The sequence below is a fragment of the Lepeophtheirus salmonis genome, chromosome 1 (assembly GCF_016086655.4).
Source record: "Lepeophtheirus salmonis chromosome 1, UVic_Lsal_1.4, whole genome shotgun sequence".
Taxonomy (NCBI): Eukaryota; Metazoa; Arthropoda; class Copepoda; order Siphonostomatoida; family Caligidae; genus Lepeophtheirus; species Lepeophtheirus salmonis.
The window spans coordinates 30,641,954-30,714,042 of NC_052131.2; the positions used below are offsets into that span (position 1 = coordinate 30,641,954).

At 30.8% G+C, this 72,089-nt stretch overlaps 1 protein-coding gene across 4 annotated transcripts; it reads right to left on the reverse strand.

Moving 5' to 3' along the window:
* Nucleotides 1-11,549: 11,549 nt before the first annotated feature.
* LOC121128566 (uncharacterized) lies at nt 11,550-22,349 on the reverse strand. 4 transcript variants are annotated; one of them, XM_071890807.1, is made up of 19 exons: nt 21,930-22,158; nt 19,934-20,082; nt 19,778-19,870; nt 19,412-19,557; nt 18,037-18,196; nt 17,644-17,802; nt 16,242-17,405; nt 15,926-16,029; nt 15,766-15,858; nt 15,665-15,712; nt 15,552-15,608; nt 15,432-15,485; nt 15,324-15,368; nt 15,206-15,241; nt 14,011-14,049; nt 13,889-13,948; nt 13,792-13,821; nt 13,569-13,736; nt 11,550-11,801 (listed from the first exon to the last, which is right to left on the reverse strand). In XM_071890807.1, the coding sequence occupies exons 2-19, from the start codon at nt 20,076-20,078 to the stop codon at nt 11,718-11,720; spliced, it is 2,685 nt and encodes an 894-aa protein (XP_071746908.1). In that variant the 5' UTR covers nt 20,079-20,082; nt 21,930-22,158; the 3' UTR covers nt 11,550-11,717. The 4 variants fall into 4 exon arrangements, with proteins under 4 accessions (XP_071746908.1, XP_040580095.1, XP_071746909.1 ...); XM_040724161.2 differs by having other exon boundaries at nt 16,446-17,405; nt 21,930-22,149; XM_071890808.1 differs by lacking the exons at nt 18,037-18,196; nt 19,412-19,557 and having other exon boundaries at nt 21,930-22,349.
* Between the last annotated feature and the right edge of the window lie 49,740 nt (nt 22,350-72,089).

Here is a 72,089-nt window from a genome sequence, read left to right on the forward strand (position 1 = left end):
CGGACATCGTTGGACTTACTTTCATCGATGATAGAGTAAATTTAAATAGAAAACAAAAATGCTTAGCTCTCTCAAATTTAAGCACAGTAGGCCTAAAAACTTAACCAATGATTTAATATATAAAAATATTGAAGACTTTGTCACGAAGAAGTAAAAAAAAAACTTATGGAAATTTAGGAGCTGCTTGATAGTTTTTTAAAAGTTGACTCAGTACCTTTGGAATGGTAGAGAAGACTACAAGTAGGCATCTGAAAATGTTGCTTCGCTCCACGTATGCTATGATCTTGCTGAAAGGGGAATGCCATTCTTCGCAGAATAAAGTGGGTTAATTACAAATGACGAGTCGAAACGTCTTCTACAAGTCGTGGTAGGCCATCGAAGGATCTACCCCAACACCAACAAGAAAATACTTACCAAAAGTCTTTAGTATTTGTCTAATACTTACAATAAGATATTATGTATGTATATGATATTATACGGATAAGAAAATATAAATATACTGATTTAAGAATAAATTTACTAAAAAAATGAAATAATTTGAAATAAATAAATTTTGCATTTAAATATGGTAATATAAATAACGTATGTACTTGTTCATATATGATATATCATCAAGGAAAACAATATATCTAAATGATCTATTTTTTGGTAGATACCATCTTCGATTAGGATGACCTACATTTTTATTGTTGGTTTTATGTGTTAAAATTGAATTAAAAGGTCAATTTTCTGTGAGAAAGTCATAACAAGGTCACTAAAGTCATACTAACTATTTTTTTTAAAATTTAATTAATTTATTGTTAATTGAACGTAATATATAATTTTCATATTTATCAGTACCATAGTTGGATTGCTATATGCTAAATAAATTAAAAAAGGACACGACCTAAATTTCAATCAACTTCAATTGACGTTATTTTGAACAAATATATATTACTTTTCGGAAATAATTATGAATCAATCTATATTTTTACTTCAGTAACCTAAAGTTATTGTTTTTTTTTCTTCAAAAGTTGCATTAATTTGAGATGTATGGACAGTATTCAAGTAAATACTCAGGTTTTTTTAAAATTCTTTATTGGGTTTATATATTATATAAAAATAAACCAGAGAAATTGCGTAAAAAGTACATAAATAAACATTATAGTTTATACTTAATGCTCTGGGGTAGAATTTCAACTAGTATTTTAAAAATCAATCTTTAAAAAAAACAACAGCAAACATGAAAATTAACAATTATAATAAATATTTGTTAAAATTTCTTAACACGCTTTTTAAAATACTTCGATGATTCCGGGAAGTTGATGATAGGTAACAGATTTATTCCCCTGCAAAATTTCATTACCCACATCCTGATTTCGGAATTTTCATTGTGAGAGAGACATAGCGGGCTGAAGCTGCCAAGATGCTAAATCTCAACTCTTCCTCCCGAATAGGTTGATAGTTAGGAAGTTGGCTGGAGATAAGGGTTTTACAATTATGAATAGTAAAGTCCGGAGCCCTTGTTATCTCAGAAATTCCATCTTTCTTAATTGGAGTTCCAAAAAGAACAAGACCTTTAACATATTTGTCTTCCCCATTCGTCAGCCCTTTTAGATTTATGGATACAAAATATTTTAAGATATAGATGGCATGGCCGTCCACAAACACATGAAGTGTGTTATTATATAGTTTTCCACAGTCCTTGCAGGGCCTAGTACATTTATACAATCTGTGGATATTTTTAACTGCACGGTAAACTTTTTATCATCCTTTATACCCCTCAGAAAAAACACTATTTTGTGTTAATAAGGTGACGCCGTGATGTATGGACTATGAATGTATTGTTTGTCAATCTTGATCCTAGGAAACCTGGATTTTATCGGGGTTTATCCCTAAAAGATATTTCAATGAAATTCGGTTTTTTTTATATGTGAAATCCTGCATTTAATTATTTCATAAAATATAAGTTTCATTTCCGGATATAACATTCTTTAATAAAGCATCCCAGATGTAAAATTTTAACAATTTATGAATACTACAATTATAAGTTTCATATTGTTGATTAAGCTGTTTCATGTTTCAAATAAATGAAACAAACACATTTTCTAAAAAATAACGAACTTTTCTAAAATACAAAACTTAATTGATATTAGGCAAATTCAAGAGTTTCATTGATTTAGTTATAAGTTACTTCTTATATAGAAAAAAACCTAAAAAAATAGGTGTTTTTTGACAATCTGCCCCTTCTGGAAATTTTACTTGTTCTAAAATACTCAAATTTCATAGTAATTATTATGTATTAGGAATTCCGTAATTTAAATATTTGTTTCCCAGGATACCACTCAAAGACAATTCCCCCCGTGAAGTAAAATAATGATAAGGACTATTCAATGATTGGATAAACATGACGTTTGTTTATTATGCTCCAAACTATTTTTACCTTCCAACTTGTACAATCTATTTGTACAATTTGACATTTGTAGATAAAGGAAAAATAATTATGGGTCATTCCATAAATAATTTATAGCTGATTTTATTTTTTTATCCGATTAGTAAAATTTGTTCAAATAATTTGCAAGTAGTATTACATTGATCCATATTTATTATTTGTTCTGGAAGTCTGAATGATTAACGGTGTTAAAGACAATTCCCAAGTATGTCGCTACTTGGTCCATTTAATTATTGAATATCTCTGTTAATGTTTTGGATCTTTTTTTTTTTTTCTAAGGTCGCCAAGGATGATATAAATATTAGATTTTTTTAAAGTTTTATTTATGAAGTACTTCCAATACAAGTATATGTAGCTATATTTATAAGAACAAGTTAAAAAATGCCTTGTCTCATATTTTGAACGTAGTGTAAGGATGTTTTATACTTCAATTATTAAGACATACTTTTTAATCATTTTCTACGATATATTAGAAGAATAACCAGTCAAAATTTTCAGACTGGTAAATCTGTTTATCATTAAAATATCATTTCGATATCAAACATATGCAACAGCAAATCAGTAGTTCCAACAATTCCGTTCTGATGAAATGTAAGTCGAAGATGAGGCACACTCTGATGGGCAAATCATCGAAAATATCAATAAAATAATAAAAATCGTCGAGTTGGACAGGTATGTGAGCACTTTTTCCATTGCACTAAGCGAGAATTACTTTTTAGACACTTGCAAAATTTCGATAATAATACAAAATTGGCCTCAAGCGAGGCTTCTGAAAATGAGCTGACCAAATTTTATACCAATACGGACAAAGACTTCTTTAATCGCGGAATCATGTAATTACCTTCAAAATGCACAAAAAAAGACTCATATTTGATCTAAATTGGGAAATCCTAACTATGGGCATTTTAAAGTCAGAATAAAGCAAAAAGCGCTCAGAACTTTATATTTCACCTATTATAAAAACACTATTTTATGTATTAAAACAAAGAATCGGAAAATGTCACTTACAATACTTTTTCTCCAGGCTCACGGTTTTTATCCGTAACTCAATCCAACCCCTAGTGTTGAGGTATTAAACTGATTGAAATAAGCATGCAAAAGGCTTTATAACACGTAATTGAAAATCTATTAGTTAGCTAAACAGAAATTATCTTATAATATTTTTGGATTTTTGTTATTAAAGAAAAACTTAGCCAAGATCTTTGAATTTAATGTTACATTTTCAAGTTTATTACATTTTTTTAAAATTTATAGCAGTTAAACATACAGAACAGTTAAGTGATTTAAAAAAAGTTTAGAGTTGTAAAGTCATTAATTGAGGGTAATAGTGTAATTTATAAAAAAAACCTAATTCGTGTATATATGAAATAAAGTTTGTACATTATTTTGCAATGTATGACTATGTTGGAGCAAATCCTAACTTTTGTATTTTCAGCGTATGAATGACCCAAATATGATCCTTTTTTTTTAACCAAATGTTAGTCATCAACTTGGATAAAGTCCTTCAAATAATTACTGGATGAAATGAGCTCTTTTTTACTGTAGGTCCGCGCTTTTCGAGAGTTATTTTTTAATAATATTAATTGATGGAATAATGATATAAATACTTGTTAAATATTTAATTTGCTGAATCAGTTACTCACTGTTGATCAAATTATTCGAATAAACATGAAAACTGCTGTTGTTTGTCTTTTTTTCTTTGGATTGGCTCTTGTTTCTGCTCAAAAAAGTGTCGTCATGCCAACTGATTGCTCCTCAACAAAAGTTTGCAGTGATCCAAGCATGGAATGTGTCTTAACTGATTTAGTAAGGGGAATGTGTTTGAAATCCTGTAAAAACAACTCCGATTGTGGAGATGGAATGAGATGTATCGCTGGACAGGAAGAAAATAAATATTGTGTTCCATCTTTTGAATCTCAAATTTAAAAAAAGAGGTCAATTTAAGAAAATACGTTTAACACAGCGAACTATGTTTGCTTAAATTATTGAAGTCCTTATTATATTTACGTTTTCTAATTTTTTGTGTCGAACAATAAATGTTATGATTACTAAATTCACTTTAGATTTATTTATATTCTCGTACAGTATCAATATATTAACTGCCTTTTTTAAAACATATATGTATACATTGATATGATTACAAGTAAAGGGAGGAACGTTAAAAAAATAAAATAATTCAAGCCTACAAACACACGCTAATTGAGAATAAATCCAGACCATGTCTATTGCTCATTATACTCCCTAACCAAAACAAAAAAACCCGTCTTCTTTCAATCAGGAACAAAAAACATACTTTTACCTACCATTTTTTTAAAACATAATCCCCTACTACTTAAATTTATATAAAGGAAAAATTACTCAAATTAATAGATAATGTTGTGTCAGTCTTTATTTAGAAATTAAAACTGAAGTCCCATCCAGTTCCATCTAGCTGCGGTCCAGGTATATCCTACATATCAGTCCTGAAACTGATAAAGTTTGGTCCTACATAAAGTCACTCAACTATATTTCTTCTTATTTTAATCACTTCAGTAGTGACAGTAAGAAGGACATACAGTATCTAGGACCGATGCCAAGGAGTGAAAGTACTCGTCCTATTCCTGGACGGTTCCAAATTAATAGAGAATGATACAAAATTACATAAACAGGTCTTTGAATGATAATTTTTTTAAAAGGAAACAAATTTGACCAAATTTCGCTATGTAGTATTATTGACGGTAGACCAGCTTAGAATTGAAATTTTGGATCTGCAACTCAATCAAACTCTGAGTCAAGAGGCATTGAAATTGAATATGTTATAATTTTAGTTAATATTTATAGTGGATTCAGTCCTTGGACTGATTTTCTAATAAGTATTTTCCCCTTCATTCCTGCTTTTTATCTGTCCGATCTGTTTTACTCTTCAACGGTCTTTAGAACCGATAAGTAGATCCTTCATTCCTATAGTCCGAACTTTCTAATTATTTTCTTTACTATGATTGAAGAATAATAAAAAAAAATAATAATAATGAAGGAGATTTAGAACCTTTACATAATAATAAGTTCTAGCCACACACCTCCTACCTTTAGCTTCAGGTATCTTGTCTCTTTGAAGAAGAGATCTATGGGAACACATCAATAATTGAAATGACAAAGTTAGTAATTACGTCAAATAGCTTTTGCAGTTTGAAAAAAGAAAGAAAGAAGAAGACTGATAAGGCCCAATTCTTGGACTAAAATGTATTATTAGGAGTCTTATTTATTCTTTTAGACCAATCCAATACTAGCGTAAATTGTTCAAGGAATATGATATTTGATTTTTATTTGTTTTTTCAATGATAACTATTTAATAATGAACCACTTATAATTGTTTAAAAATACAACAACAGTAGAGTGGAAAATTAATTCAGCAAGGGAAAAGTTATGATTTATAAAAATCATAACTTTATCTATTTGCTTGAAAAAAAAAAAACATATAATGAATATATGAAAAATACCATGGAAATACAGTTATGTTTTTTATTAATCACACCATTACTCTGTAGATAACCCATGAATTTTCTACTTGATATACTTTATTGTCAGATATCGAATCCTTTATCTCACTTGATATGTCATGGCTATTTCATAAATTATTATTTTTGATGAATAAATTAAGTAATAAGTTATTCTATAGTCCATTTTATTATGCTCCATTTTCAAAAGGACAGGAATACAATTTCTTGTTTATCTCAAATAGTCGTTTAATATTCAAATATATTGATGTAGTTTTTCTATTTTTTTGTTCGATATTTGATTCTTTAATCATTTCTTTTCTGTACAAATAAACTTAACTTTTATAAATAAAAAAATTATTATTTTATAGGAGATGCACTTTTCTACACTTTGAACTAGTCAACTTGACCAAGTTCCCAGCCTCAACGATGATACTTGGAATTGTGGCATCAGATAGGAAGAGGATGTTCTCATATCAATTCCCAATAGGCCTGAAAATCGGTAACAAGGAGTATGAGACCGTCCTTAAAGAGATGGTCATGTCCTGGATGAGGTCAAGCGTTCGTGTTGGCTTTATCAGCCCTTTAAATAATAATTGAAAAATTATTATTTAAAATAATATATCAATTTTAATTTTTTGAATATTTTTGTAAGTATTATTGTAAGGGAACGCAAAAATCAGATTTTTAGCATTCAACATTCAGCGTTAAAAATAATACATTCTCTTCATTCAACGCACGTTACATGAAACGTTGTTTAATTTTGCGCTCGGTTCATAAACCTCGTTAAAAAGGATATTATCTGTCTCTTAGTTCAGCATAGTCAACTCTCAAAATGATAATTTCCTCTAGTATTTTTAATTCAAGTTGTGAAAGGATATGAGTAATGAATCTATTGGGATCCATTAACAATTTTGAATCTATGTCAAACAATATCAGCCCAATACAGATTGTATGCCTTAACTTTAAAGTGTGGACCTGAAAAATACAAAATTGATAAACATCGTACATTCTTGAAGGTGAATATAAACAAAAAACATTATAACTTTAATTATTGCAATTCCAGCATTTGTTTGACATACTAAATTATATCATTAACTAAATTAAATAGATTAGTTAATTAGATTTTGGGACAAATATTATTAATATATTTTTTTGCGTTGTAAAAAATTCCTAGAAAAACATATTTTCTAAAGGGATTTTCCATAATCGATGAAAAAAAAACCTAAATTGTTACAAAAAAAGTATATATTAATGGATTTTCAGCATATGACTAATTAAATGTGATCCATTTTTAAAAAATGTGTTCGTCATCAATTTGGCCAAAGTGTTTCTAATTTTTGGATGAGATGATCTCTCCTGCACTGTAGGTCTGCCCTTTTCGAGAGCATTTTTATTAATAATAATTAATGAAATATTGATATAAATAGTCCTTGAATCTCTCAATTCTTAAATCAGTTACTTACTGTTCATCAATATAATCAAATAAACATGAAAACTGCTGTTGCTTGTCTTTTTCTCTTTGGGTTGGCTCTTGTTTCTGCTAAAGGAAAGGTCACCATACCAACTGATTGTTCCTCAACCAAAATGTGCAAAGATTCAAGCATGGAGTGTGTTATGGTAGATGAAACAAAGGGAATGTGTTTAAAGTCTTGTCAACACAACTCTGATTGTGGAGCTGGAATGAGATGTATTGTTGTACCAGGGGAAAAGAAATTTTGTGTTCCATCATTCGAATCTGGAAAGGGGAAAAAGAGAGCAATTTAAGGAAGTTTACCATAACGAATTATGAATAATTAAATTATTGGAGTCCTTGTTATAGCACCATTTGCTATTTTTTTTTGTGTCGAACAATAAAAGTTATGATGAATAAATTGACTTTAGCCTTATTTTTATTGTCTTATAGTATCACTGTTGTCATTTTCTTTTTTAAATATGGTTATTCTGATATGCCAGCAAATGATGTATCCATTAAGCAATCAAGGAAGACCACACAGAGGCCTAACCACAAAGCCTTGATTTATAAGAATTTATACGAAATAAATTTTAACCACAATGAGTTAACTCCCTAATTCAATACAACAGAAATCCCTTTGAAGGGAAAAGTGTAATATATGAGTATTTATAAAGAAACTAAAAAGGAAAGATGAGTCAAGATGGTTGTAATAAAAAATAAACAAAGACTATGTATATGAATATGTTCAGGATTTACGTAACTTTGATCAAAAAATATAGAATATAAATACCCTTCGTAGATAATTACGGTTATGTATTTTTGTTTTAAAATAACTTTTATAGTTTTTTAAGGCAGTATAATGATTCAAATACTATGAAGTATGGTTATAATAAATAGTTTAGGTTTTTAGTTAAATCAAAAAGACAAATACATAACCTAGTCTAAACGTTGGCTTCTATTAAATTAGATAAATCTTAGTCAAAAGTAGTGATAATAATGAACTTTGCAAAATAAGTTCTAAGTGCATATACCAAATTTTAGACGAATCAGAATTAGAGATAAGAAAAAACACTCTTGTTTGATATATATGACTTCTCCTTCCCTTAGGTTTATCTTTTGGTATTTTTATTTACAATAAGAATTCATAAGAACGAATTCCAAAAATTTGCCCTCAATTATCAACAAAACATTTTGTGATTAACCATTTGTTATCTTAATAGCAGAATCATATGTTAAAAATTTCCAAAGTGTACCTTTTCAGTAAAAAAACATGTACACATTGAATTCATAACATGAAATGACTAATTTTAAATGAAAGATTTACGGTATTTGGGATGAGGATAGTACAATAATTGATAATTATGCAATTTTACTAGACACAAAATCAAATAATAGTATCTTTTAATAGTTGTCATTTGGAATGACTTCATGTTCTAATCAAATAACTCATTTTAAGACGAAGAAAATGTTACTTGTACAATTTTCTTATACAAGTTGTAACTTGTACAGATATCGCAACTTGTACACAACATATATGTCACGTTGTAACTTTAATGAATCTGACAAAAAAGAGCTAATATCACATGTTACATAATTATAAGCCATTTTCTCTTGACAGCCATAAAATTATTATTCACAAATTAATCGTTCAAATTTCTTAACAAGGGATAGTTTGAATTCAACAATCAATCATCAGATCACTAATTATTATAATAAAAAGGAGAAAAATTTACCATAGACAACTTAATACAGTGTATATTTGTATTTTTGTAAGCTTAAAAATTGTTATCACTTCATTGGGCTAAATTTAGATTTAATTGTTCTCAAAAGAGTTTATATTCTTCTTTATCTAACCTCAATTAATTGCCTTTTATATAGTCAAACACAATACAATAATGATATTTGAACAAGTCTAAATCATGTGGCAATGTGGCATTTTTGAAATGGAAATGTATCAAAATATTTGTTATTCCAATACAATATTCTATGTCTGAAAAAAAGTTACACAAATGCCCATGTTAGAAAAAAATTTGATGACAATTCTTCCTATGAAAATGAAATTTCATAAACAAAAAAATGATCATTAAGTATCAAATTTCGTTATAAAGTGAATTAAAAGTATGTCGAAAAATAATACAAAAAAATAAGGATAATAATGGTCAGTTCTTGCGATCGGTCTTTATCTGTCGGTCCTAGAATTATTTGTTCCAAATGGTTTATCAAACCAAATAAGATATTTATGAGATATGTATTACGAATGTATTTTGCAAAAAAGATGTATGTTTCCTTGATTTAAATTAATAAAGCAAAGTTTTATTACCCTGTATGATGTTTGAATATATGAAGACGAGTTACTGGGTCCAATATATATAGTGCACCACGATGTACATCATAAACTATTTTTTCTAAGAAATTACAATGTATTCAAAATATTACAGGCATGTGTATTAGTATCAAAATAGATACAGGGTGCACAATATATAATGTTCCCTGTTGTAAATCATATAAATATTGTCGATATTTGAAATGATAATCTAGTTGTAATAATGAAATATTGCAGGCGTGTACTTGTAGAACACGACATCTATTATGTTTGTTATTGGTCTCTTATGTATATGTTCATAATTCATGTGCGTGTATGTTAAATTTTTGAATAAAATATAAACGCTCTTTGTAAAGATAAATTTTGTTTGTTTGTATTAGTGAGCGCTCCTTTAGACGACTCTACTCATCAGTAATGTTAAAAAAAAAGAAACCAAAAATCAACTTGGTACCCCTGAAAATTTGAAGAATGTTTTGGAAGAGATAAATAATACTGTTTACGACATTTCATTAGATCAGCTGTGAAAAGGTAGGAAGGAGAAAAGGATATAAACAAGGAAATTTGGTAGAATTACTCCAATGTTGATCCCCCATTCTACACTGAGTCCAACAAAGACTTACAATTATAACTCCGCAACAAATCTTCAGTGTTTTCACTCCGTCTTTTATGAGCACACGAGAAAGTTCAATCAGGTTTGAAATATAATTGAATCTATTTAAGAAAGAATGTTCAGAACTCGAGAGTTAAAAAATAATGACAACTTCTAAGAAAAAATAAATCATTCTTCAGATTACCAATTCCATAAAAACGAGCCTGCTAAAAAAGACAACGGATTTTCATCATTGCTAATAAGTCAGCTTAACACATTATTTTTTTTCTTCTGAAACTCTCATTATTATTCTTTTTTTCTTAAATAAAGAACCTATATGATATAAGTATTCAAAAGCTACGTGGGAGTGTGCTCATGAAAAAAAGAAATTAAAAAGTTATTTTCTATATTATTTACGAAAAATTATCTTTTCCCGGTGCCTAATTACTTCTGGATTTTCCGTGTAATACCGCTAGTTTATGGATATATTCAATTATATCTAAGCAAGATTCACTTATATATTCAATGTTTAAACTAGAGATGTGTCGTTACTTATTTATTCGTTCCATTCCAGTCTTTGGTCAGGCCCTTGGAATTTTTCATACAAATGGTGATGGTTTATTAAACCAAATTAGATATATGAGTTATGTATTAAGAACAATGCACATATCTTGCAAAAAATATTAATGTTTTCATTATGTTTAAATATAATACGAACATATAAATTTTTTACTTAGTTATATAATTTATTTTATGATATAATAAATTAATTTTAGAAAGGAAAAACCCTCTTAATGACGTCAAAAGGGATCGATTTTACCTTCATTATGCATATAATTATATGCTTTAAGGATCGACAAGTGGGACTGAATGGGACCAGACTTGAGGGGTTGCGGTCCTCAGTCCTAAATAAGAACTGAAAAAGCATAACATTGGCACTAATGGGTAAATATAACTCAAAGAACATTATTTAAAGAGTTAGGATCGATAAGGTGTCTTATTTTCACGTAAAAAAAAAAAAAACAACAACCCTTGGTATACGTTTCTTTCACACAGATGTTGAATAAAATACATTAAACGTATAATGACCCATAAAAAACGCAATGGACATTCAATAGCCACAACCTAAAAAATAAAGAAGATAATTTCTAGGCTTATTCCCACCAACAAGAATTTTAACAATAAAGTAAAAAAAAAAAAAAGTACTTGTCACATATATCACTTCTGATGCCACAGGAATGTTTTGAAGAGTGAAAAAGAATAATAAATAACAATTCTTGAAGAACTAAATTTATTTTATTTCTAGTTGTGTCATTTTGGAATATAAAAACTTTATTTTTTCTAAATAACTTATTCGTTTTTACAAAAATCAAAATAAAGTATATACTAATTACTAATTTCTAATAATATTAATTAAATAACAACAAATCGTTGTTGGAAGTTCTTCAGTTGTTTTGTGGCCAGGGGTCCTTGTAATTTGGATCACGGCAACATACATCAATGGTTCCACTGTTTTGATTCACACATGGCTATAAATATAAAAAAAAAAATACGTGATATAAAATTAAGTCATATTATAGAGTAAATAAATCGAAAGGCGTTCCATTTGGCTGTTTGGCATAACTGGGCAGCATAAGTAAAAAAATCAAATGTCTGCGACAAAAATTCAACTTCGGAAAAGGGGATATAACATTTAACAAGGGCATAATATTTTTAAGGGGGGGGGCTAATTTTTCAAAATTTGATCCGGGACTAAATTGGACCCCCAAACGACTTTAATTTCTATTAAAAAAATTCACATTTTAAAGATATCACACAAAGCTATCATTTTTGTCGGATAAATAAAAAAAATACTTGATTTGGAGGGTGGTTACAGCACCTCCAGGCCACCCCCTGCAGACACCCCTGTTATCTATTATAGTTCAATAATACTCCAAACATTTCAGGTAATTGGTTTGTTGATATATTGGTCTGTTTGAATCCGGAGTATTCGAGACTGTCAGAGCCCATGCTAATATTTAAATGATATAACAAGGACTGATTAAATCCAAACCACTAAATAGGGTATTGCAGACTATATTCAAATTGTAATAATTCATTATTAGGTGAACTTAATGGTAAATCCTAGCACAATCCTTGTCTCCTATATGCTTTTCTATCTATTCATGGAGCGTGCATCTTCTTCTTCTTCTTTTTTTGTTGACCAGATGAGGGTTGCTTTTATTAGACTAAAATAATTATGAAAGGAAATAAGTACTTTAATTAAAACAATCGTGTAATGAATATCTTGTGGAATTAAAATATTTTTCTTAATTGATCTTTTTATTTTATGTTATCAAATAAAAAAAATTCTTTTATTTTTTAAGATAATCATTACACAATTGGGTCAATTCAATTCCCTTTTTTATTCTATAGCTGTTCTACTAATAAAAAAATAACATTTAAGCGGTCAAAAAAAAAAAAAAAATGAAGAAAAAAAAAAAGTGCACATTAAAAGTAAAGAGTATTTTGCTCCATGAGTATAAAAAAAGGCCCTCTTTCCTTACGCCAAACACGATCGATCATCAGTTTAACAAAAAGTAACATAGAAATATATCAACAAATAATGTCAAAGAAAGGGACTAGGCACACAAAAGAGTTAGCTTGTTTACTTGAAGCAATGACCCCCCAACCCCGGTCCACAGATCAATCAGTACCGGACTGCAAAAGAATTAATTAGTTATTTCTGTTTTATTTATTATCTGTTAGGGTGGTTACCACATCTATTGGGGTATTCGTATAACTAAAAAAGATTTTGGGAGAAGAGGTGCTCCAGCTTCAATACCTACTAAATTTTGTCGGCACTCTATTGCTATTTGCATTCATAATTAATGTTTTCTTCTTAACATACCAGCTGTAGATAGAGTAGTAAGTCACCCTCTATTAAAGTCCTAGTCTTATTCGAGCGGTCTTTTATTTTCAAATGACCGTTCTCCGTCACTTGCAAAAGGGAAAATACACAATGAAGAAAGAAAAAAGCTGGTTACGACTTCCAAGAAAAAGAAAGTTGTTAGAAGACAATACCAGGAATTCTAGTTTAACTATGGATTTATCACAACAGGTAATTACTACACACCAAGTCCTCTCTGCACAATATGCAGAGACCGGCCTTCAAAAATGATTTGCAGCATATATAAAAAAATACAGTGGTTATTTCTAACCCTTCCAGTCTGTAGTAAATTGTGAAGTGTTAACCAGTCCGCCGGTAGAAAAGGTTAGGGGTCACTGACCTAAAGGACATAAAGTGTATGACTTACAATAAGAGGAACGCGGATGTCATCAAACTTAGGATCTGTTGTAATGATTTCATTGACCATAACACCATTAAAGTCGCAGTTTTGCTTAGGAACGCATTTCATGGCCGAGGGACAGCTTTTGTAAGGCTTTGTGGCTGCATTGGCAAAGTTATTGTTAGAACCAGAGGGCTATAGATAATAAATAGTAATTAGAATGGCTCAAAAGCTGGAGTGAGGGACTTACCCTTTGTCCAGTAGGTCTGCCTGGTTGTCCCTATAACAAAAAAAAGTTATATGATATTACTATCAATACAAGTGTTAAATTGATGAAATAAACATACGCCTATATTATTATTATTGCCTGATGAAGGAAATCTGTTATTTGATCCAGATTGAGGATTCTATCGGAAAAAAAGAAAAATGTTATTTGTCATACATAAAATTTAAAACAACGACGTATTACTTGTCCAAATTTATTGGGATTGGGAAAACCATTTCCAGGCTAGATGATTAAAAAGGAAAGAAGATAAAAGTGTAAAATAAATATGATGAAATATGCTTATGATTCTTCAGACATCTACTTTGAGAGGGGTTCGTGGATGTAGGAAAACATTCAGAGTCGATTAAATACACCCCCCCCCCACTATTTAAAACAGTATCAAGATCAAATAATGGAAAGAAAAATCAACGATAAAAAAACAATCTTAAATAAAAATCACGAAAAAAAAAAAAAATCATTTATCACTTAATTATTAGGTACATACACCCTAATATTTCTTAGCCATATAAAATCCGTTACTAACTTTGTTTTCAAATTTTGGGGATGAGTTAAGATACTTAAAAAGTTTAGATATAGTTTAAAACTTTTATTTGGTGTGTGAGACTTACATTGGTTTCCGCCGTATGACCCCTTTCAAATACATATTTTATTTTATATTATGACGATCAATTTTGTATCCTGTAAGAGCTATTGGCAGCGCTTCCAAGGGGTTAATACTAATAATTTGTTAATAGAAATGAACAACAACTCAAGGAAGAATACAAATGTCATTTGCTCTAAATTTTGAGAATAATATTTTTTTTTAACTTTTTTTTAACGTTGCAAAGATGCACCTATTGAATATGATCACCTATAACAGCAATCACTCACTCAATACACGTTCAAAAAGATCAACATACAGTAAATCATATCTGTATTGTTTTTTTTTAATTAAGTGGTTCATTTTAAAGCGTTTATTCTTATATCAAAAACAATGTTTTTGGAGATGGTTAAAGACCTTTAATTACGTTCTTTGTACAGGATAAGGAAATGATTATAGGATTTGACCGGATTTGTTGTTTTAGATCAGTAACCAAGGTTGTTTTATCACACCTTGGCTTATACACTTTCCCAACATCTTTGTCAACCTATTTCTAACGATTATTGAGATAATAAACTGTACTCATAGGGGTAATCAAACACGTTCTGGATAGAAAAAAAAAGAATGAGCTACTTATTCATCTTTTCTTTTTTTATATGAGAGGACGAACATGTTCTGAAACATCTACTTTCACACCACCAAATAATAATATTTCATCTAAATAAAGTTTTGATAAAATTGAAAATAGAAATAGTTTATCTAATCGACCCCTTGTAAATAAATGAGTTTCAAACTTACTTGTCCACCAGAAGGAGATGGGAATCCATGTCCGGGCTGTTTAAATTAAAAAAAAATATACATATATAGATATATTAATTCGAAAACACAATTCTAAATACAGAATAATGTATATTACCTGTCCTCTTGATGGAGAAGAGACTCCATTGTTTGTTCCAGATGGCTAAAAATAAGATTATAAGCTAGGAATAAAATCCCTCAACCTGATTTAAAAAAAAAAACATACTTGTCTGTTATTGTTATTCGAGGATGGGAATCCATTATTGTTGGGTCTTGATGGCTGTAGATGATAAAGAAATAAGTTAAGTTTTATGAATGTGAATTGTATTTGACAATATCAAATTACCTGTCTGTTGTTATTACCGCTACCTGGAGATAAGTATCCATTATTGGGCTGTGAAGGCTGTAAAATACAGGATTAGGTTCTCAATTGACCTACTTATGATTCAATTAACTCACTTGTCTGTTTTGGTTGGGAGGGGAAAATCCACTTGCTGGAGGTTGAAGCTGAAAAAAGAACAGATTTAGGATTGAAACTCACTTTACGTATTGCCACTTACTTGTCCATTATGATTTTGGGATGGAAAACTTCCAGAGGGTTGCTGTCTATTGTTATTGGGAGAATTGAATCCATTGTTGCTTGATGGACGGGGCTAAATGGAGAGGAAGAGTAATAACTTTTTATAGATAAAAAACATTAAATATTGTCAAGAATCTTACTTGTCCAGGATTGCCTTGAGAGGCTGCAAAAGTCGGGGCAGGAAAACCAGAGGGAGACTGTTGTTGCTGTCTTGAAGGAGATTGGAAGTTGTTTGATCCAGTGCCTGTGAAAAATATTTATTATTACAAAATAACCAATCGGTATATGAAGACGGGATTAGAAATTATGAACTACGACTACTCTAATTTATAAGTAAGTTGTTTAGTTTAAAGAAAAAATGCAAGAGTTAAATAACAATGCTTCACCACTATGTGTTAAACTACATAAATATGTACAGTTCCTATATGTTTAGGTTTTTTAATATTTAAGCACCACCTCTAATTAAGTTAGGAGAATCTAAATGTCTTAGAAAATCTGTTCCATTGTAGCATGTTTTAACACATCCATCAAAGCAGCAAAAGAAGCCTAGAGAGCAATCATCACGAAGACCCGTATTCCAACAAGTATCTACTTCACCATCACAAATTCCGGTAGGCGGAGATGGGTTATTAGGACAGTTAGAGTTTCGTATTACATTACCCGAAGGTCTTGGGGTTGGTCTTGGAGGTGGATCATTACCACTGCCAGAGACAACGACTTGGACATTTCCACATTTTCTTTTATCATTACAGCTAACGCTTACGGAGGGAGAATTTTGAGATCCAGTAGAAGGAGAATATGAACCAGATGAGGGTTGGTTGTTAGTTGATGAAGGAAATCCATTGTTTTTGTTTGGAGAAGATCCAGGAAATACGACTGGAGAATCATCTGTTCTTTGTCCAGTATTGCCATTGTTTTCAGGTTGATTGGATGAGCCTCTGTTATTGTTATTGAAATGTTCTCCATTTCCTGGTTGGAATCCTGAATTACTTGGAAACCCTTCGTTGTTGCTTCCAGAGGAAAAACCTGGTTTGCTAGAATGGCCTCCACTTCCTGGTTGAAAACCAGAACTACTTGAAGATCCCCTATTATTGTTTCCTGGATGTCCTGATGGAATGGGGGAACTATTGCTATTTTGACTTGATGATCCTCTATTATTCTTGCCTGAGTGTCCTCCATTTCCTGGTTGGAATCCAGAACTACTTGGAGATCCTCTATTATTATGATTACTTCCAGGTGTACCAGAATGTCCTCCACTTCCTGGCTGAAATCCAGAGTTACTTGGAGATCCATTGTTATTGCTACTTCCAGGCTTGCCTGAGTGTCCTCCATTTCCAGTTTGGAATCCAGAATTACTAGGGAATCCTTCATTATTACTCCCAGGTTGTCCTGAGGGACCGGAAAAACTATTACTAGATTGACTAGAGGATCCACGATTATTGTTCCCATTGGGTCTATTATTGTTATTAGTTGATGGGCCTCTATTGTTGTTATTTGAAGATGGGCTTCTATTATTGTTAGTATTTCCTGGTGTAGAGCCTGATGAACTTCCGGGGAATCTTCCTCCTTGTTGATTGCTGTTTTGATTTGATCCAGATGGAGATGATTCTCCTCCGGATGCTGGGAATAAATTATTTTATAGGTAGTGAAATAGTGTGATTGGAGTTTTTAAGGCAAATTCTTTACTCAGGGCCGTTACAAGACATTTAATTAGGAGTTCATTCAATTCAAGAGGAAAAAAAAATGAAATTAATTCAATTTAGGGTGCAAAAAATTATCATGCAAAGTGCCATTAAAAGTAAATTTCTTTGAAAAATTCATGCAGGAAAAAATAAGCAGATTAAAAATAAATGCACACCTGGTCCAAAGTAACATGTATTGGCACATCCATCAAAACAACAGAACTCATTGTTGGGACAGTCCCAGTCAGCCTCTCCAACACTCCAGCAGTTGGACTTGGCTCCTTGACAAGCAGAGACAGGGGGTCTGTTCGTTATGGTGGGGCATGATCCTGGAGCTGGAAATAAGACAATAATTGGGTTTATTATTAAAAAAAATTAAATATTCCATAGCTTCATTTTTAGTGGGAAATGGGGTATGAGCAAGCTAATGGATTTTCCGGAAGATGGCACTACTGTATTTAGTTATAGTAATGGATAATAAAGTAAATCACACTCATACTCCATTGTAGAATGAAGTTAGTAGGTTTTGTTAGATATAAATTAATAATTATAAGCTATGAATTAATTACCAAGGGTTCTATTTGGGAGAGTAAGCTTAGCAGATACGATGCTGGGCTTTGAAGAAGAAAAGGAAGGAGAAGAGGAGAAGGAGGGAGAAGAAGAAGAAGCAAAACCAGTGGCTGTTGAACAGCATATTTCAAATTTATCAGATTCTTCGTGCCAGCAAGGCTAAAATATTACAGTCGATAATATATTTGTATTGTAGAAAATTTGAGACACAGTAAATTCTGCTTAATGGGATTAATTGAATCTTCTACTTTTATTTAGCTAAAACAGATTCACATCTTTAAAAATACAGTCAAATCCGAATTAGAGCGAAAATCACTCTGAGTGTTTTGACTGTCGTGCCCGTCCTTATTTATTCAATTAGTCTAGTCTAGTCTTAAGTTCTAACAGTCCTTTGGACTCTACCTTAGGAATGTTGGTCCCTTAAACTGTCAGTACTAAGACTTATTAAAAAAAGAAGAAATAATGTTGAGTGGCGTAATCAAGGACCAAACATTATATATTTAAAGACTGGACTCGACCACCGAACGAAGACAGAACTGAACAGGACTGCAGTTTTTAGTCCTAAATATGGACCGATACAACTAAATAAATTAATTCAAATAAACAGCAACATTACTATGAATGTAAACCATTAATCACAAATAAGTGTGAACAATTGTGATCAGAAATTGAGTCTAAGTTGTATTTTTAGTCTTTGACGAATTATCATCAATTTCTATGATATTTTGATGAAGACATTACAGACGTTGCACATTGCACTTAAATTGAATGTTCCAAAGTATAGTTTACATTTTTTTTTAAAACCTTCCAGCATTGGAAACATGTTCATTTCTTCACTATTGATCTTTGATTAAGATTATTTTTGTATTATTCATCATTAATAATGAAAATAAAAGCTATGTTTGTGTAATTCTACAATATCTCAACTTCATAAAGTTCACACATATATTCTATAATAAAAAAATTAGAGAACCTTTTTCTTTCACAAATTTTACTTCTGAGCCTCATATAATAACGACACAGAATGTTCACAAATATGAAAAACCATATTTTCACTGTTGTTGGGTGAGATAGATGGAAAAATAATTTAAAAGTAAAAATTAAGAAAAATTGGCCTAAATAGTACTTAAAATGCAGATCGGATATGAGAGTAACATTTATAATGAATTAATTCAAAACTATTATTCGGATTTAATAGTCTATGTATACTTATGAGGTAAATATACGGAGTTTCCCTAGTATTCCTTTTAAAAATGTCTTTAAAACGTGTCAAACGATGCCCATTAAGTGGAATCTACTGGTTATAAATTTTTTAAGTCATGGGTTAAAAGTGTCTTTTAAAAAGTAAAAAGTTTTTTTTTTCTGTTTCCTCACAATCATATGCCCACGTTTACGCAAGTCCTCCTTTGTTAGTTTAACTGGTACGGATGAAATTACAGCATTGATATCACAATAGTAGTCGACAGTGCAGCGAGTACCTGCTGGACACTCAGTCAATAGTTCGTGGCTAAGAGAGTTGTCTAAAAAATGATAAGGGATTACAATAGAGAGATCTTAATTGAAGTATGGAATTAAAGATCTACAAAATTTTGGATTAGTAGATTTTTTATTGAAAATTGCAAAATAAATTAAGTCTTTTATGTATATAAACTTTTGGAAGTAGATGGATTGCACACTTTTGTGAATTAGCATTAAGTTATTACATCATAAAGTGAATGAAAAACAGAAAAAAAAACTTACCACTTGATGGCCCATTATTATTGTTGTTGTTATTGAAGGACGACGATTGAGGACGGGAACCACCAAAGGAGTTTCCTCCATTACTAGGAGATCCTTTAAAAATATAAAAAAGTTATTTATAAAACAAAATAGCCAAATAAAAATTAGACAACAAACCTCGAGGCCCCTGTCCATTAGATCCTCCGCCACCTCCACCACCCTGAGAAAATACATTTGGGTTGTCCTGCCACCAGTATTGCTCATTAGCTAAGGCTGGAGCAATGAGAAGGCAAATTGCCGATGTAAATGTTAGACACTTCATTTCTCTGTAATAAAATATATGTACAATGGATTAAAAAATATTTTTATAAAACCTTGGCTATTCAATTGCTATTAGGCATATATTGGTCGGATTCAAAGGATATATCCCAAACAATCATATTTTTCGTGGAATGTATATATACTTGAACCTAATAAACATTACGTTATTCCACACAAACTGCCCAATTCTACGGACTAAGCAAATAGACTAACCCGGTGTATTGTTATCCGTCCTTATTTAATTGTCCCGGCCCAGTCTTAGGACCGGTCCTTAAGATCGCCAGTCCTTCAGAGTCTCAGCAGTAGAACTGATTAATATATATATATATATTATATATATATAATAGAGTGACTTCATCAAGGACCAACCTTTTAAAGTTTTAGGACTGATATGCAGGACTGAAATGGACCGGACCGAGACTGAATTGGATGGGACTGCAGTTTTCAATCCTAAATAAGTACTGACACACCATTCATCACGGATTACTACTTAATGTATTTTTCTACATAAAATAGAATACAAATGAGGCGAATATCAATTACTATGAAATAACAACAAGATCAAAAATGAATAATCACACTTCCCCCTTCTTAAATCCGGTTGGCAACACCAATAGACAACACCAAAAATAATAATGGTCTAAATATAGCACAAAATTTTTTCCTTTGAGGCATTTGACTTTGCATAGAGCTACCAAATGAATCGTTGATTTTGATTAAAATAAATCAAAGTATATTGTATACAAAACCAAATGTTGAGCAATCATTAGGTATTCATAATCAAGATAGTGCGTTTTCTCCATATAAAAATATTTGTCACTGTATATATCTAATGTGTATTAATACAATATTTCAATATGCTATATTGATCATTTAAAAGCTTCAAATTAAAAAAAAATACATAAATATATATAGTATAGATGAAACTTTTTAAGTTTGAAATAATCCATTATAAGTTTGCACGCATTAAACAATTACTACGAAATAGTTGAAAAATATATAATAAGCACACAAAAAGCTAATTTATACTTTTAAGAACTTCATTATCAAATGCAAATTTTTGTATACTATTAAATTAGCAAATTGATATTGTCATCAATCATTGATTTATAAATATATGTATATTATATTATATTTATGAAAAAAATTGTTTTTGATACATTTTCCTTAAAAAGGAAGAGAAAATGTATTTCAAAAGTTGGTAACTAATTGCAGCACAGTCTCTCTTTTGGTGTCGTTCTGGATAATTGGGGTATCAAGCGACAAACACATTTAAACAGGACTGTACTAAACGGATATTGGAACCGGGTCTTGTTGCGCTATTGGGTCTTAAACAAATTGACTACTGATGACGTAACACCATAAATTTATAATTTAGATATGTGTACTATTTACAAAAACGTAACATTAAAATTGTCTATTATAACTTCATCAAGTTTCTTACCCCGAAACAAAACCCTGTGGGCGCGTATATGGGATTTTCCTTTAAGTGTTTTCGATTTTTAAACTTTTGAAGTATTGTCATATGAGTACTTAAATTTACTATTCAAAAAATCAAAGAATGAAGAATTGCAAAGTGATTAATGTATTTCCAATAAAAATATCCTCAAGATTTGTGATTTAACATGAATAAATTTAAGAAAAAAAAACAAAAACATTTATCACTGAACTTTCATAATTTTGGTATATTTTAGTTTTGTAGAATTTAATGAGAGTGAACCCCTGGATTTCTAAAGAGTTAACAATATTTTTGAAATACGTTAAAAGTTGTATAAGTATAAAAAAGTATTGACCTACCAATACTGACTTTGCTAACGAAACCATTACAAAAATAATGGAATTGTGCATTTACCTTTGGTTTATTGTTAATTTAGTTTGAAGTTTTTGTGGACTTGAAGATGAACGAACAAACGAATAAAAAACTTCCTTCACTCCACGAATAACTTGAATTGAATGATTGGACCCCCTTGGATTTGTCGACTTTTATATTTAATATTTTTCTATTGTTTTTTCTTGGTTCATTTGAAAAGGCTCACTATTTTTCTTTTTTTCCTTGAGTGTCTGATACGCTCATGTAGTATGCGGCCTGTTACTTTTTATAAGTAGGTAGATAGGTGGAGATGAGAAGTTCATGGATTTGCAAAGTGATGTTTTGCACGGAGGAAGATCCATATGCGTTTGTATTCATCTTAATATGTACGTATTTAATGAAGGGAGCATTGGAGAACCGTTATAATTTTCCTTATTTTGCCACCCAATTATCTATCATAGTACAAAACATATCTTCATAAAGGTAATCATTTTTAAATATAACACATAAGTAATTACGTTTGCTAAATAACTAGGGAAGACTCGAAGGAGTTGCAAAGGGTCTTATTTCTATAACATCGAAAAACAAAAAATTCACAATACAATAGGTTATGATGTGTTGTTTACTTATAATATTTTGCAAACAAAGCGATAGAGGGCTTATCCTTGCATTAAAATTATACAACTCCTTCAGTGCTTATATTAATTAAAATGAAATATAAGTTTGCGCAAGCAAATCATACAGTTTTTGATAGTCAGATTTAAACTAATTTGATCAAGAACAACATGTATTTTTATCAGCAATTATTTATCCAAATTCCCTCCTTCTGCGGCCACCATGGCCTCCAGTCTGGATTTGAAGGCTTTACACATCTCATTGAACATATCATCCCACTCCTTCTCAACAGAGGCATTCAGGGAATCAACATCGGAGTGGGGGCATTGCTGGCCTTACTTTCCACGAAGCTTCATATTCCAGCAGTGTGCAGTCCGGTGGCCCAAGTTTGGAGGTCCAGAAAAGGTTTTTCTATGTACCAAGCTTGAGTTGTTATCGCCTGAAAGTTAGATGCTGAGTATGTTGAAGGTGGTATCCAAACCCCGGCTTTTCAAACCCTTTTATTAACTGCTGGTAATTTTTAGCCCTCAGCCTGATTCACACTGGTGAAAAAGTCTTCATTGACAATCTTGTTGTGTCCTTTACTTCTGTATTCCTGGAGAGGCTCTTGCTGTTGTTAATGGCCCTTCTTATCTTAAGGAGAAGCTCAACAGAATAACTGACATTGTTTCTAACTTCCTTTAGAGATTGATGGACCGAAGGAAAAGATCTGTGATCCGTCCGCCTTTTTGCTACCATTATCATTATTTATTCAATTACTGTAATTAAAAAACGGTGTATGAAAGGCGATAAATTTGAGGACAATTTTTATATTATAATTAACGTCAGTTACAAGTGATAATGGAACAAGTTACAAGTTACATGGAGTTCTAAATGGTGCAGTACGTTTACTTACACACACTTTATTTGAATCACATACAGGGCGCCAAAAAAATTTAATTTTCTGAGTTCGTCATCTTTTTAACAACAAGCTACAAAATGGCACACCACCTTGCGGCAAATATATTTTTTTTAGTTTGCTTTTGCCCTATTGTACAGTGTAGGGCAGCAAAACATGGACTGTTAATTAATGCCCCCCTCCCTCATTACTATGAAAAGGTTTAATTATTATTTTATGATGTTCTGTTTCTGCTGTTGGCTTCACATAACAAACTATAATAATCATTTAGTCATTTCATCATCATGAGCAAGCATCAAGCAAAAAGGCAGCACATCACAGATCTCTAGACGCTGGAATTGATGTAATGAACAATATGGATTAAGTGTTTTGGGAGCCTATTTTTTTTTAAGTTGGCCAAGATTAAAAAATGGAAAATACCTCTCCAGGATGTCAGGAAGTGGAAGGGCATAATATAAAGAGGGGTAAGAAGTTCTTTTTAAGTTTGGAGAATTATTCAGATATCAGTACATATAATTCTATCAAAATTCAAAATTCAATCATGAAAGAGGAATTTGATTTATTGTAACACTCAGTACAAAGGGACTAGTTGCTACAACTATTGCAAATTTTCTCAAATTATTTATTCTTCTACATTATCATATATACATTTAATCTTCATATCAAGCATATGTTTGTTAGCCAGGAGAGAGTTTCGGAGAAGTTTGTAAGAGTAAGTTTTATTCTACCAAAGATACTAATCAGTCATTAATAGGAATAAATATATTAGACATCATAAATCAGGAATTCTCAACAGGGGGCCTGTGGGCCAAGTCTGCTCTGCATGTGTTACTTTCATTTCCTAAAAAAATCCACCTACTGCTTCAACAGTGATCAAAATTCTTCCCGGAATACTCTACAGACCCTCACAACATAGTTGTCCGGCAGGTCAGCCCATTCTTCATCAACAACAGCTTTAAGGGCAATGCCATATAAGTTGAAGGGTGGCACAGGCTCTAATTACCACATAGGCTCTGATTCCATAATAAAGGGAGCACAGTTTGGGGATGATGGTAGACAAATTTGCTTGGCTAGAAATCAGCCAGATTAGATCAGCACGGATCCTAGAATTTGACCGATTCAGTAAGTAGGTGACGTTTACTTCATACTAAGGTCCCTCACCACTCTGCAAACTGTAGTGGCATAGACACTTAGCTCTCCTGAAAATGTTCACATTGACCTTGTTGGATTGTCCTCGATGGTATACCCAAAAACACGTCAGTTACAATGTTATTCTACCCTCTATTCCTCTCCAGACTTTGCCATCTTTGATCTTCTTCTTCACCTCATAAAAATTGTCCTTTATCAAGTGTCAATCTCACTAATGCAGGACACTGTTATTCCGGGGAGGAGCAAGTCAGCAACTCGTTATCATTTGTTTTCATTTCAAGCCTTTATTGTAGTCGCATTTAATTCAAACAAACATCATTTGAAAGTTGAAATTCCAAATCTTAAAATACTTTATATACAAACCTTAATTTTAAAGGGAAAAATTGCTTTAAAGACCTCACCATGGGATTTGCTGACGCACGGCGTATATCATCAACAATATGAATAAAGGCCTTTAAACAAAAAATAAGTTATAACTATTCTGGTCTCCCCTACGTATATTTCTGATACCAACTCAAGGCGTGCGCCTCTCTTGCGGATGTACGATATTTATGTATCTATATAACTATCAAACCAGGGAAAACAAAAAAAAATTCCAGGAAAAACAAAAAAACCGCTCATTTAAATCTTCACTTAACAACACCCCATTGACTCCATTTTTTTTTAATGGATGTTCTTAGTGGTTTTCTTATTGTCTAAAGCTATGGGTTGGTTCTTTAGGATATTGATACAAAATGGCGTCATTAGTTGACTTAATATTTCCTTTCAATATGTGTTACTAATTATATAATTTTAAGATACAAAACAGTTGGGTAGAATGAGTAATTAAAGCTATCATTTTCACTTTGAAAATCACTTTGACACTGTTTTTTTTGTAAATCATGTTTACAAGTGGCTATTTGAACATCTAATTACGTCTTATGTAATTATCATAACACCCTTCATTAAATAGTGGTATCGAAACATATATTCCAGGGATTGGCAGCCCATGACCTCGGAGTCGCATATAGTTATTTCATCCTGAGGTTGCTGACCTGGGATGGAATTCAGTAAGTAATTACATAAGCCAACAAAGATCCTAGTGTCCTATTTCGAATGTTTGACATATTTGCTCGATGTAGTTGCCCAATAAAATATTAATCTTGCTCATAATCACAAATGGAGTAATATTGAGAATCTCCCAAGACCAGTTGTTTTTGTCTTTGAAACATGGAATAACATCCCCGACACCTACATACAAATTTCAAAAATCGTGAACTCTTGTCGATCTCCGGACTCTCATATGTATGAGAGCAACTATTCTCCGCCATAACTTTATTATTCAGCTCACAATTCACAGATGCCATCTTACATTCTTGCGTAAAGATGAAAGTGACTTCCTATTGCCCTGATTTGAAGACAATTTCCTCGTAGCTTGAGGAGTAGAAGTCTTATTAACCAAGTAAAATAGCTGATTTATTTTTTGGAAAATATTTATTTTTAATGTTCAATGATACAGTGAAAGTCAGGTCGAGGCTCCGATCCACGTCTCAAAAAGTCCAAAGGATAACTTTGCTGATAGTTAAAATCATTTTTGGGTTGCTTCTTTTATAATTTGAATTTAACTACAATTTATTAATTCATTTAAGAGAGATGTTTATCCTGGTTTTTTTAGTTATAAGAGTTATAAAATTAAGTCTTAAAATTCAAAAAAAAAAATGAATTAAAACAATCCATACAATGCTAATTTCATTATAATTGCTAAAAAATATTTGCAGCTTTAAAGTTGTTGTTTTTCCGTAATAAAGGGTTACAAATGGATCTTTGAGTGTAAAAGGTTGCGACCCGGATTTAAAACAATTAACATAGCATATCTATAGCAATTTTTGTAAGTAATAGAGCTGTAAGCACTTTATAAACATACTATACAATTTTGGTCAATTAGTAATTTAGAATGATATATTATTAATGATTTTTTTTATTAATATATTGAACGAGTAATAAAATTGTAATCATTATTCTTTATTCAAAAGATCCTGGAAAAAGTCAACAGGTATACCATTGGAAACCAAAATATATCACCTTGTGCTCTGATTGGCTAATTTTTGTTTAATGCGCTTTGGTTGATCTTTTGAGATTATTAAGGCAGGGATTTAAGTAAAGGAATATTACTGTTTTATTTTCTTCATTGAATTTTGATAGTTTTTTAACACGCTATGTTTATCTTTTGTTTCGCATCATTGTTAGGGATTGGACTTTCGTAGATAAATATTATAGTTTTATACTTCAAATAATTTACAAAAGTCTCCTTTCTTGTCATTGTTAGTTTATTTTTATGATCAAAATTGTGAGAATGACTAGACATAATTAAGAAACCGATATTTTTGTTGTATTATTATATGGTAACTGTTTGGTCACATCTTTTCTTAGAGTTTCTTTGATACTTATCTAAAGAACTGTTAATTCTTCAGATAAAGTACTTATTATTATTTTTTTACTACTTGAACAATATGCTTAAAGTACAAATTTAAACATGTGATGTGGCGTAACATGACTTAATTATGAGCAACGTGATTTTTATGGAATCAAGAAACCCCAACTCAAAAATCAATTAGTTAAATATTTCATCAGAAAATTTAGCTATATTTAAATGTTATATGTCATACTTAACATGTTATGACAGCCTCCACACGCCGGCAAACAGAGTGGCAGTTCTTTTCGATAAAGTTCAAGTCCATGGCCTACCACGCTGTCATGATGGCAACTCGGGGCGAATAAAAATTTGTATGAGAGGTGTGGGATATAATCTTCGTCAAGACCCTTAAACTGCAAAGTCCAGGGGATTGTGAACAGAGGGGGAGGAGGGTTACATTGAGGCAGACCAGAAGTCGACCAAATTGTTGCTGTAGAAGTTTTGGTTTTTCTTGACTGTATAGGCCTTTTAACACTATTCCTATCATTGTGGACTGATTACTGATGTAGGCAGTCCGGTTGGAGATGCCAACGGTCTCTGTAGCCATCTTGGCTCTGACACCGGTGTGGAGGAAATCGCAAACGTCTTGATATTTTTGTCGTTGCTCTGATAGTTTTACACTTAAAGACATGGTATAAAAGAAAAAAAATATTTATTTGGCGTTACGACAGTCGTTTGGTAGTGTAATGAAACCTTTTTATTAAAAATAACAGGGAATAAATCGTAATTCAATGATTTTCTAAGTTTGGAGTCCCCATTTTGTACGTGTCATAATGTCTAATTGAAATATAGTACTTTCCATATAAGCTAAGTTATAGTTGAAGTTTTCTTAATTTGCCTGATTAGTGCTGCTTTACAGTTAGCTGAAATGATTTGTAATGCTATGCAAATCAAAAAAAGAAAAATAGATCCGGCTACAATGACCTTTCAAACAATTATAATTTAAATATATAAAAAGATTGAAACTTTCGATAAATTTATAAACAAATTACAAATTTTGTTAGTCCCAGGCGATCATATTTTGGTTTTATTCTTTCATTCGCTTCATGATAGTAAAGAAAATATTTTTTTACATAGAATGCTCCTAACAAAAAAAAAGTAGCAACATCAAAATATGCTAATGAATAAGACTTTTTTTTTTTGCTGAGGGAGAGTGGCTTCAGATGAACAGATCTAAAAAAACCAGAGACCAATTTTGAAAAACTAAACAATGATTATAATTTCGAAAATTACGACCGCTCAATAACTCAGCGGCTATTATATGTAGGGCAAAAATATTTCATCTCGGGTTTTGTATAACAACTGTTACAAAATCCTAACATGACACTAGATATATACATTATATTTTGTTGATGTTTCTACTTTTTTTCCTGTTAGCAGTGTTCAAGAGCTAAATTCTTGATAAGCTGTGAACAGTTTCTTACAATTGTTAAAAAATAATTATTCTATATTTAAAAAGAATTGGATAGCAATGGGGCCTTGGCAAAGTCAAAAAAATATATTATCCGCAAGGTGGTGTAGAAGTGTTTAGCTTGGGGAATAGGGCATACATTTTTCACAACGCCCTCTATGTGAGTAGTTTACCCAAACATTATACAAAATAATAATAATTCAGGAAATGGTATTATTTCGCTGCAAGACGGCGTCACTTTGTTTTCAAACTAATATTAGTAAACAACAATCATGTCCCATTACTAACCGATATTAGCCATTTTTTTCTATTTACAATAGGATGTTCTTATAAGTATAATTTGAATTTCACAGCATTTTATTTACGATCGCTTTACAATACTCTGAGAAATGATTTGCTGTGATAAAATGAAGTCATATTTAAGTGGTAAAATGTGCCTCTTTCATATGTATGTATCTACAGTATAAAACATTCAACCAAACATATTTTATGTTGAATGTAAAATTAAACTTTTTATATACTAATGCACAGAATTATTTTTTGAATTTCCCATATCAGGTTTCATGGTTTTGCATTTGTCCCATATCATGAATAGTGATTCTATTTATTTAATGCTCAAATTTCTATTGATTATATTTTTAGAGAAAGTAAACCTTGCAAAGCGAAAGATTCAACTCATGATATCACTTTACCTATCAAAATTATAAGATACTACTTTATTTCATATACAACGGTACTTCTTCAACAGGTACATTACTTGGTAAATCGATTTCCTTTTTATATGTAACGTGATGATGAATCGTTATTGGTTTTAATTAATGTAAAAAGTGAATAACGTTTCTCTTTTTTTGTTTAGGTACGGTCTTGCTAAGAGTTAATAAAAGTTAAGTCAATTTGATTTTAAGTGGAGGATTTGTGCCTAATACAGTTCCTTTTTTAGTACTTTAAACGCAATAATTCAATCATGAGAAAATTCCATTTAGAGCAAATTCAATAAGAGATTTGTCGATACCAAAATTTCAGCCAATTCCAAAATCATTTTTATGAACAATTCCGATTCCTTAATACCGGGTGTGGCGAAAAAATCTTTCCACTTCGTTTTTGCTACCTAAATCAAAGTTTTTTTGAATGCAGTAAACGTTTCCCGTTCAAGTACTATTAAAAGATAAAAAATGAAATAAACGACAACAAAAAAAAAAAAAAAAAAAAAAAAAAAAAAAAAAAAAAAATCAAGATCATCCTAAGTGTCTTAGAAGCCCTGAAAGTGCCATCTGAACGTGACCACCAAATTTTGGTCTGTGCACTTTTGGATGCTGGCAAGAAACCAACGGAGATAGCAAAGCAGTTGGGGATCTCCAACATGAACCCAGACATGAACGTGGTGTCCCAGCTGGATGGTGTCCATACACACACGTCCAAAAAGCCAGGATGTGGTAAGAGGACAATTTGCCTTTCTGGGCAAAGAAAATGTGACTCCCATCTCAGCAGATGCCAACCCATTGGACTTCACTTATTGGGTGCTAAATATTTAGATCTAAGCCAAAAAATATATAGATATATCAATCATACACGCTTTCTTAAAGATAGTCAATGAAAATTAAATAGATTTGGTTTACATTTAGTTTGTTTCTGTTAAAATTCGAGACTAAAACGATCTACACTAAACATGTAATAGGTAAATTTCGATTGTAGAACATCCTTGTATACAACATTTTGTCATTTCTTTCGAATGGCACACAGTACAACATTCTCATACTTTAAAAACTGAGATTAGACATCCTAGAAGAGGATTCTAATTTTTGAATCCTCACTCTGCATGTATTTGTAGTTTTAAACGTACTAAAAGAAGTTCACATTAGTAGTTGAAGGTAATTTGAAGTTGGTGAGATCTTCAGGAGTCTTGTTAGATGGAGGCATCTCATCATCGACGCCACGTGGTATACGCACAAACTTTTGCATAAATAGAAGATTAATGGTATTCCCTACAACGGAATTATTCTTTGCTTGGTAATAAAAGATAATTGTGGTCACATATGAACACAAACTATTACTGTTATGTGTCATGTAAACATAAAGGTCAAATGCTGTTTTGCTAATCTGCATAAGGTTTTTGTTATTTGTTAATGTCACTTTTGATAGCAACTTTTATATGAAACGACTTGAAATGCAGACTTCATGATTTGAATGTAACGAGTTCTAAAAATAGAGACGATTTGAATGACATATCACTCATGTGTATAGGTAGTTCCAAAGAAGGATGTTTGTTTGTGAATTTCATGTGTAATGCATGCATGCACTTTTTGAAAATGGAGGATCTCTTTCTCTCTATTTTGATGCAACTCTTCCTAGGAAATTTGAAATGGGATTTGTTATTCGTGACAATTTGGAGTTGCATCTAATTCGAATAATGTATTTTCATTGGGATAATAACTCTTTGTCCTTCGGAGGTAGAAGTACACCTATAAAACATTTTAGCGGAACACACATGTCAGCTTGAGAAGATACATGGTCGTAGTGATATCTATTGTTCCATGCAAGGTGTTGCTTGTTATTATCCCACAGATGACGTCACTTTATTATAGTTTTTTGTTATTTTCCCTTATGCTGTATACAATTAATTATTACCTTTGCAGAATTCACCTTGTTAATTCCTTGGAACAAGTGAATTAATGGAGTTTGCTAATTTAATTTCAGCTGAATAGATGTGGATTTTTAAAATTTCTTTCGAAACAATTTAACATAGGAATTTTTTTTTCCAAAAGTTAATATTTTGTGAGAAGCTGATGATTTTTAAAACTTTTTTTAGAATGTTTAATATTGGAAATTTTTTGGAAAAACATTTAATTTACAAAAAAATTTCAAAAAAAAAAAAAAATTCAAATTTTATTTTTGATTTTTTTCCATAAGAATTTAAATATTAAACATTGAAAAAAAAGTTTCAATAAACAATTTCTGGGACTTTTGTCGTATGAAACGGATGTTTCTGACCAGATTGGGATTGAAATTGGAAATACCAGTAATCCAACTGAAAAATTCACACTTTTTTTCTTCTTCTATAATGTTCGTCTACTATTAGGGGGGAGTGAGAGGGGTGTTATACAAAATAATTTTTTAAATTCTCTAAAAAAAAATTTAAAAAATCCGACCAAACCCCCAAAATCACTTTTTCACCCATGAATGAGTATTTATTTAATATTTTTTCAAACTTATAAGATAAAACTCGCGAAGATCGGGATCATTAAAGCCTTTTTATGATTCAAGCAATAGTTATATAACATTTTAAGTTGATAAAGTACAGTTTTTAGGTCATAAAAAAAGTATCCAAAGTATTTCGTTGAGCTCCAATTTGTTTTTCTTGGAAATGAAAATAGTAATTATTTTCTTATATCTCACTTGAGAAAAGGAACTTAAATGAAATGACTGAAATTCAAGCTTCCAAAGTTCAGCAACATAACTTTCAAATTAAAACTTTTGAATCCCTTTACAAATAGAGAATGTCGTTAAAAAAATCATTTTCAAAATGGCTATAGAAATAAAAAGACGCACATTGAAGACTGAAACTTTCAAAATATAATTTTTTTAATATGATACAACAAAAGATCGAATAAACAGGTCACACTAAAAATTGGACACCATAGTACGGACGATAAAACGTTCAATTTATAAAAAGTTGACCTATATTTTGACCTTTTACCTCTTTTTGACGAACAAAAAGAAGAAAAAACAAGCTTTGCTTTATTAATATACGAGTAGAAGATAATTCCTCAATAAATAGATACGTTTTTCATCAGGCCACTCACTCGTAGCTACTTAAATTATGTATGTTATTTCCGGTTGAATAATAAAATAATTTTAAATGTTTCAGAAAATTTAAAAACATTGTTCATGTTGGCAACAACAACAAAAACCCGCACGTAAAAAAATGCTTAGTATTTACAACCCTAAATAAATATGCTTCCGCATTCTTTTTTTTTTTTTTTTAAATGACATGCTGACCATTCACTACATGTGCTCGTCACTTAAGTTATTTTTTGTGTATATGTATGTACTTCCTTTTTTGATATGGAGCACTGAGCTATAGATACACGCGCTCATTAATAAAAATGAGTGCTCTACAGACAAACACAATGACAAAAAACTTTACTTGATTAATATAGAACTAACCACACACCCTTTATGAATTTTCTCTTTTAACTGAATTTATTAGTAAAATTTTGCAATGTGAAGATAAATTGGATACGGCACTTGGGAGGTTGACCTAAAATGATGTATGGCGTCATCTGTGATGTCATAAGAAGGACATCTTAGGAGGGAGGGGGGGGATAACAATACGAGTATAATAGGCGCATTTTGTGAGATCAACTATCTCAACAAATATTTCAAACATACTCATTTACAGCTCTCAGTGGTTGACACTTTACGGAATCGGTCTGTCTATTATATATATATATTCAATATTTTCCATCAGAGATACATTTGATCATTCCATAATCGTAAAGTTGTAAAGATGTGCAATTATTTTATGAAAAATTGCTGATTACTTTTTGTAGATGTCGGCGTCTTAGAGATTGAACATGCAATCAAGGGATTAGCAATTACATACTGGGTGTGACGTTTAAATTTAAACAATCAATATTTTGAAATTTAGAGATATATACTCTGTTGCCACGGGACTCGTACAAAAAATATTTGGGAACTATCTGTCAAACTATACTGTCCCCTCTCATCTTCGATGTAGCCCTCTCTGTTATCCAAAATGACCTCAAGGTACCTCCTGAAGGCTTGCCCCGAGTTCTTTATATACTTTTGTCCAGTGTTCGTTTATGGTGGCTTTTATGGTCATTATCTTTTCGTTCTAAGAGTACAGACCTTAAGCTTTACGGAACATCAGAAAGTGTTGCCAAAAGGGTTTTTTGGGGTTGAATATGGGCCATATTTATTGTGTTGATGTTAATGCTCAACTGTCTTTTGAAGTGTGGGCAGGAGAACCGTCTTGTTGCAGGACCACATTATCACCCCTGGGAGGAAGTGATCTTCCACATTGTATTTCCTGCATTAAGAAAAATGTGGATCATCACGCAAGTTTCATATTCAGAAGCCATTTTCTTGATAACTTAAAAAAAGATAGACAATAGAAATTTTCAACGTACTTAATTTATTTGATGTCCGTCTTGGAAAAAAATCCCATAAACCTATCAATAACCTAATGTTCAGATTTCAACGTTGAGCCCAGTACAATTAGTATTGATGTCTTTATTACAAATTAAAAAATTTATAATTTATATTCTAGAAAAGGGATTTGAGTAAGAGACACATTGTTTCAATGTGTACGTGTTGTTTGTAGTTTGTTAATCAAATAGATAAAAACAGATATCATATATTTACGTTGACTTATGATTGCGTAGGGGAGACTTGATACAGATACAACTGAGTCATTTTTTTCTACATCAAAAACCATGAAATTAAAATTACAACTTAAAAATATATTCATGATGATTGTTGAACAAATTATTGAATAAAAATCCTTGAAGATGCATGTTTTTCAAATTATACATAAAATAATTTTATTTCATATAAGCTGGGATATTTTTCATTAATATATACTGTGAATAAGTTATACGGGTCTAAAAAGAGTGTCGTTTTTCATCATTTTCAGCCTCAAAATGGAAATATATCGAGTTAAAAAAAAAGATACTGAATCAATAAAAACTATTTTTTAATTATAAAAAATATTTTTTCATAAGTTTTAATAATTCTAGATTTAATTTGGAGATTGCTCAAAGGGTAAAAATGACTCTGAATGATAATAGACCCAAATGACTATAATCCTAAATATTTCAAAGAAAAACTAATATCAGTTTTGGGTTTTATGCTCAAAAAATATAAATCCATTTTTTGGCGTGAATTCAATTGTACAAAATGAGTGTTCCCCTGTGTTATTCATTCTTCACATCAAGCATGGTTTTTAGACAGAAAAAAGACTTGAAAAGGTCTGTGAGAGTGAGTTTCTCCGATATATAATTATAATCCCTGATGTAGATATGATATAAATCTTATTATACGTGAATCTGCCATAAAAAAACTTAAAAAAATATATATTTTCTTTCTTGATTTACTTTTTCAAACTATTGTAACAGTTATTCTGCTTCGGGGGCAATTGAACATTTGATGGGTTGTATTTAAATGTAATTTATCAGATATATAAATCAAATATAGAAGCTATTAATAGATTCCAATAATATCATATATATGTTAGAATGTTGTTGTAAATATTGGAGTCCCTGAGTCAAATAAATTCTGAGTAATTGAGCAAAAAGTAGAAAGAGTTCCAACTTTTCTTAATGTACACCTTAAGATATTCGAAAACAAGAGGTGGCAAACATTCTATTGTTGGAAAAGATTGTCACCTTTAGTTCTAATAGGTTTTAAATTGTTTACTGCACAATGCTCATCAATGGAGTATACGCGTTATTTATTTATATTCGTTTTGTCAACAAAGTGACGTAGAGTGTTGTCATATTGCGGCAAAATAATACAACAAAAAATATAGGTGTATGATATGCACATAGAGATCTCTTTGAAAATTAGTCAGCACACTTACATTTTTTTTTAAAACAAGCTACAGAATGTCAAACCATCTTGTGGATATTATATTCCTCTTGGGAGCTCAGAATGGATATTTGGATATAATGAAATTGGACAAATTTTCAACAAATATTGATAAAACGTCATCCATCGGGTTAACATGTTGAATTTTTGACATCGGCCATAGGGATGGACAAAACGTATAGAAAAATAACAGTTTTCTGAATAGGAAGGAAAAACGGTTCGTGGTATCGTTTTTCCCCCATTTTTGTTGATTCTCACATTATTGCTGTTAGCATCTATCTTTACTTTTGAATAATTAGTTCCCGCCTACTTTTGATGTGATTAAAAAAAATCTAAAGGGACTAGATACACAAGAATCCAAATTCACAAAAGCACTGGTTTTGTTTGGGGGTTCAATACGAAAGGGATCCCGGGAAAGACAAAGGCTTTTGGATTAGTGTTGTTGAATTCCAAAGCTCTTATTGCCAGCAAAATTACAAATTATGAGCCCTTTGCTGCTTAAGAAATAAAAAGGTGTTATCACCTCAGCTATTGCAAGATATGCTACTTTCTCTTTGATGGTTTCGTACATCTCTGGATCTGAATGTAAATATGGAGGTAATGTTATTATGTATTAACCCCTTGATGTCCGCAAAGTATTTAGACTTTTAAAGTGGATTGTTAGTTCTTACAAAGCTTTTAAAAATAAATAGTCTACATATGTAGTCTGTTTGTATTTTTAATGGTGGATTTCATCTTATATTTTATTCTTATTTGCTCCTGTTTTTATTTCTTTTATCTGCTTATATGTGTGCTCTCAATTCTGTATGTTGAAAGATTTGTATTCGTTGCTTTTGACCAGTAATATGTGTATAAAAATTAGGTAGGTTTTAGTTTAGGAGAGGAATAATTATATACTAAAGTGTTTCTATATGTGATCTTTTTACGTGATCCTTCTTCCTTTACTTTATTTGTTATGTAATTTGTGCATATAAAATGAGAACCTAAATAAATAATAAGTAAAAATACATACAAAATAATGGTACTATGCTAACAAATAATTTACAATATTCATCCTCCACGAATGCTATTTTAAATTTGAAAGGTTCTTGTCTCCAATGGCGACATTCATTTTCTCTCTCCAAAATCATATTGTAGGCAGCTGATGTTAAGAAGGGTCGTAATTCAGTATTATCATAAGTCTTACTAACCTCTTCTCCTCTTACTCTAGGAAAAGCCCATCCCAATGCGTCTTTGTAGAGAAATATTACAGTTTTATACTTTATGTGCTCCTCCAAAGTCTCATTCAGGGTTATTTTTTGATCAATAGTGTATGAATATTTCATACACTATTCTCCTCAGTCTCCCCCTATATATTTATGTAGACTTCATATAAAATAAGTTTGTTGTATCGAGTCTTTGCAATTGCCACACTTGCTTATGCTTACAGGTAAATAGTTAAATTGCATTCTGCATACGATACTACTTCAATCTAATCATTGCATGTATCTAATACACCTTCGTATTTTTTCTTTCTTTTTGATACCCCTGTTGCTGTAAAATAAATAACATCATCTTCTGAAAAAGCTATGCTGTTTCTTTGCAATCAACTTATTTATCATAGTTTCCAACGTTCTAATAATAAACTGCGTGTGTCATAGGCCCTTGATAAAGAATTTCTATACTATAGGTACATACGTATTATGTTTAATTATGTCCAAGTGCATGACTGTCAAGCTGTCAACAACTTTGTTGGTGATAACAATTTCAAATATTTTAGACAGGGTCATTATAAAAATGTTCATTTTTGAAGTTATATTCAAAAAACAAAAAATTAAGATCAGATACAATCGCACAGGCATTGGAATCGAGAGCCCAATCCAAAAATTTGGATTCTAGGAGGATAGAGTAAAATCAAGAACTTCTTGGTGGATTGAGAACCTCTGCAGTGCTCCTGCAGCAAATTTTGAGTCTTTTTGAACGCCTAGGGTACTAGGTCTTCACCAGAGCCTTTAACAACTCTGCAACCCTTCTGCTGTCAATCATTGTCATCTTTGAGATTTCAGCATTGCTAATATTCAAATTGTTGTCCTCATATACTTATCCTGGAAAAATCCTTAAATCTGAAGTAGGGTTTCATTATTACTCCTTGTACATCCTCATACTTCAATTCATATTTTTTAAACCGACATATGAATGCGAATTTGAATCGGATATGACAATTTGAATGTTGATAATTCTACGCATATTTCTACAGGGGGGATAATGCAAAAATTAAAACTTGAGATAATTAGTTGTAATTAATTCGGCTCAAATAGTATTTGTATATTTAAAGCATAACTTTTCTGTGTATATCCATATAAATAAAGCCAACTTTGTCTGTCTGTCTGTGTAAAACTCATTTTTAAGTATCCACTTAACCTCTTAGAACTGCGTGATCCAAGAAATAACAATCTACCAAGGAGCATGTGTATCCAAAGCTCAGAGCCTCAAATTAATAAGTAAAATGAGTGAATATATATCTATATTATTACAATAAAGGTGATTATAATGCCGGGTACTCTTGAAAGTAATAAATAAAGCAAAGTTTGTTCATGATTTTTGAGTATAACAACAAACTTGTGTAGCTTAGCTCAGTGCGTCATAATAAAATATAAAAGTTAAGGGGAGGACATATCTAAATGATTAAAAAATAGTTTGTCAGTCTTTTGGCTTGTTTGTAGATGTCTAATATCTTTGAGCAATGACAGGACTTTTTGCTAATAAATTACCAATTGAAAAGTTTCAGACAAGATTTGATTGCAGAGAGTAGGCTTTGATATATTCCTTTCTCCACCCCAAATAATGTTTATGCCAACTTTCCACTAAAATATCCTTTTAAACTCTTCCATTTATACTTTATGTGACTTAAAAATATAGATTTTTGGACATATTCTAAATTCTTTTGCTAAACAACCATATCTTATTAAGGGTGCTCCCAGATAGTGTTGAGTTGGTCCTTATTTATTCAGTAGAGTCCTAGAATCGGTTCTTGTAACTGTCAGTCCTTAAGACGGGTATTTAAGTGTCGTCATTTGAATTTTTCAGCCAAATAAGATATATGATATCTTTATTAAAAATATTGCAAAAATCTTGTAAAAATATTTATGTTGTTATTATCATGCAATAATTTTATTTTTACTGTCTTATATAATTTATTCTATTAAATTACTGAATAATTTAAAACACAAAAAGTACACATCATTACGTCACGAGTCATCAATTATATCTTTTTTGAGGGCCGACAAGTGGGAGTAGATGGGACTGGATTGCGGTACTAAATAAGGAGAAACAAATCATTACTCCAGACTTATGACTTTATTGATGGTTGTAATGATGATTTTATGACTATTTGGGGATTTTTTTTTATCAAAAGACAATTTAGAACATTTGTCGGGAAAATGATATTCCATATATTATTAATAATGTTCGCAATATTAATTATCTCCGAAAGGAGGTTGAATTTGTTAGTTTGTTGGATATAACAAAAGCTACTGATTGATTTTGATCAAACTTGGTATGAAAATTATAAATTAAAGAGGACAGTAACGCAAAACGTTAAAATTGACCATATCATTTAAATAAATTGAGAAACATAACTCAATTTAATTTTTGGTTTGGCCCTCTACCGAGTGAGGATACTATTTCAATTTAAAAATATACCATGTTATTTCTCTCGTAGGTATATTTATTTACAATTGAATAATAAATATATTTCATGTCATATGTAAATTAATTATTATTATTTTTTTTACCGAATAATATTCTTTGTTTATTATATTAATTAATAATCATTGTATAAAAATAACTGAGTAGTACTTCACAAATATTAAATAACATGTTGCTGTATCTCCACGACAACCCTAATTGTTTTCCAATAATTAGGCTATCTATTTTTTAGAATGGTGCATAGTTCTTTTTTATTTTCAATATTGTGTATTGGTGGCGCCAGATAAAACAAAAACTGAGTGTAATAGTTATATAATAAAATGGTAAGGTTACATGAATATGACGAGGGGTTTTCGCAGGGGGTGGGTGGAAGAACTGTAGCCCCCCCCCTATTAAAGAATTTTAGTTATTTTAATAAAATTCAATATTTTCAATTTTTCAAAAATTAATTTATTTCAATTTTTCAAAAATTAATTTATTTCAATTTTTCAAAATTTGTTTTTTTCAATTTTTCAAAAATTCATTTTTTTATGAATAGCTATGTTTTTTGGAAATTTTTCTCAAAAAAAATAATATTTAAGCTTTCATTTCAAAATATTTCATATATGTAATATCATTTTTGCAATTTTTTCTAGAAAATTTAATATTTTATTTTTGAATTTTTTTTTTTAGACAGCTGTGGATTTTGAATTTTTTTTCAGAATAACTGGATTTTTGACAATTTTGCACAAAAATATTAATTTTAAGTGAATGGATGTGGATTTTTGACTTTATTTCCAAAAATTAAAATATTTAAACTTTAATTTTGAAATATTGTTCCAAAAAAAATAATTTTTGAATTTTATCTAAACAGCTGTGGAATTTGAAATGTTTTTCCAAAAAAATTAATGTTTGAGCCATGTATTTCAAAATATTTTATATATGGAATATCCTTTTTGAAATTTTTTCAAAAAAGTTTAATATTTGAAATTTTTTTATAGCAAATTTATTCTTTGAATTTTTTGTAATTTTAGTTTTTTTTAATGGCTATGGACGTTTTTCAAAAAATTTAATTTTTTGTGAATGGTTGTAGATTTTTAATTTTTTTTTTTCCAAAAACTAACCTTTTTGAAGTTAAATTTTTTAATTTTTTTTTATACAAAAATTATTCTTTGAATTGTTTAGTACACAGCAGTGGATTTGTTATTCTTTTTTAGAATAACGTGATTTTTTAAATTTTTTTCCAAAAAATTTAGTTTTGTTTGAATGGCTATGGATGTTTGAATTTTTTCCAAAGAATCAAATATTTGAAGTGTAAGTTTTAAAATTATCTTAAAAAAATATAATTTTTCCTATTTTTTTATCGGAATTTTTTAATTTTTCGATTTAAAAAGAAATTCAAAAACTTAGCCTTATCTCTCAAAAAATATAATCCAGCTGATACCCCGGTTGACGGCACGCATACTTAATATCTTCCATGCAACTAAATTCTTATGAATAATACAGGAGAATGTAGGACCTTACTTGAACTTTTTTCCAAACTTGAGCTACACTTTTTTTAATTATTCTCCAAAAAAAAGAGCACTGTTTGAAAAGTTGTAATTTACGCATGAGAGAATTATACAGGAAATAATGCCTGTTGATGTTTATTTGTTACAAAATTAAGCCCTATCCTATTATTATGCGATAATACAACTGTGTCGTTTATAAAAAAATAACTAAGTTTTCATTAATTGGGACCAACTGGCTGTTTGGACAGCATTCACACTATAGCCACCTGTATGAAAGAACAATTTGCCTATCCCGGACGGCCGGACAAGTATTAATTTAAATCCTTACGCTATATCCAAGAAGTAAATCAGAAAATGAAGAGTTATAATCTTAGACATATAACTTTTTTTTTTCTCCCTCTTATCTACAAAGTTACTTAAGTAGGGATAGGATTCAAACTGAGTTGTGTTATTTTATAATCATTAATAATGAATATATTATAAAATAAAAATATTATTCTGCAAAAGAAAACTCATTAATTTAACCATATGTATAACTTACATTAGACATATTTTTCATAATATTATTCTCAAATATGCAATTGCACATTTCAATCCTTCGTGAGGTTTGTTCCCATGGCTATATCCAAGAAGCTCAGATCAGTTTCAGTGAAAAATGATTTCAGAATACAAAATCCTGCCGGAACTGAAGTCTTGGCCGTTGCGTATTCTAAAGGCGAAGTTTGCCATCCTATTTCTGTGGAGAGGAAAGAGTGAGTGACTCAATGCAAATTCTCACATCGAACTTATGGATAATAAATTGTTATCATGGGACATAAAAAAGTTCGGAGGCAACTTTGTTTTCACTCAAGATGGAGCTCCGTGTCATCGTGTCGCCAAGGACCAAGCCTTCATAAGAGACAACTATCCGGACTTTCGGGATCTCAACATGTGGCTGCCCTTCTCTTCTCATTTTTCACACATAATTTTTTAAAAGAGTCTTTGTTTTTTATGATGTCCAAGGTTTTTCCGTATAACTAATTGGATGAAAATATATAGGGTTAAAAAAACCTTAGGAAAAAAATATTTTAGAATCTTATTAAAAATTTTAAATGATGAAAAGTGACTCATACGTGGGTGGGTACATAATATATGTACATATGGTTTGAATTCAGAGTCCAATGAATCAACTATACCATGTATGGTTTTTATATGATACGTTCTGAATAAAAATACAAACATAACTGAAAAATATTTCCATTGTTTAGAGAATAAATCATCTTTTTACTGGATCTGACAGTTTTTTATTTTTAACGTTAAAGAAAATAAAAGTTAGAACAAATTTATATCAAAACTCAATGTTGCTTATGTATGTATGTTTATTTTTATGTCAGCCCTTGAAATTAAATTTCTACATGTTTGAATATATATGTACGAGAACGTTCTTGTATGTCACTCTCTTTTTATTAATTTAATGATAGGACGTGACAGATGGAAAACATCTGGATTTAAAATTAGTTAGAGTCTTCCCTCCTAATTTAGGACTAAGTAAGACAATGATATTCTACAAACCTTGCTATTGTCATGAATATCCACAAGATGGACAGTTGTACTAAGTTTGTCGCTATAAACAAATAAGTGTAAAAACAACTCACAAGTGGAGATGGATTCGGTATAGGCCTGAGCCCAAACATACTCCGTATCAGACCTCGTCCAAAACTTCCTACCAGACATTAATTTCAAACATAAAATTAATACTGCTGTTTCTAACAAAAAGAAAAACGTGCATAATATATATTGACGATTTTTTTAAAGATCTGTAGTTAAAATATGTAATTATAAAGAGTCATTGGTAATGCAATTTCTGAGCAAAAAATCTGGGTGGGAATGGCTTTATTGAGATTCGAAAATTGGGTATGGAGGTAAAAATATTAAAAAACACTGCTTTAGAGTATATCTACAGAGTGTGACGAGGAAATTTTCATTTGAAAAATTGTCCAAGCGTGTTTGGCTTACTACCAATAAATGTTGAACCTTTTTCCTTTCTTTTTTTTACAAAAAGTTAAGATATGGAACAAAGACCTCATTTCACTCAAAATAATAGATGTATTAATAAGAGATTCATTATTATTATTATTCATAATTTATGGCTTCAGTAATGTATATCTCGTGTTGTATGAATGAAATCGATTTACGATAGATGGCGCTAGAATGATAAGATTTTATACAAAACAAACATTAGAGATTTTTGTGATTTCTTGGGCCAGCATTCCCAGCAGGCAGTCGAAAATGTCAATAATAATTATGGTCCTGATATTGTAAAAGCTAATCATGAACTATTTGGTTTCGACCATTCCAATCTAGTAATTATGATGGCAAAGATGAAACACGCTCTGAAAGGCCAATGGTCGAAAATTTGTAGTCTGTGCGTTAAAAAAGGGTTATTTTATTGCTCAAGAGATAAACAAATTATGAAAAAAAAAAATCATTTAAAATAGGAATATTTTTTAGATAGCCTTATTTTATAAATTTTCATCATTCTTGAAGGAGTCATAAACAACATAATTATATGAATGACATATTAGAATAAAATAAAACTGGGATGGAAAAAAAAATCTAACAATTTTTACAGCATGAGGAACAATATTAGTCCACGGGTATTTTTACAGTCCATTTTGTACCCTTTATGTTAATTTCTATTTTCTAATAAAATTAAAGATCTGATTTTTTTCATAGAGCTTCATAAATATGAAATTTTTTATCAATTTTGCGTTTATAAAGGATTAGTGAACATTGGTGGCACCTTTCTTCTAAAAAAAGTAAATCCATGACCATGACAAAGGAGCTTAGCTTAAGAATATTGTTATTTTATCTTATTTAAATAATCTACTTTCACCGTTTTACATCAAAACCCACGTGAGAAGGGGACAATGACTAAGTAGTTTTGAAATTAATTTTCAAATAAAATTGTTAAAAGCTTGTCTAAACATAAATAATAATATTTAGAAAAAAAGAATGGATATATTTTTTAAAGATCATAACTCCATCAATCTTTTTTATAGCTTGATAGATTTTAACAAAGAAATATCTTCAGCCTCCTTTGATAATACTTATATGAACAAATACCTTTGCTTATAAATATGCAAAAGGTTTCAATTTTTCTTTTTTAAAGTCATTTGATGAAGTTTTCTTAAGATGGTTATTATTTTGATTTATATCAATCTTTTTAATAAGTACATATGTGGGCCGTCAACCTCAAATCAATGTAGGATGGTCTTTTTTAATATTGAGTATGAATGGAAGAGATTGCGCATCTCGAAAAGGACTGCCTACAATATGAAGAAGTCTATTAGGATGGGAATGATAGTGAAAGGTTTTTACGGCCAAAAAGAAACAAAACTTCTACTGCAACAATTTGGCTGACTTCTGGCCTGCACCCATGTGGTCCTCCTCAAGTCCTTACCACAACCACGGGAAAGTGATTATTTGGACATTCTCGAAGAAAATGTGTCCATCAATTCTCATACAAATTTGGATTCGCTCCGATTTCCTCTTTTGGGAGCGTGGTACGCCATAAAGAAGTGCTTCATCTTTAATAACTATTAATATGTTCACCGTCTTGTCGAGGCTGTTATTGTTTTTGAAGGAGGACATAAAAATATAAGGAAATATAATATTTAAATATATCAAAAATTGGTTTTTGATTTGTCTTTTCTAAATTTAATAAAAATCAAGTTATTTGTAATTTAGTCACACTACCTCAATTTGGGTACCCACTCTATACCTATTTGGGCCATCAACACAAAAACAGGAAAGAATAGTCTTTTTCGAAATTGAGTCGGTATTAGGTTTGTTTTCCCTCGACAAGAAAAAACAAACAAACGTTATAAATTTTTCTCAAGAATCATTCTGAATTACATACATACATATACTTTGACAAATTATTGTCAATTTCTAGTAGCAAATTATTTAGAGACAATTCAAATTTTACATACTCTAACAAAAACAATTACAATATTCATCTTCAAATTGAATTTCAATTTAAAGTGAAATTGTGTAAAATTGACATCCTGAGATAATCGATTAATAGATTGAATCAATAAAATAAATTGTAAATGCGCCTTGTAAAACTTTGGTGTGTCTAAACCAGACCAGCTTCTAGTTATTGAACTTCAAATTAGATACAAATAATCTGTTTCAGTCTTCTTTACATACAATTTTGAACATATTCTATTTTTTTGGTACTTGGGCCATCAATTAATAAATAATTATTCTTTGTATTTGAAAATTACTCATAAAACATCAACTTTTTATAAAATTTGTATACTTATTAATTTTGATAGATAGATTTGATAGTTTTGATAGCTATTCACTGAATTTTTTTTTTTTTCCATTAAACCTAAAATATTACATTTTTATGGAATAAAATTTCACATATTACATTTTTTTAGTGAAATGTTAAATTACTTAATTTGAGGGGGTCACATCCCCTCCAGCTCGCCCCTAGCGGAGACACCTGCAGTTTAATTCATTTTATTGCAACCTAATCTGGGGAAATTGACTTTGAGCGGAATTCCATTAGTAAATAATTAAAACTATGAAATTTTAGTATTGATGGTTTTATTTTAAGCCTCTGTTATGTAACTGGGATATTATAGACCCCAAAATTTATCTTCATATTCATATTCTTTTGAATCAACAATTTATAATCATATTCATATTCTTTTGAATCAACAATTTATAATAATATTCAATTTTTTTTTAATATAAAAACAGTCTAATTTGTTAGTCGTTTAATAAATTTTTGTTAATCTCTTATTAATTATCATAAGTTAACAAGATTACCGTGACGTCAGAAAAGAGAAGGGAAAACGGAAAGAAGGAAAAAAAAATTCAAATATTGGTTATTTTTAAAATTAACTTTTTCTAAATTTGTTTTCTAAATATACGGCTACTCACAAAAAATTTCAAAATTAAATGTTTAATTTTCTAGTAAAAAGTAAAATATCTTAATTTGAGGATGGGAGGACGCTATAGCACCTCCAACCTACCCCTTGCGGACGCCTCTGACATTTTATTTGTTAATTGTAAACACAAACAACGAAATATATACGAAAAAAAGATCTGAATCAAATCCCCATTTCCAAAATTATATTTAATTTTTCATAGAATTTATAAAGTCCTTTTTATTCATATTGAAGCTTGAATTGTGTCTCAGACTTTTTTATATTTCAATAAACTATATGACACAAGTATAAAAATAGAAAAAGAAAAAAAATGTCAAAGTTTAATCAATTTAATAAAATGTTTTATTTAAAAGTCGTTCCTTCGTTTTTCCTTTTGATTTATGGGGTTTTTCTTCTTTTTTTTTTCCTTGCAAACTGAAGCTTAAAAGGTATTTTTATATACACAACCTCATCAAAACTGATGGGTACTAATTTGTATTAGAAAGCTTTTTTATATAATAAATAAATGCATGATTTACAGTGAATTTTCCTCATCTATAAAAGCCCGAGATTTCCCAGATCCCTAGAGAGAACCACCATTATGTACAAATAGCCAATTATGTATTTATACAAATATTTTGGTCAAATATAGTTTTAAAACCTTAATTGATATATGTAAATATGAAATTATATTAGGCTATGAGATCACCTTTTAGATATGAAATCTATCAATTGGTTTCTTTGTGACAATGAGCTTCTGCTAATTTAAGTGCAACTTACGGCACTTCCAAAGGATTTATCAGAATAATTTGTTGATATAAATTGACAACAATTAGTTAAAGACTACAGACTCAATTGTAACAAAAAGCATTATAACTTGCTTTTGTGTTGAGGGGGTTATATATTATGTACTTCAAACTTTAAGCTTTTTGTGAATATACATTTCTAAGGAAATGTAAAACGGAATTCGGGGAATCGTGTAATGACATCTAAGCCATATATGTTGGGATAAAGAACAATATATTTCCCATTTTATTCCCCTTCATATAAACTTTATAGTAATATGAATCCTTTGTTCAGAAATATTCATAATCCTCACATCACGAATCCCCCATCATATTGTACAATTTACGCAGGTCGTACATATGAATGTAAATTATATCAGAATCAGTTGTTCAAATTATTTTAAAGTAATGTCATGCCGATAAATTGATTTTACGGGGGTTCCCCTTCGTTTGAATATATAGCAATTGATGATACTGGATGATTAATTATAATATACAGTAAAACCTGCATTAAGTGACCAAGTAAGGGAAACTAGGAAAGTGACTGCTTAGTATCACTAACCTAATAACCCATGTTTGGTATTGCACAACAATTCAAAAGTTAGAAATCTTAGATAAAATAAAAGGATAAGAAATGAAGGGGGGAAGGCAAATATTCATTATTTGCCTTCCATAAATATTTTATTGATTAATTCGTCAACAATGGGTCTTTTCTAAGTCCATAGATAGCCTCTTTGTGTTGGACTCAACAACATTGTATGTAAGTTTTAAACAGCTTAATTTATGCTCAAACTATGTAATTATTTTGACAGCTAGATGGAGAATGAAGGAATACGCTTAATACAGTTTTTTATGTCGTGAAATTTTATCATGTACTAAATATGACCACTTAGTGCGGTGACACGCTTAGCTTTAGGCCTATTGTCTAGCTATGTAATAATTTGTGTAAACGATGGTCAGGGGTTTTAAGTACACACTTAAATGGTGTGGCTCGTTTAATAATGGCCCGTTTCCAAAAAAACAGTCCCTACAATTTCTTGTTAATATCTCGTTTTATATATTTGACCAATTTATTATTTCTCTGAAGAAATTTTGCTTGTCATATAGAAATACAAATTTATAGCTACGCTTTTAATAAAATATTACAAAGTAATATAATATATACAGTATCAAATAAAACACTATGAATGATTGTAATGTTATAAAATACCTATATATTTAATAAAAATTTGCGGATAAATGATATATCAATGATAAAGTTAATTAATCGTTACACCAGGTTTCACTGTTTTCCCAATATATCAATAATAACCGAAAATAAACATCTTAATTGGACTCTCTGTATTGTAAATGACTAACGTATCACCTATACTAACTAGAAATAGCAACACACAAGTGTTTATGGCCACAGTGCGTATACATATAATCACATACAATATACATACATAATTATGACTAATCAAAGCATCAAGAGTCTATTTTGATAATATTTATAATTATATCGATGACTTGTTGTTATTTGAACATATTTTGCCTTTTGTGAATCGCACAAACTTATATACACGTAATTACCTATACAATTCATCCTCGGAATCAAAATACAAGGAACTCCACTTCTAATTATGGTGGTGTTTGACGGACTAATTACGAATGTTCTTTTTTTGTATTATTTTGATTTAAGAAAATTTATATTTGAATATTTTTAGACTTTTTAGTTGGTTTGAGCTAAATGACTTCTAGGCAAGGCATTACACCGCTAAGACAATAGTATGCAGCTGTGACCCCCGCTGGATTATACATAAAAATTAACATTTTGTGGAAAAAAATTTCAAAAATCCTTAGCTGTTCACAAAGGAAGTAATTTTTAGAAAATAATTCAAAATATTAAATTTTTTGGAAAAAAGTTTCAAAAATCTACATCTGTTCACAAAAAATTACATTTTTTGATACAAAATTTTAAGCATTAAATTAGTGGTTAATCAAAATGGAAGATGCATTAAATACAAGAAGGGATAATTCTCTATTGGGGAAGTTTAAAAATTAACTCCAGAAATACTCAGCCAACCTATCGAAAGTTGCCACATCCACAATTAGGGACAGCTTATCTTGGCAATACCACACAGACAAATTTAAGGAGGCTTCGAGTGAAACAGAAAGAATACAAGTCTTCATCAAGCGTGTTTTGGATCCTATACTGATAACAAAACAAATGTACTTGTAATATTGATTCTTTTGTTTGGTCCTTTTCACAGAGGAGCTTTCCAGAACTGAGTTTTTCTAGAACTTTCTTTCTAGAATCTGCAAGGAAAGTAATTTATAAAAAACCAGCTCCCTAAAGTATTACTACAATAAATTAGCCAGGGTGAGTAGTCCAAATGGGGTAGGAAGCCATCAAATCACAAACTCTTGTATGGTTTTGGGGGAGCTAGCAATCTCAAGCAAGTGGCCTGGAAGGTTTTTATTAAATTGCATTGCTTATTATCTATAGCACAGTATCAAAATGTTTATCTCACAAAGAGTTCTACGTTGCCTGCTCTAAAACAGTTTATGAGGACAAAGTTGTCGAGAGGAGAGAAGAATATGGAAAGGGAGGAATGGAATATTTAAAAGAAACTAACTTCACCAGTGTGGAGGCTAGGCTCCTATTATTTATTTACCAAGTGGCAGATTAAAAAACTGGATCGTCTCATCTTCCTTTCTTCGTTCTCTTCTCGAATTAGAACGAAGTTTTTGCGACAAAATGTTGTTTAAAAATTAGGTTTTATTTTGTAATAGTCCATATTATTCATCTTTTTACTTCAATAATCATTTAATATTTCTAGTAGCAATTTTTTATTATGTTTTATTGTTTTAAATTGACTGTAATTGTGGATTGCTTCTATATATTTTATGTATTAAGATATTAAATATAAATAATAGCTTAGCAGGAGAGAATGAAACATGTCACGAAACCTCCTACTGATAAATTACTTCATCGGGTGAAAGAGGAAGAAATAAAGTAATTAAGCCCTTTTTTGTGAAAACATTTATTTTCTTATAAATGACGTCATCAGTTATATTTAATTAAAAAGTAAAATCTATAGAACTGTTTAGTAGTAGACTTAAAGATGTGCTGTTTTTGACCTACAAACTAACATAAATAATTAGATATATGGGTATTGAGGGTGTTTATTTAAAGGTGATTATTTAAACTCTGTGGTAAAAAATCTCAAAGAAAAACTTGTTGGTGGTTAGCCGAAATGAGACTTTCCTTTTTGTTAAAGATCTTGGCTCATATCGTGGCCATTTTATGGCATGGACTCCAATGGTTTATCGAATGTGCTGTTATATAATATACGAATCCATTATTTATTATGGATTCTTTTTCCCATAAATGTTTATCTCTTAAGTAATCAAAAGTTGCTTACTTGCCGATCGGAATCGAAGATTTCCATTTTCATTGTGTTTTAATTTGATCGAAGAAAAACTTTTAAATATGGCGTATTTTCTCTTTGCGCATTCAATCAATACTGAGTTAAACAATCTCAAAATTGTTTAAACTTTTTTTTGAGGAAATCTTATCTTTTAACACCATCTAGTTTAAAGGGATCACACTTATTTAACACGAGGTACACATTACTTAGAGCATTTGTCTATCTAAATATATTTAAAGGGTTTTTTATTCAAGACGCTTCATTTTTTTCCATTGAGAAAAAAATGACGCCATATTTATTTTCTTTCTTTGACATTTAGAAATTTCATAAGTATACATTTCATCATAAAGCGATATCCACTTGATCAGTGATTAAATATTATCCAAATTAATTATAAAAATAACCATTTAATGTTTATTTTCATTGCAAAATTATCTTCAGCAATTAAGCTCATTTTTAACTCGATGGCTTTGTAAATAAGTTAAATATGCATTATGGGTAATGCATCAATCCACAAGTGCTTCACAAGACATCATTGCATCTCTAAAAAATTACTGTTTGGTGTGGACTTAATGCTGGAGGGATCATGGGCAGTTATTTTTACGTTCATGATGATAATTTCCAAGTTACTGTGAATATAAATCTCTATTTCACCTTAACAACTGTTTGTTTTTTTTCGCCCAAATTACAGTAATTACATGTGGTTTCAACAAAACGGTGCCACTTATGACACAACAAACATTACAATCGATATATTGCAAATAAAATTTCGTGAGCACGTTATTTTGATATATGAGCCAGTTGATTTGTTGCCTCGATCGTGACAATTAACGTCATTAGTTTTTTCCTTTTTTTTTGGTCTACGCCAATAAGCGGGCCACGTTAGAATAGCTAGATAAAAATATCGAACGTAAAATTTTCTGCATTATCGGTCCATTTATTGATAAAAGTAGTGGAAAATTGGATTCAGTGATTGGACTTCTGTAAATGTGTTCGGGGGGGGGGGGGTGCACGCTAGATAAATTGATTTTCATACATAAATATATTTTTTTAAATTTGTTGTAAAAAAAATAATTTTGCAAAAAATTTAACTGGTTTGTGTTTATTTCTAAAAAAATGAAGTGCTTTTATTGAAAAACTTTTTTTATTACAGTATTTACTGCTAAATGTCGATTTTAAATCAATAATTATTTGCTGTAAATACTTTCAGGTATCCCAATATTTCATATATTTATTCAACAGTGATGTAGTAATTTGAATGTTGCAAACGAAATTCCGACATATTCTTAGTATTTACAACTTTACAGCATTGTTTGAAGTTTTGAAAATTGATTGGATAGAAGGCACCATTGTGGCCAAAGGCATACACTGATGATAATAATTGATAAATATGAAGTATCATTTAATTAAGCTGATTGACTAATGAATCATTGTCAAACAATCCATTTGAAGGGATGTAATTAATATATGTAAATATTTGAAGACACAACTATATTAATTTTTCCAACTTTACTTAATGCAAATCCCTGTTATAACTTCTCAATATAATTTAAACTCTTTCATTCATGCAAATAACGGTATTTTTTATCATTATAACTGCAATTTGGGGTGAAATATATTTACCTGCATTCACTGAGGATCCTCAAGCCAGTTTAAAAGAATATTTGCTAAGTAATTATTAACCCATATTATATTTGCGTCATTGCTTAAAATGCATTTGTTGTAGGGAGGCCGGGTACAGTTGCCGGAATTTTTAATTCTTGAGTTATTTTTACTAAAAGTTTTTTTTTAGTTACAACACGCAAAAATTTACGACAACATTGATGTTCGATAATTGTTTTAATCTACTTAAATTTTATAGAGGTCACTAGTTTTTCAACAAATTCCGTCGTAATACCAACCATGAAATGTTAAAACTATCAATATTACAGTTTGGGAACCCAAAACTTGAAGAAGTTATACTTCATTACGAATAATTTTTTTTATTCAATTAAGAAAATACAAATAAAAACTAATTTATGATATGCATAAAATAAATTATTAAGTTATATTTTTTCTTGAATACGTCTTCCTTCAAAGGCAATAATTGACTCACAGAGTGGTAGCTTTTGCCAACGAAGGCTCCTTCCATGGCGTACTGTACAGTCACGAACCAAATTTGAATGGGAGGTGCGGCAGACATTCTTCTCCAAGACATTTCAAACTATAAAGTTCAAGGGGTTGAGGTCAGGGCTAGAGGAAATCACATTAAGCAGACATGATTCGGCCATGTACTGCCTTATTTTTTTTTTGTACATCTTAGTTGTACGGAGCTGTAACATACATATTGATGTTGTAGGTAGTCGGGGTGGAGATGCAAAACTCTCTGCATCCTTCTTGGTACTGACACCGGAGCGGAGGAGATCACACACGCGATGTCTTTTGTGTTGTTGCTCTCAAGGTTAATAGAAGTACAAGGTTATACGATGATGTAATTGGGCTTCCTATAAACAGTCCAACATGCACTTCGGAGCAGAGCCCATACCTCCACTTAGGCACACATGGAGTCTAAGGCCTGCAAGAGATACTGCAACAGCACCTGCGCCCTGAAAAAACTCTGTCAACAAGGCCTAGGCCTCCATGATCCCCGAGTACATCCTGAGGATCTGTAGCAACTTATGTCACTACCTGGAGCTTACCATCAATTCCGAAAGCGGATTCATGGACTAAAGCATGTTCTTTGGATTTGAATTGAAAATTAATATTTAAGAAGCTTGTTTTCTAATTTACCCAGGATTATGTCATGGACTTCAATACTTTGTTTGCTAAAATGAGTAAATAATAATGGTTGGCCCTGCAGATAGCAATAATCAGACAACGCTATTGCACTTTTCCTTTGTTTTGACTTATGACAAATAGGATTTGACAGTCTCCAAAATGTACGTTTCATACAACAGTACTATAGTAATTGCGTAGAGAATGTCTAATTTTGTACCTGGAAGCTACAATTTGCAGATTTACAGAATTGAGTTTCTGTAACCATTTGCAGTAAACTTCTAGAGAATCACATCCAGTGCTTCTAAAAACTTACCATGGGCAAGCTTTTGGTAAGCAGCAGTTCTTTAAAAATTCAAAAGTTGCAATTTAGAAATGAGACACAACGCTACCGTTAATAATTGATCAATTTGAATAGAATTTTGTTTAAAAAAACGACCAAAATATCAAAGAAGATAACACAAAGTAATTTTTCTTCATTATAATGCACTATTTCACACAGTAAAACTACTTAAAGAAATGATTGAGACGTTTGGTTGGAAATACTCTTGTATACTGCTTACTCACCAAATGGTTCGATGGTTTAATGGTTTCGTTCAAATGATTGATCCTTTTTTTTTGGTATGGTATTTACAAATTGTGAAATAATTTGGGAAAAGTGTATTGATAGGGATATACCATACTTTAAATTAAGTATACTGTATCGTTTTCATGTAATAAATGTGTGTTTTATTTAAATCAATCCAGTTTCTTATTTAGACAAAAATTATTATAAAATATAATGTAAATGGTGTATTTTTTTAGTTCCCACCCGGTACCATTGTCATGTCATTTCGTGCCCATTTCTTTTTTTTTTATTATAGAAAAAACAACTGTTCTTGGTCTCCCCTACGAAAGTGAAGCTCCCTAAACAAAGGATTTAAAAGATGACTCCGTTTGTAATGAATACATACAAATGTAGATATATGTACAGAGAGAGTCAAATAAAAAGATAGGGCTTATTATTGGGTGGTTTGTTGAACACTGATTAGATAAATAGGTACATATGTAGTATAGGACTCTATATATTTATAGTTGGATTTCGTATTTCTCACTTCTAAATATGATTATGGATACATTAAGAATCAATTAAAGCGTAGAAAAATATGATGCCTACTAAAAAAAGAAGAAGAAATGCTTACATAGATAGAGCAGGAAACTAATGATAATTAACAATGTTTCCAAGCCGGATAGAGATTCATGTAGTTACAAACGTATTTACCTACCTATATGAGGCCATCATAAATATTAAGAAATCATCAGGAAATATTACGTCATAAGATACTTTATCTGTTATATATATACGTATACGTAAAAAAATATACGGTGTAAAAAAATAGATATGGATACATTGGTCCCACGAAATACTTGGGGTTTTTATGGCTATCAAACGGATCTCTCACAGATGGATAATGTGTCATAATAGGGGGAGTAAGAATAGAACCATTAACGTTCCAAACGTTTGCTTAGTAATGTTTATATCGTGTTGTACAGGTGTGATTGATTTATTCTACAGAGTGTTAGAAAGATAAGATTGCGTAAAAAAAATATGACAGTTTTGTGATTGAATTGTCTCGGGTGCAATTCTCAAAGTTGGTGACAGCGACCGCAAATAGTTGAAATTCAATTATCATACACTTTTAAAAATAAGGAAATTACGTGTAACAAAGTGACGTTGCGCAAAGAGAATAATATATTATTGAAGTAGGAGAAGATAAATCTCAACTCCTTCGATAATAATTGCTCGAATAAATAGGATTAGAGATATTTATAGTAATTTTCTGTTTCAGGATTGTATGGATTTGATGACATAGAAGTTCTTCTTCATGATAACATTTACGGTCATCCAGTAATTACACTGTAATGGTTCATGGGAGATACAAGAAAAAGTGGTTGCGTTTTTTTATGAGATGTTATCTTCCCCAAACTACTCCCTCAGTCCACAAATTGACTCCGAGGCCCCTACACCATTCATCATAAGAGACACACTCAAATCTTCTTTCATCTTATGAAACCTGCCATTTCCTTTCATAATTTTCCAAATTGTTAATTGTCCAAATACCTTGAAAAAGTTGAGATCCTTCTCCTTCTATTCCAGTAAAATTTTCTTCGCTTTGCAAAGATTTTTCCTTTTTATTAAAATGTTGCAAAAATTGAATTTAATCTATCTGTAGTCGTTGTCTCCAATTTCGAGATAGAAAGATAAAGGATCACGTTCGTGCAAACTTATACAATGTAGCCGTTTGATTCAGTATTGTTTGAGCAAAAGAAAATACGCCATATTTACGATTTTATTTTTTCGATTAAGACGAAATAGATGGCCCTGATACTGTAACAGCCAATAATTGGCAATTCGCAATTCTGTTCCAGTAATTTTTAATTCATAGATTTACATTGCTCAGGAAAGTCAAAGGTCTAAAATATTGAAAATTGTCAAGTCTGTATGTCATGTAAGCACCGTTTTGATTGACAAGGAGATACACATTAATTTTAAAAAAAATCAATCGGCAATAATTTTTCTATTTTTACTACCTCAGTATTTTACACCATAGAATTTTTGAAGTCTATATTGGCATATTTTTAATCGGATCATTACTCTAATATTTCATGACAATTATTTATTTTTTCTACCCAAATTTGACCCTTATCAAAACTTTATTTTATAAACAACTAAAAAAAATTACATTAAATTACACTTTGATGGTTACGGTGTCATTTTTGACACGGTAAAAAAAAGATAACAATTACTTATAATTTCACAACAACAATTTTTGTTTCTTTGAATAAATTTTAAAGTGTTATTTTTGTCAAAGATGTCAAAACATTGTACAAAATATGAAATAGAGCTATTTTTAATAAGTATTTAGCCCAAAGAAAAATTAAACATGTGGTTTACAACCAATATCAATAAATATGCGTATATGTAAATAATTATGGTTATAAAAATAATTATTATCCTATATATTATCTTAGAAATAAAATCAAACATCATTTGAAAAATCATACTTTTATTCAAATCGTGTCATTTTTAACATGTCGATCCTTTTGAAATATAAAAAAATTCTGGTCATCCGAGTGGTACAATCTGGAAAGTTATAAAAAGTCGAACTATTGATTAAAAATTTAATGGTTTTACATGTTTTATGGTTAGAAGTATTGTAAACCTCATTGATGCTCTGTGACGCTCAGAAATAAAAATTACATTATATTGGGCTTCATGCCTATTTATTATTGTATACATGTATTATAATCAAATAAATCTACAAGGACATTTCATGCCATTATTATTGATAAAAAGAATTATTTTTTATCATTTGAATCGGTCAAAATTGACTTATGATGTCGTCGCTAACGGATGTACATCATAACTTCATCTAGCAGAGATATTTCTAATGGACGGCCTTTGCGTCCATCTTAGATCTTTTCTTAAGATTTAGCTCAAAATCGGACAGTATGTGAAGAAAAAGAAAAAAATATCGAACCACAATCAGTGTGAATAAATTGGGCAAACTTTCTGGACACAAATGATCTTTTTTTCTTCAATAATATCCAACCAGTTAGCATTAAGTTTAAGGCTCTAAATTTAAGCTTTCATAGTGCTTTACTTTCATATCTAAGTAAATTGAAGTCTTTATGCTTAACTACAGGTAATAAATAAAGAGCTTGATTGGGAGATTCCACATCTTTTATCTGTGAAAAAGTAACATAAGTATCAGTTAACTCCCTTGTTCAATATTAAAATATCTGATAATGCCCAAAAAAAAAACAACTACACTTTATTGTTATTGTCTTTCAAAACATTTGTTAGACCAATGTTCCTCATATACTAACGGCTATGAAACTGATATCAATTGTTGGATATGGACCTCCAACACCTATAAAATGAATAATCCTTTTCACTTTATGTTTGTGTATCCAAAATTGGAAGCTTAAAAATTGTTATTATTTTGAAAACATTGAAAGATTTCAGGTATATGGGAATAGACTGATTCAGTTGATGTTATAATTATATGAAACTAATCATTGGACTGCTTATTGAGTATTCTATATTCTGCCCTCTCTATTGGTTATATTGTTACTTTAGATCCCTCAAGCATAATAAAAAATTAAGCGATACTATGTGATAAAATATAAAGGATTTTCTCCATTCCTTAAACGTCTAATTAATCAGAAATTTCTATTTACTAGGGGGCCAAAAGTATCTGGTCTGACAAAAATATGTCGGTAATTATTCAAAAAAATAATTTTATTTGAATGTACACAATCTATAAAGCATATGTTTCAAGTTTGATGGTGCCACGTTGATAAGTATTTTTTTGGTGGCTATCTACAGTTAAAACAGTGAATGAAATTGTAAAAATAGAGAAAATTGGTAATTGTTCAAAATGCTCACTATATCAGATATTATTTGAAAATTTGGGAATATTAAAGCTATGTGCAAGATGTGTTTCTCACACTTGAGAAAAAAAAACTGTGTTGTGAAGAAGTATCAATTTTGTGTTTAGTTAAATTTCATAGCAACATAGCAGAAGATTTAAAAATAGTTATTGTCAAATGACGAATTTGGAATATAATAAATAGCCTATTAGTTATAGAAAATTATATAATTTACATGAATGACCAATAGTTATTTAAAAGGAGGCTAAATGGGTGTGAATTGACTCTGACTAGAAGTTACATTTTTAAATCTAATGTGGGACTCGAGTTCAAAGACATGGGTGTTAGTATTTACAAATAAATACAGACTCATATTATAAAAATTGTTTCTACTTTTAATGACTCATCCACAAATACCAATTGATATATGTATACCTTTAAATATTTTCAATGGAAATAAATCATTCAAAAAGTTTGAATAAATAACAGTAAAGTGCAGCATGTTTAGTTTTCTTTGTTGCGCTCCAAATATTATTTACAGTTTATTATAACGATATATTTTTATTTTATTTTTTCATATTCATTCTTTGTTAAGCCCAACCTATAAGTGATATGTAAAAAGGAGTTGTTCTTTGGACCCTGATGTATCAAAATAAGTAATATGTATAAGATCATGAGTAGAAATGTAAAAATTGTAGAGATATTCGTGAGTATCTACATATTTAAAAAAAGTCTAATATAGTGCTCTAATGAATTATTTCCCACTTTTTTAAAAATGTAAACGTATTATATAGCGATCGAGGAACACAGTACAGGGCCGTTCATTCCAACCTGGACAATCCTTAACTGTATCCTAAACAACAAGAAGGAAAGTATTAAAATTTATTATTTCAATATTTAAGTGGGAGGTTGAAGGCTAGCTTTAAGTAAGTTACTCCACTTTTTATTCAGAACAAGTCTTTACTATAGATAAAACATGGAGGAATACCATCATCGAATTGGCTTGTGTGGGACACAGTCCAGAAGAATCAAGAAAATGCTCGGGTATCTAAACAGCACAGTCTACGACGTCTACAACCCACAAGTCTCGGAGTTATAAAAACCCACTTCCAGATTCCTCGTACGCCTGAAACGGTTCGTGAAGGCATCTCATGGGACTCCCAATTAATCTTCTTGCTAAAAACCAGTATATATATCATGCAACAGTATCCAAGGCTACAAACACTGATCTGAAGATGAAATCATACCGCTTCTACGAAAAACATATTTTTACAGACAAAATGAAGGCCGCTCAGGCTGCCCACAGAAGAAAATTGCTGAATGATTTGAAGTCCCATGGTAACCAAATCATCTTTTTTTGGATGAGAAACAATGGACTGACGGCAGATCCAACAAAATCCAGAACAACAGATGGTTGGCCACAGAGAGAGCTAATGTCCTCCACATCTTGAAAACCAAGTTTCCCGCCAGTGTCATGCCCATTTCGAGTTATGGGGAACAACGGCAGTGTCATGTTCTCCATCTTCTTTGAGCCAAAAAAGAGGGGGGGTGCTGACAGGTACTTGCACTCCTGCTACAGACGCACTAACCCCGAAGTCCTCGTGAGGACCAACTGATACCTTGGATGAAATATTTAGCCAATGCTATCTAGTTCCTGTTTTAACAATACTTGGCTCCCATTCACAAGGCCTGCAAGACACAAAATTTGTTGAAAGAAGAGAAAGCGTATAGTGACTATTTGATTGCCTAGCGTAGCCATTGGATATCCCTCTATCTCATCAAAACCTTACGTGATCTCAAATTTTAAAGATTAAGTGGAAGTAAAATGTATGTCCAAAAGCTTATATTAATTCGTTGCATATTTTTCTAATTACATTGCTTTGAGCTAGGATTTTTGGCATTTAGCAATGTTCAGTCGTAATTTTGACTTTTTATTTGATTGAGCTTTTTCGTGATACCATGGCCGTGCATTTGCAAACAATGAAGCAGGAAAACTACTTGTATCTTGTGGGTAGATTTTTATAAGTAAATGTGTATCCAGGATTGATTTATATAGCCATTGGAATCTAAAAAAGAAGAAAATCATTTCACAAAATAAAAATAAAACTCAAAAAAATAAATTTGAAAGAAAATATGAACCAAATTTAAAAAAGGAGGGGGTGGAAACAAGATTATTGAACAAAAAATCAACAACAAAGAATTCAAAAAACATTTTTTTAAAGTTAAATTCGAATTGACATGAGTTTTATTGATACTTATTTAGAACCGAGGACTGTGGTCTAATTCAATCCAATATTTGTCTATAATTAAAAAGGTATAATTGATCCTGCGTGACGTCATTAAAATTGTTTTCATTTTTTTTTTTAAATTATTACATTAAATAATTGAATTCATTATATAGGTAAGTAAAAATACATATCAGGTCGATTTTTGGTGAAAAAACGGGGAAGGTAGAACCTTGTTCTATGGACTCTCCCTATCACCAGTATCGTTTGTCGTTGAGTCTTCAGCTCAATATTTAATGGAGTATTGACATAGTATAGCAGGAATCATCATATTCCACAAAATATACGTAAAACGATAAGGAAATGGGGAAGGGTCCAAAGGGCAAAAAAATAAAAAATATAGTTTGACTTTGCTCCTTGTTCCACCTAAAAGTCACCTAACTTATTTTCGTATGATATTGCGTTACAATTTAATGCAGAATATTTTTTGTAATACGCGTGGTCCAAAAATATCTGAATACTTTGAACTTTAAACTTCAAGAAAATATAATTTATTAATAAACACAAGAATTAAAACAAAATTAAAACAATAAATAGATGAGTTTCAGAGCTTTTTTATTCATTAATGTAGCCGCCATAGCGACAATGATGTCTTCCAGGCGGCGGCAGAAGACATGGAACCCGCTGCAGATGTCGTCCTCTATTATGGCGTCCTGACAGTGGTTTTTAGGGCCTCAATGTTTGGATAACAGACACTCCAGTCCTTCCCCTCGACATTCACCCAAAAGGTGTAGTCAAGGGGGTCGGCATGAGGGCTGGAGGGAGGCCAAAATTGTTTCATTCAAAAGAGTCTTGTAACGAAGGAATGGCTTTCTTGCATTGATGGTATCAAAAGCTGTCCACCCTCACTCGGCTCTTTCCATCCACTTAGTTGATAGCTCTCCGAAACTCTGGGATCTCTTGCAACGACCCTCATGGAATGAGACTATTATATTTAACACTTGTGGGTACAATTTAACAAATTTTAAGAAGAACCTCACTTCTTCCTTACATTACACTTGCTGACAGCGTAGGTGAAGGTCCTAGAGACGCTCACATATTTGGAGTGGACGAATAGAAACTCGTCCAGTACGTTCAAATGTCATTTTCTCGACTTATACATAATCTATAGAGCTCAGATTTGTTTTGTTTTGTAACTAATTACTTATGCTTTAATAAATCCAAGTATAAATTAATTTCCAAAACTCAACATTAATTAATTATTTGAATTAATAAGTGTTCAGATTTCAATGGATCACCACGTGAGTGTAAAATGTAATATCGTTATTATATTACACATATATCTTAGTTAAATTCATAAACCATGGACATTCTCTCGAAAAAATTGAAGGATCAACAGAATTAAGGACTGTAAACATAAACCAATATGACCGGCCCTAAGACTGGACTGGACCAAATGAATAAGGACGGACATAACAATAGTATGGCAGACTTATTTTGATCTCAGGCCTCGCTCACGGCAAAATCGATTGTTTTCACACTTTCAACAACTTCGATGTCAGGAAACTATATTATTATGATAAATACATATTTTATTATATATGTGTGTGTTAATTGGTTATAAAGGCTCTTTTTCTTTAATTTAACGTTAAAACTTGTTTTAAATAATAATTCCCCGTCAAATTATAGGTGGTTTTATGACAAAAAAGTTGCTTGTTTATCAAAATAAATTGCATCAACATAATATAAATTGACATACCCCAATTAATAAGAATATTTATACTGTATTATTTGTCAACTGTGGCTAATAGGTGGGGGTTATGATGTGTAATTAGCAATATCCCATCACATCGTTATCTTTATAATATATCACAACTTTTTATCCAAAAAGAAACAGAAAAAACTCACAAAAATATTATTTAATAATTGTTCAAAGAGGAATAAGAGATAATACGGAGGATTTAACCAAGCAACGTACAAACACAGATATAGGAAAAATTAGCAGAGAATATCGATGTTAATCTATTTGTATTAGTGTTTCTTATGTTTACTGGTGCAACTCAAATTAGTTGCTGTTAAGCTGTGAATATAACTATAACTTCAAAAAAATTGTCTGTATTTATTTTTCTAATTATAATTCAACCAATCCACGCTTATTAAGAACAGTACATAGAAATCAAAAGCTGAAAAAAAAAGTTCTTGTATGTTTTGTGCAGACCTTTGAATTTTACCCATGTGTTTCCCTTCACAATAGAAGTTCTCTCAGCCCACTGACTTTGGGTCCTATTTCTTCCTCTTTCGGTAGATTAAGTCCATTTATTACTTGTTTATGATTTATAACAGGTTTTCCTGAAATTAAGCAAACTCTTTTTGATTTTTCCATCAGGGCATAAGGGGTAGTGAATTTGCTTTGATTTTTTTTGCAGAGGATGCTTCCATCTTGTTATTGAGAAAATATATTGAAAAATGTTTTTGGGAAAAATATTGGGATTTTTTTTATTATCAGGATAAGGCAAAGTTTAATTTACCAAACTCTGTCTTTCCAAAAAAAAAAATCCAAAATATCAAAAAATAATTTTAAGAAGCAATTATAAGTTACTGACACAAAGTTAATTAAGAGCAAAATCATCATGAATATTTCCTTTCGAAAAATTGAGGGGTTAATTTTGCTCCTATTTATTGGCTCCGCCTCCAAAATTCAAAGGTAGTTATGTCTTTAGTTCGGTTTGTTGTTTCTTTGTTACCAAAATTGCTGAAAAAGTTACGAATCAATAAATGAAACTTATCTGAAGGTATATATGTAAATATTAAACTTTGAGAGTTCTAGGTCGAAAACATACAAACCGGTTTTTTTTAAAGCAGGATAACAGATAAAGTTATAAGCCGATATTAGCGACAGATCGTAGAAAAGTTAAAAATATTAAGAGGAAGAATTCAATTTTTAGTAATGTTTCTTTATTTGGGCAGATAGAGTTGCACTGATTGATTAAAAGTAAATATTATTATATTTCAATTGCTCAATCTAACCCAGAATTGTCTTTGAAATGCATACATATTATGTATGTTTTATTCTTTAGGAGCAACTGAGTATCAAACCTACGCACATCCAGTTCAAGAGAATAATTTCCTACGAGTGAACTACGTCGCTTCATTGAGGTCATATAATTTTGAGGGATCCATGTGACAAAAAAATGTCAAAACGCAAAATCTACCATAACTTTACTACAAAATCAGATATATCTCCCAAATTTAAATTTTGGAAGGTAAAGGTCAAAGGTCATTATCACATAAAAAAATAAAGATACATTATTGAAATTAGTGTCATTTTGTGTTAGCTAAAAAAATGCTTTTATAAGGAGGGGATTCCGCCCACTGAACGGGGGTCTGAATATTACAGGGTTAATCTTAGCTAGTGGTTCACATTTTAATACATTCAATTTTTCAAGAGTAAAATTTAATTGAGAGGTTTGGGGAGGACATTTATTTAACCAATCATCTGGAAGTAGTACTCAACACAACATTTTTTTTATATGTGAGCCCTCATCTCTCATAATTACCTCTATACAAGGCCACTTCCAGGCCTTAACTATGTAGTCAGAGTCGAACTTTGTTCACTCCTTCTTGATGGAAGCCTCTAGAGACTGGGCACTCCTGCAAGAAATAGTAAAGACATTCATTTCCAGATGCGCCTAGTCAAAAGGATTCGTCTCTGGGGAGGAGATTGACCACATGTTAATGTGCAGAAAATTGTCTCTCAAGAAGGCATATATCTTACCAACGGATTGACACGGAGTTCCGTCTTGAGTGAAAACAAAGTTGTCCTCGAACTTTTCTTCTTGCCCAAGATAGTACTTATTATCCTGAAGTTCGATGTAAGCATCTGCATTGAGCCACTCCTTCCTCTATACAAAAATGGGACAGTAGACTTTGCCTTTGCTGTGCACAACACTCGAGACCATTGTGGCACGATAAACAGTGGTACAACTGCACTTCGAGCTCCATTGATATGGCCGTGGTGAGAAATGATTCAAAATTCTACTTCTTTGTTACTCCATTTTACTCGTTCTCGGTTGTTTAATTGTTAAATTGAGTCGAAATTAATTTAAGAAATCTTTAGTCACAAAACCTATCTTTCACCAAGTTTGAAGGCAATCGAGAGTCAATTTTTGAAAAAGTTAAAATTTCAATTAAGTGTACCACTAGATAAAATCTACTCTTTATTCATTTTGGACAAATGTTTTGTTAGTGTTCTAAGCTGCAAAATAAGACAATCCTTTAACGCCATTTCCCTTGTGCATTAGGGTTTGATTATACGATATCATTACGTTTTCTATTTATTACGTTGGATAATACTTATAGGAGCCTCTTGACAAGGGATTCTATAAAAAAATAATCTTTGGAGGAAAAGAAATATCAAGAAGATATAAATGAAAATAAAGGGTGTTTTTAACAAATTTCATGCGTTTATTTTATTATTTGTATTATTTTGTTACCTTTTTTGGCGTTCCTCTGTGCTTTGTATAATGTAAGAGTTTCTCTACTTTAGCTTTCAAAGTAAAAAAAAAACTAATAAATAGTATACACATAAGATAATTCAACTCACGTTTTGACTGCAAAAAAAACAAAAAACTTTGTTTCTTTTTCTCTATTGGGATAGATATGTTTTGTATTTAGGTAGTCAGATGCTGTTTCCACTATACACGAGTTGTATACAAGATTTAACCATACATGTGTATGTACCTACTAGATTTTCTTTCCCAGGAAGCCTGGGATTTCTAAGGGTTTTTTACATATCACATCTTATTATTCCATGATGTAAGATTCATTTTATACTTGATCGACGGTCAAGCTGCGCCTCTCTTTGCAGACAACTAGAATAAGAAATGAGCCCACTTATATTGGAGAGGTGTAAATTAGTCAATTTGTTAACGTAAATGTTTCAAAACTTAAAAAAAAACAATTTACGAGCACAGTGTGCAAAATGACATCTTACTTTCTTTTTATAGTAAGATTTAAATCAACATCATGAAGAACAATATGTATATTGTATCAGAATCATTTTTTTGTATACCTATACATTATAATATGAACAATTATTTCTCAAAATGTCCACGTTCTACAACCACTATGGCTTCCTGTCTGGGCCTGAAGGTCTTCCATGACTTGATGACGTAATCATTAGACATAACAGCCACTAGTTCTCAACGGACGTCTTCAGAAAATCATCAATGCTTTGGGGGACTTGACAGATCTTGCTCTCCAGGAAGCCTGATCTTCCATAGACCAGAAAAGAAAAGCCTGGTGATAAAGGGTCACAAGTTGGGAAGCCCGAAATAGTTGAATTTTCCTTTCAACAAGCTTGAGTTGTAATAATATAATAGTCAAGTGCAGCGTCTTGTTGCAAACAGGAATTTCGTTAGGGAGTAGTTGGCAACCTACCAACCTTTTTCATCACCTCATAGTACTCCATGGTTCCCAGTCTGAGACACAACGGTCAATTAGGCTGTATAATGAAAGCTGATAAATTTAAAAAAGTTAATCTTTTTTAACTCAACATGGAATTGCAAGTAATTATTGAGATCTATTTGGCACTATATAATTAATTTTATACTATTTCTTAGCGAAGTGGGATTTCCTGTCCTCAAATTTTAATAAATTGAGTCAATTCCTTTTAAAGTAGATCTTTTAATTGTAAATTTTTTGTATGATTTTGAAATTTCCTTTAAACAAATCCCATTTTTTGTTGTTTTTAAATGTTTCTTGAAATTTTTCGCAAATATTGCAACTTTTTATCGAGGTTTAGGAATTTGATTATTTTTTTCCGCTTTTAAGTCGTTTTTTTTCCTTTTTTTTCAGTTTGATGTATACGCGTAGTACTAATCGTATGTCAGCTGTTATTTTCTAATGTGACACTCAGCCTCATCATAAATAATGAACATATATTTGGCAACAAGAATTCATTAAATGAGATAATTTTTTTATCGAGGTTTTTATCTAAAAATAAATTATGTTCCAACTATACATATAGCAGACATTCAGTTAAGGACAGAACCTCCCTGTAAAATTAAATTGAGTTATGTATCTAAATTCCTTCAAAACTTGTGGTTAATAGTGCATTTTTATGTTTTGTGTTACCTTCACCTTTGATCTAGAAACTCTCAAAATTTAATGGTCTCTTACTGTGATCATATTTAACCTTCACTCCAAGTTTGAGTAAAATCGATTAATAACTTTTGCCGTTATCATGATGACTAACAAATAAAGAAATAGATGCAAAAATTTATCTTCCATTCAACTTTGTTGCAGAGGTAATTATCACAAATTATATTGTCTTGATGTCCCAATTTAATACTGTTAAGATTAATTTTAAAAAATATGTTGTATTTTTTCTCCTAGTCGTGACATCAAGCAAATATTTTTATTTGATATTTACGAGTGATAAATGAATGAAATACTATAAAGAAAATTATAAATTTAAATCGTGTCATTTTGAGTTTATATAAACACATGTATTAAAATTCGCATAATGATTTAAATAAACCCTATCCCCAGTTCATTAACAACGGCAAAAAAGAATGCTTATTAACAAAGGGTTAACAAATATTATTAAATTTACCCTAGAACGACGCATATTGGTGCATCACTTCCCTTTCTAGACTCCTGTTATAAAAAATGATCCCACCAAATTTTCAAAACTATGCTGACAAACAAATGAATAAGGTTTGTACCTATTCTTACTCATACATTTACGATGGAACTTGCTGCTACGCATCAAAAGAAAGAATTATAATATAACTAAGTACATTTTTGAACAAGTAAAAATCAATGAGTATATACATTATTCAACTATTGGTTATTTTAAAGATCATTAAAAACTCTTAGACTCCGATACTTTAAATACCTAAAAAAAACAATTTGTTGCAAAGCCTAGGGTTGGAACATAAGTTGGAGAAAATGTATTTTTTTTTTTTTTTTTTGCTTTGTTGCAATACTTTAAAATAACTTTGGCAATCATCCAATTTAACTTGATACCACCAAGGATAAAACTTCATAATGCCCTTCTCTTAGAAACCTTTGTCCCTTTTGGCAAAAAAAAAGGACGACCCATTTTTTAATAACTCAATTGAGGCCAAACTTTTACGCTCAAGCGCATTGCCCATAGACAGGAACAAGTAGTAGTCACTTGGGGTCACGTCTGGACAGTAGAGATGATACATAAGAGCTTACCATTTGAGCTCCAGGAGCTTTTAAGGCGTCATCAAATATACGTGTGGCATGGCGTTGTCTTCATTAAGCACGATTCCTCTTCTATTTACCAAAGCTAGCCGCTTCTGTTCGATATCCAGCATCAAATGTAAAATATGGCGAATTTCTTCCTTTGAGACCTTCATACTGGACGCACGATAATTCACAACTGAACCAGCCAACGGCAATACTGTGCCAGAAGCTTTTGTAGTGTACACTCCTACTTTTTGAAAGGGTTATCCTATGATCCGATGTGACAAATCATAAAGAAAATATACTTAGTTAAAAAAAGGGCGGGAAATATGAAATAACTTTTTCCCCTACTTAATATTTTACAGCAGTCAAAATGGTATTAAAGTGATACAATCATCGTTGTAGTGATAAATATATACCGATAATCCAGTTAAAATTAGCTTGTTTATCACTAAAAAATGAATTATTTGTTTTTGAGTTCAAATCGTGTTACGCAGTTCAAAAAATGTGACCTGTGAGCTCTAAAAAACAACTCTACCACTATATGTATTTTTGTGTCGGCCCTTATTTAGGACCGTGGATCACAGACCAATTTAGTTCCACTTTTAGATCCTAAAGAGTGTAAGATTGATATTTCTTGACGTCGTTAAGGGTTTATTATATTTTATGCTGTTTTATAATTGAATAAATTATAGAGCAAGGTAAAAAATAAATATGTTCGATTTATATTGCATAATAATGAAAACATAAATATGTATTTGCAAGATATAAGGTGCGGTAAAAAGAGAATCATTGTTTTTAATTAATTTTTGTCAATTAATGTTTATCTTCTCGGGAATTAAAACAGTGATTACATGACGGTCAGACTAGTCGATTTCCATTAGTTTATCCACATTTTTGACAATAGGCCTTCCACAGCATTGTGCATCTTTGACATCAAAATTACTGGAACGGAATCAACCAAACCGAAATTGCACATAATTGGCTGTTACACTATCAGGACCTTACAAACTATTCACATTTTCACCCACCTGTCTTTGTTTTTTCCCTTCATCAAAGACAAACTAAAAAATAAAGCAAATTTTCTCTATACTGATGTCCATCCTTGACAAGAGATCAAACAGAGCTCAGTCAAATAATCACACAACTTTTTGCTAAGTTTTTTTTAGTACAAAATTTTGTTTTTATTTATTGTAAACCGATTGATTTTTTAATACGTGAGATACACATTAATTGAGCCATCCTTTCGAAAAATAATGGATATTTTATTACTAACTGACTATATCCAACGTTTAAATATTCTATTGAGCTTAATAAAAAATCGATATATAAGAAAAAATTTCAAGAACCGATAGGACTAGTCTATAGACTGGATGAGCCGAACAAATATGGACCAACACAGCACTAACTATTATTTATAATGGTACAAATTAACAAAAAATTCAGATTAGCTTCAAATTGAATATTTCTTCTTACAAAAAAACACAATTAAATACTACTACTTTTTTACGGTATTTATCATTTAATAACGGGATATTTTCATGGAAGCCATACATTTACAGTTTGTTTCCCGGAGAATGAGATACTTTAGTATCTACCTATTTTTTTTTATTAAATTTGTACGCACATATATTCAACTCAACATCCGTTACCTACCTAGCAATGGTATTATTAAATGTCCCACAACATATTGTCTCAAATTTCGTTGTATTTTGTTATAAGGAATGTGATTTTTTTTATTTTTAATCAAAGCAAAATGAAAACCTGACTTTTAAAAAAAAGTAAAGTTTCATAAACACATCTGTTTCTCAGACTAGGGCTGATCAATTCTTCATAATTGAAATGTTGGTGAAATAGATTATATTACATAAAATTATTATTAATTCTTTGAACTATTCTGCAACAAAGAAGACATTCGTTTCTCATGTAGATGTTTTATGGATAAATAATATACGAATACTACTCAAGGCCGTTAAAAGGATTTTTATTTCACTCGTTGATGAGTAGGATTGTAAATCCTACATATTTTTAGTCTGTAATTTTTTGTTGTGGTTGTTGACAAAACGAACACTGTTTTTTGTGTATTTTCTAAAGTTGTTATAAGCATTCTTATAGGATACATGCATAAGTTTGTCCGTACTCCATACTTTCTCTTTCTAGATTAACATTGGAGGCAGCGACAACTGATAGTTGTAATATAAGTATTGCAACTTTTGAATTAGAAAAGGTGGAGCGGGTGATTAGAATATAGTTTCTATTTTAATAATTTACTGTTTCAGGAGTTAATGGATTTGATGACATTGAAGCTCCTCTCCATGATACCTATTAGGGTGATGCTGTAATTATATGGCAATGATACATGATCCAAAAAGTCTAAGTGCTTTACACAATGATATGTAATCTCCTGCCGCCGTTTCATCCCTCAGTCCACTCATCGACTCCGAGCCTTTTATCTACTTTCATGATCCTCCAAAGTGCTAATATTCTGAATATCTCGAAAAAGTAAAAATTCATCTTTTCCTAATCCAATAATATATTTTTCGCTTTGCAAAATTATTTCCTTATTACTAACATGTTGTGATAATTAAGTTTCCAATATCCACTGTCGCTGCCTCCAATTTTGAGGTGGAAAGATAAAGTTATAAGTGTAAGTCTTTGATGGACTCACAGTAGAATTGAGGATCGACAACAAAGTCATTTCTGCAGATCTCCTTGTTATATATGGATTTGTGTTTATTTTCTTAATCACATGGCTGCTCAAAGCTAATCTAATTAAACGTCATGACAGCTAAGCTACTCTTCTTCAAAAATTCTATATAGTATCAAGATCACCTTGGGTTAATTCCAAGGCAAATCAGTCACTCAAAAACAGCACCATCTTCGATTTTTTTTGTTAATTTGGAACATATTTTAATATTAGTTAAAAACTGAAAAATCCAAAATTTCAGCCTTTTTTGTCCTAGAGTCCAGAATTTAGAGGCTTCTAAAGGTTTGGCTTTGAAAGAAAATCTAAGATGGTGCTCTATTTAAGTGATTGATTTGGCTTGCAATTGCCATATATTCAGAAATTTTTTCTATCTACGAACACATTTTCACCTGTAAAATTGAAGTGGAATCGAATGAACCTTTATAAACTTATGATATATTACAAATTAAATTATAAAAAATTGAGTGAAATTGAAAATGGACGTATTCGATTTTTAGAGGTTAAAATATTGACCTCCTGACCTTATGGGTAAACCCCCATTTTGTTGGCGGTACAATAAAATACAACAAAAAATAATGCAATTATTAAATTGTTTTTAATGTAGATCGATATCTTCAAAAACAATCAAAATACAATGATTTAAAAATAGGGTAGGTGGCATCAAGGCCAAAATTTAAGGAGCCTCTAAATCCTTAATTGTTTGACAAAAAAGGTGAAATTTTGGATTTTTTAGTTTTTAACTAATGTTCAAATATGTGACAAATTTGAAAAAAATCGACGATTTTACTGTTTTTCAGTGATTGATTTGGCTAAGAATGACTGCAGTTTTTTTTTTTTTTTTTTTTTTTTTTTTTTTGAAGGAAGGGAATTAAACTCTTTTTCTGATTAATAAAGATATATTTTTGATTAAGTTATTTATAAACAGGCGAGTGTCCTGCTCCATACTTGTTCTCAATCTATATTAAAGATTTACCTCTTAATCTTCAAAGTGTCGTAAATCACTGTGTCGATTGCACAAAGATAATCTGTTTCATTATCGATTAATCCTGTAAATAATTTTATAGATTAATTTCTTGGAAGCTACCTATTAATTTAAAAAAAAGTTGTGCACTTGCGTTACCAAAAAATACATTTTTTTGAACAAGCTCAAAATAGTATATGAATGAAGTATCTTTGTAGCTTTGATGTCATGGGACTTAAAATTCTTAAAGTATATACAAAAAAGTCAACAAGAAAGCAAACAATGTACTTCGAGTAATCAAGAAAATTTCAAACTACGCTTCTTATATACTTTGACCAGGTTGTATTCCATATATGCCTTAGCTATCTTGATGTATGGATTCAAAGTGTCGAAACCAACGCAATTCCAGCTTTTCAATGCAGTTGAGAAATATTAAAGGAGATTTGTAAAGGACATTTTAATATTTCATCGCTTATATCATGGGTAGTTTTGTGTCAACATACCTGATTAGAACTCAAATCATGTTTATTCTACGTACATTACTAGAAGATCTCTTAACTATCCGACAGAGTCTCCTCTAATCACAGAATGCTTAACTCAGTTTAGAGTAATTTTATACATTGAAATTCCACTGTAAATTTTACATGTTTGATTTTGATCTTTCTAATTTTTTTATTTTATTCAATTTTTTTGGTGCTAGGTACTTTTTTCATTGAACAGTTTGCCTTAGGATATGTTGCCAAAATATATTAATAAATTAGACTTATAGGTAATTTTTTGTTAAAATTTACATTCCTTTTGAATTTTTTGATTAAATATGTAGAATATGTTTCTTTAAAACACATTAAATGGATGTTTTCTGTTGGAAATAGGATGGAGTCATACCCCAAAACTTCAATAAATACACTAACAAAATCTCACAATATAATGAATTCGACCCAAAGACAAAGTAAGTAATATCATTTGCATAATAAGAAAAACAACAACAAAATAAAAGGGGAAAATTATAATCGAAGAATTGTTAATCACTTCTCTGTCGGTAATTATCATTACACACGATGAATTATTCATACTAGAAAAGATTTTGAGATTGACAAACAAGCATAATATGAGGCAAAAGTATAGTTCCATCTTTATTCCAACAGAAAACAGACATTTAATGTAATTTATAGTAATAAATATTACATATTTTTATTTAGAACATTCTAAGGGAATCTCCATTTAAAGCAAAAAATATAAAACACCAACGTAAAAATCTCATTAATGTAAATGTTAAGGAGAAATATCCCTGAGACAAAATGTTTTTAAGGCAAGATGTCCTAAGGCGAAAAAGCTTAGGGTATAACTACTGGGCACTGATTTTATCTACTATTTGTCCCAGAATAAATGGACAAAAAAGTAATTATGGTTGTACGCTGCATACACGAAAAATGATATATTTATTGAGTTGTGAACGGTTTTTTAACCTTTAATCAATTTTGAACCTTACTTTGATAGACCCCACTGACTCATGGGTGAGACTACTCACACCTAAAATTAAAAGTTTGAATACCACATAAATAAAATATCAAGAGGGGGGGGGGATAAGGCTCTGTTACACCCTTATTATTACGAATGAGGAAACACATTAAAAGTATAGAAGGTTACTTCAGAAGGAATGAACGGAAATTCCATTGTTTCATTCCCTAAAAGCAGACATACTCTTAACTTTTTATCCATTCAGATAATATGAGTGCCTTTGACTCATTAAATTAGTTATTAATTGTTATCAAAGATATGCAGGCTGTAGGATCGATGCTTTAAATAAGGCCAATTAGAAGAATTGAGAGGCCACTCCTGTCCCAACGTCAAAAAGAACTCTGTTTTCAGCGATTTCAGCAACTCTTGAATGATCTGAAGTACAACAGGAACTTGGTAATTTTTTTCTCTGATGAAAGGAACGTTACCGTCGACCTCATCTACAACAAGCAAAATGAACGGGTGGTATACTTTGGCAAGCTGACAAGAGCATCAGGACAGTCACTAAGACCAAAACATCAGACATGATGTTGGGGGTTGTGGTATGAAATGGAGAAAAATTTCACCAATTTGATTTCCTGAGAGATTTCGATTACCTGCAGCAGACTACTTATATAATATGTGCAAGGGGTTCCGGAGGACGTTGGAGGCTATTATTGAGGCTAATGGTGGGCAGTTTCATAATTAATGTGCATTGTTGATGTAAAAAATATTATAAAAAATACTTTTTGTGTACAACATCATCCTGAGCCATTATTTGCATTTTAATGACTACTTAGAGGCAGGTCTCAGTACTTTTTCTACACCTGGTAAAACTTGTGCAACTATTTGAAGGGAAGAATGGAAGAATTGTCCAAATTTCTTGTAGAATTGGCTTAGCACAAACTGATTTTGAACTATTTTTTTCTGTTTGCAAATATTGAGGGAGTAATTGAATATAATATGTGATATGTGTTAAATAAAAATAGA

What these genes read in the sequence shown, in the direction of transcription:
- LOC121128566 (XM_071890807.1), bottom strand. Translation starts at nt 20,078, where the DNA reads ATGAAGTGTCTAACATTTACATCGGCAATTTGCCTTCTCATTGCTCCA. An exon ending in CTCAAGGCAATCCTGGACAA is followed by an intron (nt 15,859 to 15,925) that starts GTAAGATTCTTG and finishes CTCTCCATTTAG; the next exon opens with CCCCGTCCATCAAGCAACAA. An exon ending in CTCCCAACCAAAACAGACAA is followed by an intron (nt 15,609 to 15,664) that starts GTGAGTTAATTG and finishes TGTATTTTACAG; the next exon opens with CCTTCACAGCCCAATAATGG.